At 37.3% G+C, this 72,089-nt stretch overlaps 1 protein-coding gene across 1 annotated transcript; it reads right to left on the bottom strand.

Annotated features, from left to right (window-relative positions):
* Positions 1 to 19,525: 19,525 nt before the first annotated feature.
* Positions 19,526 to 62,730, bottom strand: Abcd3 (ATP binding cassette subfamily D member Pmp70). Its single transcript, XM_089237765.1, has 26 exons — positions 62,435 to 62,730; positions 58,676 to 58,715; positions 58,131 to 58,177; positions 55,731 to 55,782; positions 55,081 to 55,169; positions 54,877 to 54,946; positions 54,595 to 54,621; positions 53,974 to 54,044; positions 51,503 to 51,626; positions 50,389 to 50,445; positions 48,045 to 48,097; positions 45,554 to 45,643; positions 42,427 to 42,496; positions 37,662 to 37,731; positions 35,905 to 35,993; positions 35,592 to 35,781; positions 34,867 to 34,942; positions 32,967 to 33,030; positions 30,477 to 30,554; positions 28,540 to 28,605; positions 28,178 to 28,291; positions 28,007 to 28,057; positions 26,981 to 27,025; positions 26,617 to 26,721; positions 24,700 to 24,756; positions 19,526 to 22,353 (listed from the first exon to the last, which is right to left on the bottom strand). The coding sequence occupies exons 1-26, from the start codon at positions 62,542 to 62,544 to the stop codon at positions 22,276 to 22,278; spliced, it is 1,983 nt and encodes a 660-aa protein (XP_089093891.1). The 5' UTR covers positions 62,545 to 62,730; the 3' UTR covers positions 19,526 to 22,275.
* Between the last annotated feature and the right edge of the window lie 9,359 nt (positions 62,731 to 72,089).

The raw sequence follows: 72,089 nt of genomic DNA, 5'->3' as shown, positions 1-72,089 counted from the left end.
GATTAAGTTCGGAATGAAACATTCCTAATATTAAGAAAAGAATAATCAAGATTTCCGGAATGATTAAAATTCCGAACAATCAAGGAAAGAAAAACTCTCATAATATTTGTGGAATCATTAAAAATAAATAATAATCAAGTTTGGAATTATTTAAAAAAAAAACCCATTCCGAACAATTGAAAAAAAAATATTTTTTTCGGAGTAATTAAATATTCCGAATAATCAAGAAAAGAATAATTAAGATTTCTGGAACATTTAAGATATCGAATAATCGAAATCTTCGGAATAATTGTCATTCGACCCAAATAACTGACTTGACTCCTCACTGACGATAATGGGTTACGGAAAGCCAGAAATAAAACGGATATTGAGACTCCTGAGAGTGATAAATGAAGAGAGATGAGTCAGAAAAATATATGATCAATAGAGATTAGTGCATCAGATCTGTTTCGGCTAGAATCAGCTCTCCTCACACTGACGATGCCCATCAGAGGAGGGAGAGTCCAATGAGAGACAGATCAGCAGCTCCAAATGATGAACAACAGTGAATATCAGCTGTGAAGATTTTCAAAAATAGCAAAAAATAAGCGATAAACAAGAAATATGAATGGACGCGACTAACCGGGATTAAGAGGTCTAGTGTGACCACGGAAAGATGGCCTCTGACCTTGTATGACCTTCATCACAAAAAGAGAGAGAGAGAGCTCATTCTTCAGTAGGGAGAAAACTAAAAGGGATAAAAGAACTCCAACAACAACTCCGGAGGACGTTTTTCTCCCCCCCCCCATTTCTCTCTACTGAAGCATTAAACCTCCCCCTTAGCGTACTAGTTGTTGGTGATAAATTTAATGATCTGTATAAGACGTATAGGCGATAAATATGGTAGCCTTGTTCGTACGTTAAAAAAAAGGGGGGAAAAAGGAAAGAAAGAATAAAAAAGCAATAAGGGTGGGAAGGAACTGTACAGATGTAAGATAATAGATAAGAGAGTTACATAGAGATATACAGTGTCTTGCTTTTTCGCCCTCCCCTACGTGTTCTATTTCTCAATTCCACGTACAGTATCTAATAGAAGGATTAGTTCTGAGAAAGATACATTATATCTGTGGGAGGGATGCCGCGGGGAACCGTAGGGGAGCGGAGGAAAACCGAGAGGGTAAAAACAAACACATCTTTGTTTCACAGGGTTAAAATAAGCTTCGCGATGAGGAAAAAAAAAAGAGGTTGAAGAAACACTCACCCCTGGGTTGAATTTATTCCACTGACTTTTGAACGCAATATTATGTCCCTGGTCGTAAAGGGGGTTAACCTTCACTTTTCATCATGAAGGCCGTACGAGGTCAGAAGCCATTTTTTCGTGGTCACACTATAATGCCACTTCATAATTGATTAAAATTGAGGTCAATCAATGGAAATAAAATAATGATATACATTGGTTAAAGAATGATGAAAAATAGTAGTTTAGTGGTGTTACTCACACTAGACTGGGGAAATAAAGCTCCACAAGAGTTGTCGCCAATCAAACGCTCGGATCATTTAGGTTCAAAATTGGCCCATTATTAAGATCACAGTAGGAAGATTATGGTCCATCTAATAATATCCAGGAATGTTATTCTCCGCCTCTGGGTTTCCTATTACGATTGTTTCTGAACCAGTTGGAGACCTTCTTGAAGTCCATTCGGGACTGCTTGGAGAGCACTCTTCTTTCCGCGAGGGTTGGATACCGAATGTACGAGAAGAAATATTTCAGGATTGTCCTGCTGGTTTCCGGTAGGTTGTACTTCCGCTTGACGCCGTCCGAAATGGTCCTTGGCCACGGGTATTTCTGGCGGATCCTGAACTTCTGGACAAATCCGGGCTCTATCCCGCCGTTTGCTGCCTGTTTCATCTTGTAGTGTGCCTGGTACCACATGCGCTGCAGATAGACGTGGTGTTTCTCGTCGAATCTCTTGCTGCATATTATTTCCGTGAATCTCGTGAATTCACCGGTGTCGAACGCTTTCTTGGCTTCTAGGTACGATTCCCTATTGTCGCCGGGTATAGGCACCTCGTTGCCTGATACATTTGTTTCGTCGGTAGGAGGAACGCCAACGGCGCCACGTACTTTCTTGTTTCTCTTGATTGGTTTGGAGAACCTTTTGCTACCTGCTCTAAGATTACTTCTAGTCGCACGTGTCCTCCTACGTCTCTTCTTTGGTGCTGTTTCATCTTCTGAGTCTGCTTCCCTGTATCTTTTCCCACTGTTGCACCTGAAACTGTAGCCTTTGGAATGTCTACTCTGGGGATACTTCGATTCTTCAGTTCCGGGATTCTCTTCCCCGGACTCAAGGCTATGACTGAAGTCCTTGGGTTTTTTCAAATCCAGGGCCAAAACTGGGCTGTTTGAATTATTTTCGGAACTGATGGATTCTGATGGGCCCCAAACGTGACTAGAACCTGCACGTTCTACCTCAGTCTCGGATACCAGATTATGACTCACTTGATATCTGTCGGTTTCGCAATCTCCAACAAATGGGAAAAATGAAGAATACATGAAATCTCCTCGTGGGGAAAATCTCATAAGTTCTTGCTCCAGATAATCTAGATTCCATGATTTGTCGGATTCATGCATCTGCAAATTTTCCGCATCCGATGATGTATTCGCCGCTCTAGTGACAAAATTCTGACCTCCAAAAACATCTCGGTGGATATCAATACTTTTACTTGACTCTTTAGAGATTCGCCAGCTCGCGTGGGCTTCAGGAGGAACGCCAGCGGAACATGACTGTGTGGATTGGCGCCATCCAGTGTGGGCTTCAGGAGGAACTCCAACAAAACATGAATCTATAGAAGCATGCTTTCCAGCATTGGCTTCAGGAGGTGCACAAACAAAACACGACTCGGAATAATTACTCCTAAGATCACCACAGCGTTCTCCCACTTCCTCTGGAGAGAATTCCAAATTTTTCATAAACTCAGCCGAAAGCTCAGCAGAACATGACCTTTCCATGTATGGATCCTCGTCATCATTGTTCTCAATATCCGAGGTTCTCAATTCACTGTCGTTCGGATCCGATTCGCTGCTGTGGTAGCTGTTCAAGTCAGAGTAAAATCCTTCGGTCTCAGAAGATGAATAACTTCCGCCATTAGAATTCGTACAGGGAGGATCACTCAGAAACGACACTCCGCAATCGCCGTATCCAGAACTATTCGATGATCGAGCCTCATTCAGTTCTTCATGACCACTCCGTGAGTTGTCGGAGTCAGCCTGATCACACGGATTTTCGGGATCAACGAAATTTTGTTGCAACTGGCTAGAATCCGTATAAAATATAAGGTGTCCATTTTCGTCGACTTCGTACCGACGGCCATCCATATCAACTGCAAGCGCTTCATTATTCCAGTAGTTTTCGTCGACCTCGAACATCAGACTAGAATCGATATCATTCGAATGCTCAGTATTCGCGACTTCTTGAGCGGACACGGTGCAATCGGACACCTTGAATAATGGCACAAAATACGACAAACCAGAATGAATACAATCTGAATGACCATTATTCTCGGTTTCTTCAACAGGCATAGTGGAACCAAGCGCTTCGAATAGCGGGTGCAGAATGTTTCCGTGCTGGTCAACAGTTATTGTTGGGGCTTCATCCTCGACTAAGTAAACGTTTTCTGTTAATGGCAATAGTAACGACCCCTCATAATCTCCATGGGTCTCTTCAGTACCATTCGATTTCTCTCCTTCGAGGGCATCTTGGCGATCGATTTGGTGTGTGTAGTACATATTTTGGGAATAATACTCGTCACTCATTATTTCTAATGCGAAATTTCCATTCATTTTTGGTCCATAAATTACAATCACTGTACTGTTCTCAGAATACCGAAGTGGCCCTCGGCAGTTGAATCCTAAAATTTCATTCACAGACATCAAAAAGGCATCCAACTCACCACTATTATTTCAACATGGATTTGCCTAAAACTTGCTTGAAAAATCACTTTTAGATTCGGTGCGTAGTCGACAACCTTCACTTTGAATTCAAATCATTCAGTCTTGTTCCCACGCACGCACATAATACACAAAAAACGTCTTCGACGTCGAATCCCATCACATTCGAATTTCCATTATTTATCATCCAAACGGCAGATATAACAGCAGCAAAAATTAATTTCTGCAGTTTTTTTTTCTCCTCAGACGAGAATTCACATCAGTTAACTTTCTGATTCAGAACTAATGTGAACAGTCTCACTCAATAACACAGGGAGGGAAGAATTCAAGGTGGCGGCCGTATCTATTCAAAGGCGACGAAAGCGCACTGTCCAATCAAAAAAAAAATAACAGTCCCTACACGAAGATGCAGGCGAAAATGTAGGGGGGGGGGGAGAAGAGGGACAGTAACAGTCCTGTAGAAAGAAGGAAGAGAAATGGGAACGAGGTACAACGCAGCTATATAACGAACTACGCACTACGTCTACACTATTCTGTCACGTGGTGGTGATCTCGCGCCTGCTGGTGCGATGACGTGGCGTTCGTATGAATCGTTTCTGGGTGATTCGACACAGTAAGTTTTTTTGCGCTTTCTATTTGCTTGTGAAATCTTTACCCGTCGATGTTTTGAGAGGATTTATTGGTTTGTTGTTGGAAACTACGGACACAGACATAATGAGACTCGTGGTTCTCTGGTTTTATTTATATAATGACTAGAAAGTTGGTTTTTGAATTTGGAAATGAATAGAAAGATTCCATTGGGAATAAAACACTAGCTTGGGAAAAGAGAGTTGTTTGTAAAATAAATGTTTCGTGGAAGACCTTGATGTGGAAATACTATGTTCCCTAAAAAATAGACTACTTCGTACAAAGGTTTTTCAACAGCCGGCTGATGCGAAGATAAATTTTTGGAAATAGAAGAGGAAATTCAAGTGCTCTTGCGGGGAATCGAACCCACGTCTTCCCAGCCAGCTAGTAAAAACCATTGTATAGATAGCGGAAAGTGACATCATCCTCGAATACGTCGCCATCTGGTGGCAGTGTCAGCAATTGTGAGATTTGGTCTGAATTAGGCCCGACCGACCATGTACGGTCCCGTTCAGTACTCACGAGCTCTAAGGAACGATTGAGATAATCGTTGCCTTTGTAGTCTAGTGCAGTGGTTCTCAACCTTTTTTTGTCCATGGCCCCCTTTCCACCATTTCTCATTCCTGTGCCCCCCCACTCTTGCGAACATGAATAATTTTCTACCACCCCCCCCCCCCTTTTTTCAATTAGAAGATAGTTATTCAAAAATTGTCTGAAGTATGTAAATATGTTATGATTTAATTTGATTAATTTTTAATTTATGAAAATAACGAAAGAGCAAAATAAACGTAATAGAATACAGTAAAAAAAAAAATAGCATAAATTATTTTCAATCAATGTAAATTCTGCGCTTGAAGACGACACAAAGTCATCAAGTTACTGTAAATACAAATACAACGCCACAACAGGCAAAATGTCCAACGAGATGGCTGAGAAAAATATGCCCATAAAAATATGGATGTCATATGTTTCAAAAATACAGCAACCCAATTAAAAATGCAATTAACAAAAATTATAAACAAATATATACACATGACAAAATGTTATACAATGCCCATAAGGAATACTCATGGTTGTCTTATTCTAAGAATGGATAGCTTCTCGATTTACCCCAACATGTTTATCGTATTTTTTTAGACGTGTCAATTGTGTTACAATTTACTACCTCCGGGGGTAAGCAATTCCATTTATTAACAACCCTATTAAAGAAAAATTCCCTGCGACATCATAACCTTGCATTGTCCCTCACCAATCGATACTGGTGTCCCCTTGTAAAAGCAGTCGATTGGCGGTGTACTAAAAGTTCATGGTCCATCCTATCCATCCCATTGAAAATTTTGAATCCTTCGATCATATCACCTCGACACCTGCGTTCATCCAATGTAAACATATTCAAAAAATGAAGTCTCTCTTCATAACTCATGCCCCGTGTGCCAATAACGACACGCGTAGCTCTTCTCTGCACCCCCTTCAACCAATCTATGCAGCTCTGTAGGTATGGTCTCCAAAACCTTACAGCATACTCCAGTCCAGGACGAACTAAGCCTCGAAAGAGCGGAAGAATGACTTTAGGAGAACGCAAAGAGACCTTTTTGAAAATGAAACCGAGCATTGTATTCGATTTTTTGACCACCGCTGAACAGTGTTCAGAAAACCTAAGCCGCTCGTCAATGAGAATTCCCAAATCGGTGACCCTAGTGGCATCCGGGATAGTAACACCATTCAACTCGTAAGAGAACCGTGGGTTGTTCGAACCAAAATGAGCGACCATGCACTTATCAAAGCTAAACGTCATGTTCCGTTCATTTGCCCATTCTGCAATCCTGTTGAAGCTGGTCTGGAGCAACTTCCTATCACATTGATTTCCAATTACCCCCATTACCCATTAGCTTCACAGCATCTGCGAATTTGCTAGTAGTCTTATCGATAAAAAGTGAAAAAAGTATGGGGCCAAGGACACTTCCTTGAGGAACTCCACTTGTGACGTCTGTCCAACCAGAAAATTCCCGGTTCACCATAACTCGTTGCGACCTATCTCTTAACCACGATTCTATCCAATTCAGCAAGTTGCCCCAATTCCAATCTCGTGTAAACGCTTCAAGAGTTTACCATGTTGGACCCGATCGAATGCCTTCTGGAAATCAAGGTAAACAACATCTACATTTTTGCTCTTACCCAAAGCCTTAGTCACGTGATCATAGAAGCAAAGGAGGTTAGTTACACATGACTTCCCCTTCCTGAACCCATGCTGATTATCCGACAATACATTATTCTCGTCTATCCACTTCACAAACTGCCTTTTGACGATAATTTCCAAAATTTTCGAGATGGAACTCGTCAAACTCACTGGACGATAATTGGACACAGCTTCTCTACTATCCTTCTTAAATATCGGAACAACATTAGCAAGTTTCCAATCCCTTGGGACGATACCCTCAGCAACACTACTCCTGTATATCTGTGCGACTGGCCCCAAACAATTCATTAGCACATTCCCTGAGGACCCTGGGATAGATATCTCCTGTTGCTTTGCTTGCACATACATTTCTTAGAAAATTTAGGACCTCCACGTCTTCTACTTGAATATCGTTGAGGGTTTTATTACCCCATGCAACACCCGTATATCGAATATCATTATCTCCATTAAAAACCGACGCGAAAAAGTCATTGAAAGCACTACACATGCCTACATTGCTCTCTAACCTAGAGCCTCCTATCGAGAGGGGGCCAACCTTCCTCTTACATTCATTATTGGTGTATCGAAAAAATGATTTTGGGTCAGAGATAATGTTACCTGCCAACCTCTAGATTCAACTTCCTTTTTACTATCCCTTATCACTCTCTTCAACACTTTTCTTTTATCAGTAAACAATGATAGGTCACCTCGTCCACTTTTATACTCTCTGAATGCTTTTTTCTTTTCAAGATAAAGGTTACGCACGCTATCCGTGAACCATAGAGGGTGCGATGTACAAGTACGCTTTTTTCGAACAAAGGGTATGACGTCGTGCAAAACAGAAGACAGCTTCGAACTAAATTCTTCCCATTGACTTACCACCCCTATTGATTCCAACCGGTCTTTGAAAACTTCCTCTCAAAACATTAAAGTTAGTTCTTCGAAAACAAGGAACCAGTCTTTTGTTATCAACCTTACCCGAGGAAAAGTTAGTGAAATCTGACGATACGATGATCACTGAAAGGAAACTCTTCCCCCACCGAAACATGTTCAACAAGAACCTCAGAACTAGTAAGAACTAAATCCAAAATAGCAGTACCCCTAGTGGCTTCTGATACATGCTGATACAAAAAATTTTCGAGCACCAACTTAAGAAAGTCTCTTTCATACTGATCTCCAGATGAAAGGTTCACCCAATCAATACCTGGGTAATTGAAATTCCCCTAGTATGAGAACCCTCTTACGCTTACACATGTAGGAAAGTTCATCATGGATGAAATTTGTATTATTTCAAATTAGTTTATTTTTTTGTAAATGATTATGGTTTCATTGAGAAAATGTCAGTTGTAGCTTCCAAAATACGCATTCTTGTAGTGATAAAAATCGCAAAAAGTGGTAGCAAGCAGTTTTATTAATTTTATTCTCTTCATGCGGATAAAAGTAGTTAAGAGTAGCCACACAAATTAATCACAATTGAAAAGTTCAACCTTTCACATCGTTTTCAACAATAATACATGTATCAAGGATATAGGTTCATGTTGTGGCCCTACTATAAACTTTAAAAAATGAACTATAATACGTGTGAAAAATATTTAAATATTTGTTTGAAACATTCATTCCAGAGAAATCATGTGCGCAGTCAGGGCCGGATTAACCATTAAGCAAAATAAGCACGTGCTTAGGGCATCAGTACTAAAGGGGCACCACAAAAAGATATCATATGGTATTTTTTTCAATGCACGATTTTTTTTTCAACATCGATCATCCGATAGAAGATCTTTAAATTTTAAGAACACTTGATTGTAATTGTTAAACATCATTATCACAAGGATGGCACAAAAGATGAGAAACTAATAAAACTAGACCACATTATTTTGCTGAGTTTTTTTGATTAGCTTTTCACAATTTCCATAAAGTACGCCCAGGGCTGTCTCTTAACATTATCACACGCCCACATACAAAGCGATTTTTCTGAGAGAGGCACTACTACCTATAGCTAAAAATTCCTACCTACCTACCTATTTGCATATTTACGGAACCAGATCTAATTGTCACTTGGTTGCCAGAAGTTGCTCAGGTGGGCCCCATGCAGTAAACCAAGTTCTACAGAATAAGGACATGATTTTTGTGGGTCATTAGTGGATCAACTGTGTAGTTTGATCTGTAGAACTAAAAGAAATGCTACCAGGTATAAATTACGAACTTGAGAATGTATCTAAAAATAAAAAATACCCAATATATAACGGTCATTCGTCAGAAATAAGATACTCATTGGTAGGGCCGCAATTGGACACGTGGTTATAGCCGGGGCAACCACTCATTTAGGCACATGCTGAAGGATAGGTTGAATGGTGAAATTTGCGCCCCCTTTTGTGATGCGCCCGGGGCACCAGATCCGCCTGTCCCCCCCCCACTACTTGCGGCCCTGCCTATTGGTAATATTATGTGGCCATTGTAAGATTCAATGGTTTTTCCTTGGAGTGTTGTTACAGCCTTTATCTCATCAACCGTTCGTCGTAATGGTATGGTTCTAATTTTGAAAAATTCTCAGAATGCGACCAGAAATCACCCTGTACGAGTTTTGAGGATGAAAATACAGTGTGTACAAATGAAAAATTTAAATTTTTATGCGATCCCCCCTCCCCCGTCCTCTTACTTCCAATTAGACAGTTGTTGCTCTTTCTCTTCTGAGCCCAACAAACAAATTACATGTTTTTAATTGCATTATTCCCTGAGATATTTAAATTCAAAAATCGGAGACAGGTCCGGGCTGAGGAGAATATCGTAGCCCAATGCAAAAAAAAAAAATTTTCTGCGGCCCCTCTAAAATTTTTTTATGTAGTTGCTCCCCGACTTACAAATGTTTCGAGTTACGAACTTAAATCTTTGGAAGGGAAAATTTTTTTTTTTCAGAAAGAACGCATTTTATTACTCATTTTTTTGATTATTTCAGGAACACGTTGATAGTCTGGATCGTAATCAAACACGATCCATTGAGAGGGAACGGCATTTAAATTAATTTTACAAAATTCATAAATTAATAATAACAATTAGCGCGTGGTCCACCAGCTGACACTTCATCGTGGCTCGAACCATATTGAACAGACATAAATGTTTGTCATACTTTTAAAGCGCTTCATCATCATCTTTTTATCAAATATATGTTGAAATTCGATAACTTTGATCATTTTTCGAATTTTTTATTACTGTTTTTGTTTAATTAATGTAAATTTATACTTAGAAGTAAAGGAATCAAGTACATACTGAAATTCCATGACCCCCCCCCCCGCCACGAGGGTGGGGCTGACAGGCAGAAAGGTCTTACGAGCATCATGGGGCCACGAGCTAAGGGATTTTTTGGAGGGTCTACCAGAAAAATTCTCGAAAAATTCACCTACGTCTCGTTTTTCTAAGGCAACTCTTCTCTTGAGGCCCTTCGGGCACGGCCCCGGAGGGGCGGGGTTTAGGCATGCGTTAAGACGGCACTGCCTAAGGTTTCCACCAGGCTTCCTACTTTTTCAGTTTTGAATCTGGTAACCCTCTCTCTGAAGACCACATATTCCATATTCTCACTTATTTGTTCGATCAAACATATTGTCGGAATGTTTTTGTGGAAAGAAATAATATTTTTTTCTACATAAAATTGATTATTGCAAATGTACAAATTTTGTTGCCGAAATTTTCGTCTCATAAAAAAATTTCATGCCAAAAAATGACAAAGAGAACTCTCTGTCTCTCTTTCATCATCGCATGAGTTGCCTGAAAATTTCGAGATTAAATGGCGGCACCAACAGTAGCCTATATAAATCAAGCCTCCGGAGAGAGTATGACGTCAGCGGTCTCCGCCTTGGCAGTGCTGAGAACTGTCCCCCCCCCCACCAAAATCCACTGAGCTATAAATTTACTTATAGCTCAGTGCCAACATCTTTCGTCGGAACATCACGTGACTCGGCGAAAACAAACACGATCCCCCGTTATTTTCTTATGGCATAAATAGGAGTTTAAAACAATAAATTAAAAAATAATTTCAGCATGGACGAGATAATTCCAAAATTAATGAAAGTTATAATTTCAGCATTAAAAAAGATAATTTCAGCATTAATGGAAGAAAATATTCTAGGAATAATGTAAGAGATAATTACAGCATTGATAAAAGTGATAATTCCAAAATTAGTGAAAGAATTATTGAAAGAGATACTAATAAAATTAATGAAAGATAATTTCAGAATGAAGGAAAGAGATAATTCCAAAATTAATGAAAAAGAGATAATTCCAAAATTAATAAAAAAGAGATAATTCGAAAATTAATGAAAAAGAGACAATTCCAAAATTAATGAAAAAGAGATAATTCCAAAATTAATGAAAAAGAGAGATTCCAAAAGTAATGAAAGAGACAATTCCAGAATTAAGGAGATATAATTTCAGAATCAATGACAGAAATAATTCCAGCATTAATAAAAAAAATAATTTCTGCATTAATGAAAGAAATAATTTCAGCATTAATGAAAGAAATAATTTCAGCATTAATGAAAGAAATAATTTCAGCATTAATGAAAGAAATAATTTCAACATTAATGAAAGAAACAAATCCAGAATTGATGAAAGAAATTATTTCAGAAGTAATGAAAGAAATAAAATAATTAATAAAGGAAATAATTCCAGAATTAATGAAAGAATATTCAAGGAAATAATGAAGAAAAATCCATAATTGATGAATGAAAATTCAAGAAATGATGAAAGAAATGATTCCGGTATTAAATAAAAATAATTTAATCTTTTTTCACCTTTAGATGAATTCTTCTCTCTATCCTTTTTTTAAATCTTTAAAACCCAATATTTAGAGACCGAACTGTACATTTCTATGTGCAAATTGCCAGGCGGGAACTTTGTTTTCATCGAGTGCCGTGATTTCCTTGCATTTGATGTCGCTGCAGTCGCGGTGGCTGGATGCTCCCTCCAGTAATATATACTAATCTCTGTCGTCTGCTTCTCTCCAGGTAACTCGTTTTGAACGTCTCCTTGTGTCCTGAAAAAATTACTGAACTGGCAGTTCGAACTTTCAGTTCTGTTTGTTAGCTTATCTTGTAGGGAACCGAACTAACCGTCTGTCGTCTGCTCATTAAGAGGTTCTTCGTTTTGGACGTCTCCTTATGCTCAATAAAAATAACCGAACTTTCAGTTCAAATTTCCAGTTCAGTTTATGAGCTTTGTTTATAAGGAACAAAGAGGAATAAAGAATATAGTTTTTTAATTTAATCTTCCTCATCACCACTTGAGTCACTTTTAAATTTGAGGTAGATGGCAGCACATTACAATAAATGTGTAGAGTGGAAAAATTCACTTTTTACGATCTACCTGACGTCTGCTTGTGTGGAGGTCCTTTGTTTTGGATGTCTCCTTGGGTCTTGAAAAAATAACTGAACTGGAAGTTTGATTTTTCAGTTCAGTTTATAAGTTTTTTTTATAAGGAGCAAAGCTGAATGAAGAATTTAGTTTTTATACCTGAGCTTCGCCATCATCATATAAGGCACTTCTGATTTTGAAAGTAGGTAGCAGCACCAACAATATCTTTAAAAATGAATTTCATTAACGTATTCTAAGTATTAAATATTAGTTTTAATTCCCTTAAAATTGTTAGTGCCATTGTGAATTCGCTGCAAATGCTACAAGGAAAAAAAAAAACTGCTTTGGCGGCGTAACACTTTGAGTCACCCAGTATATATGGGTTTTGTCATTGCGTAACGCAGTGACAAAACTGTTCATGTGAACATAATAATGATTCATTCTCAGGATTTCAAGCCCATCGGAAAATATAAATAAGGGGCCATTCAAGTATTACGTAAGCAGATTTTCAGCCATTTTTGACCCCTCCCCCCTGTCAGCAAAACACTGATCCCCCTTCCCTTCAATGTCAGCAAAATTTCGTCAGCAGCTTAGAATATTTCATATCTTCAAAAAGCGATGGTTGATGCAACCTTCAAACCCCCCCCCCTCCTCCACCTTCCTTGTCATCAAAAGTCAGCAAATCCGAAACCCCCCTCTTAGCAGTTTGTTGACTCCAATTTCGATACGGTGAAAATCTGATATTTCGTTGGATGTGACAAGCTACATTCAAGTGGCTTTTTGGTTCATAATTTGGCCGCTCTCTCGCAGGCGAACGAAGCAACGTGCGAGTTGGCTTAAACACAACACAATATTTCGCATAATAGTCTGTACTATATTTAATATACAAGGCGCATAGGTAACGGGGCATATGGCATTTTACTGGCGAACCATTGGACCTAGAGGCATACTTCCAGTTGGAAAAAGTACCCGAATAATGTGTAGTACTCAGATATTTGATTCATGTTGCCAGGGGTTATGTAGTTATTAAAATAAAAATGTTAACTTTTTATGTGGACACCCTGTGCCCCAAAACCCAATTGGAAAAAGTTTTGTTTCCCAGTCTCCAACAAAAAAATTCATCGTTTCCAAGTGCAATATTCACTGAGATATTCGAAGGAAGATGGAAAAAAAACATCATTAAATGAGAGGAAACCATTCTACCCGCATTTAATGCTGTTTTACCCCAAATTCCCTCAATTTTTCGCATTCGCATATCTCGGTGAATATTGCACTTAGAAACGTGAAATTATTTTAGTGGGCATCGGGAAAGACAGAGCAACAACTTCTTAATTGGGTTCTTTGGCACACGGGGACGGTATAAAAAGTTGTTTCTTAATTTTATAACTAGACAACCCCCTTACAACATGAATGACATATCTGAGTTGGACACGTGATTTGGATACTTTTTCTAGCTGGGTATGTCTTTAAGACTAACGGCTCGCAAGTAGTGCCATACGCCCTGTTACCCATGCAGCCTACATATGCACGTAAAAAAATAGTTTGAGACGAAATACCGTCGACTCTCGTTTTAACGAATACCGTTATAACGGAAAAAAAATATTATACAAAGATACGCATTGAGCCGGTCATGGACATTTCAAAGTGAAGACTTACGTGAGAATTTATTACACGTTTCTGAGAAATCAGCAGATGCAGTGAGTCTCAAATAAACGGATTTAAATTGCTTTAAATGTCGTCAAACGACATTTTAGAATTTTTTTTTTTTCTAATGCCCACAACATTGTTCTTGCAGGATAGGAAAATTGCATTGAATTTATTTGGGATGTTGCAGGCCAGTAAGTAGGCCAGCAGCAGGCTTACATAGTAGGGCAGTTAATAGGAAGCATTACAGTATAGATTAAAAAAACTTTCAAGATGTGGTGTCAATCTTAGTCCTACCAAGTCCCAATACATTATCTGCTTGGATTGCATATAGAAACCAATCAGCACAGACCAAATGACGTTAAGACCGTCTTAAATATGTTTAAAATCACGTTTTTCCCGTTAAATTGAAAGGAATGGCATATGAACACTTCGGATTTTGAAACAACAGCAAATTTATGCAATTACAGTTTCTTAAGTTATATGCAGCAATGTAGTTTAAAAAAATTTAATTTCGCGGGTATTTTTCCTCATGTATGATTTGGTCTCTTGCAGTTCGTTATAACTGAATTCGACTTTATTTCTTTTCAGTGGGGGCAATGGGTGTTGCCACACCCCTCCCCAAAAATTCATAAATACCCCAGGGCAATCATTCTTTATTCGATTTTTATAAATATGTTCCCCATCAGACCACTCAGGTTTAGAGGTGTCGCGAGTTCGATACCCGGTTCGTCCTTGTCAGAAAACTTTCCTGACATAGGGGGGTACAACAAAAAATGGCGACTTGACCGCAGCGAAAAATTGCTACCGCAGGGAGTCTCCCATCGAGGGGGTTAGCGCACCAACCTCTCGATGAGTATAAGAAACAAGCCTGCCGTTCGGAATCGGCAATAAATTGTAGGTCCCGGTCTAATTAGCTCTCGTGTGCAGAAAATGACAGTGGTGCGACAAAAATGATCAATGATCAGACCACTCAGTGCCAGTTGAAGATAGCTTTTCGCTAAACTAAAAGGCTATCCGTCTGTAATTGCATGAAAACGATGGGGTTTTTTTAAAAGCTTTCATTTTTCACTCATCGACTTCTTGGATTGCATTTACTACCAGCACTCAAAAGAATGTCAATGAATGGTCAACAAATCTTTGTCTGTTTTCTTTATGGCAGCCCTCTTTGAATGAAAAGTCTTCGAACACACACAACTTTGACTTTACAGTTACTCCATTTTCCTTTAAACCTCTTCTATAGGTTCGATTCTCCGTAAGGACATAGAATTTTTTTCTCTTTCTTGAATATATCTTTGCATCAGAAAGCCGTTAAAAACCTTCGTATGGATAGCGGGGATTGACATCATCCTCGGATAATTGTACTTTATGCCCGGAAAATTCACCGCCACGCAATTTACCCCGGTGGGAAAATCCACCTATGAACCGTCATCAACAACAGTTACTGACCTTGTGCGTGAGTGTGTGGGCGAATGAGCAAACGAGGAATGAGCAATTCAGTGAGTGCGCAATTGGTGGAAGAGCAAATGAGTGGGTAATTCGACCTGGTCGCCACAGGCTGCCCCGAAGCAACCGTATGATCAAATGAGTTTGTGAATGAACATGTTGAGTGGATGAGCAAGAGAGTTAGCAGTTCATGGACAGAAAATTTACCGCTGCAAAAATTCTGCGACAAACAATTCATCGTCATCAGTTATTGAGCTAGAATGGGTAAATAAGCGAGTGAGTGGATGAATGAGCACGTCACTGAGTGAGCAAGTGAGTGGGTAAATGAGCATGTCACTGAGTGAGCAAGTGAGTGGGTAAATGAGCACGTCACTGAGTGAGCAAGTAGTGGGCGAATGAGCAAATGAGTGTATGGGCAAGTGAGCCGGCAACAGTGAGTGAGTGGGTGAATGAGCACGTCAATGAGTGAGCAAGTGAGTGGGTAAGTGAGCAATTCGCCGACAACAGTGAGTGAGTGGGTGAATGAGCACGTCAGTGAGTGAACAAGTAGTGGGCGAATGAACAAATGAGTGGATGGGCAAGTGAGCAATTCACCGGCAACAGTGAGTGAGTGGGTGAATGAGCACGTCAGTGAGTGAGCAAGTAGTGGGCGAATGAACAAATGAGTGGATGGGCAAGTGAGCAATTCACGGCAAAATTCGTCGGCAACAGTGAGCAGTGGCCTAGTGAGTAAAGGAATGAACAAGTGAGTGAACAATTGAATGCTAGGAAAATTCACCGAGACAAACAGATAATCGACAACAGTGAGCATGAGTGAAGGAGGAATTGAGTTGATAGTGGATAAGTGAGCAAATGAGTTGAGTGAGTGAGTGAAGTGTCTGTTACTCATTCATTCGCTCCTTCCATCACACGCTTTTAATCACTCGCTCACTGGTGCCGAAATGGTATCGGTGAATTCCGTGGTGAGAAATTGTTGTCTCGGTGAATTTTATACAAATCTTTCTATTTACTACAACTACTTAACCGTACATGCACCTTGTACACATCCCTCTTTTCAGTTTCGAACGAATCGGTACGTGCCGGAATACGTGTGTTGACCTTTTCCCTGTTTGTTTCGTGGCGCTATCTGGTGCGAACATCATAGACGTTGCCAAAGGTGCGCGAGCATGCGTCCTAATTTCCGAGTTTCGGAATCTCGTAACCCGAGTTATACGTGTGACCCCTAACGTAGTAGGTATGTTGTCAGAGATATGCTTGTTTCGTGTTCTTGCAGGTGCTCTCATCCGTCTTCCATATTTTGAAGTGAAGGTGGTAAATTCTTGAATTTCCATTCTTCACTGAAATCACCGATTAGAAATATTTTAGTATGTTATAAATTATATTATACCGGACAATTCAGAAAAGATGAGGGGAAAAGCTTTAAGAGGGGATAGTACACACCAATACAAACAATTGTCATCATAGAATGCATGGGTCTAACATGAAACGCAAACGCGCTTTGCGCGTTTCGAAATGGCCGCTCCGCACAAGCGCGTTAAACAACGTATTTTATTTTTAATTCCTGTGCCTCCACACATTTGGGCGTCGCAGAGAAAAAACAAAACTTTGCCAGCAATTGAAAAACGTTGATACCCTTACGAAAAAATTCTATAGAATTCTATAAAAAAATTTATAGAAAAGGGTCTATAGAATTCTTTAGAATTATGGCCCACTTTTCTAAAGAGACTGTTCTATAGATTCTTATAGAAGCTCTATAGAGGTTTCTATAGAAAAAACCTATAGAAAAGGCTCTATAGAGGTTTCTATAGATTCCTTTAGAATTATGGCCCACTTTTCTGAAGAAACTGTTCTAATAGAATTCTATAGCAAAAGCCCTATAGAACTCTTTAGAAATACAACCTGTTTTCTATAGAAATCTATATAAAAGTCAGAATTATGGCCCATTTTTTTAAAGAAACTGTTCTATAGATTCTTATAAATTCTGAATAAAAGTTTAAAGCGTTTTCTGTGGAAACTCCATAGAAAGGTGTTATTTCTTCAGAATTATGGCTTATTTTTTTATAGAAATTATCACTCATGGCAAGGCGGTTGAGCAAACTCACTTTGTATAATATATAAACAAACTTAGATTCATATATAAATTGTGCAGTAAACGCCATTACACACACTATAAGCGTTGACCTCGCTTATGGAATTCAGCAACTAATAATGTATCAAACGTTCCTTGTTTAGCATCTTTACCGCTATTAATTTTGAATTTTTATTTTGAAATTATTTTTCCAATGATTTATTTTTCACTGACGAGTTTGTATCAAGAGTTAAGCAATGACATACTTCAGAATAGATAAAAATACAGAAGTAATGAAACAAATAATTTCAGAATTAATTTAAAAGACTCAGAATTAGTAATAATTAGTAATAATAAAAATTCTGAATTAATGAAAGAATAATTTCAGAATGAATAAAAATTCTGAATTATTGAAAAAATAATAATTTCGGAATTAAAATAAAAATTTCTAACTGATGAACAAAAAAAATAATTTGACAATTGATGGAAATTCAGAATTAATGTAAGAAATATTTCAGAAATTAATGAAAGAAACAATTTGGCAATTTATAAATTTACTGAATTAATGAAAGAATAATTTTAGAATGAATATAAATTCAGTTATTGAACAAAATAATTTCAGAATTAATGAAAGAAGTAATTTCAGTGTTAAGGAAAGGAAAAATTTCAGAATAAATATAAATTTAAAATTGATGAGGAAAAAAACTGACAATTAAAAAAATTCAGAATTAACAAAAGAAATAATTTGGCAATGGAAGAATAATTTCAGAATTAAAGGAAAAAATTTCTGAAACAAATAAAAACTCTGTTAATAACAAATTGGCCGCTGTGGTGGTCGAGTGGTTATAGTGCCGGACTCGTGATGCGAGGATCCGGGTTCGAACCCCACAGTGGTGGTCGGCTGAAGTTGGTTTTCTGTGGTTCCCAACTTCAAGGCGCAAATGCGAGCCGATCTCCCCGTTAAAAAGTCTCGCCACAGAGAGCAACAGGCCTACACACACAAAAATACAATTATTCAATCATTACACTTCACTCATAGTTAGAAAAGAAAAAAAAAACTGGGGGCAGATGACAGCACTACACATAACAAGCATTACACAGAAACAAACTTTACGTCAGGTTGCACTACACGTACACGCACATTCCCGCATGTACCGATTCGTTGGGGGGTTTCGCGGGGGGGGGGGGGGTGCATGTGTGGTGTAGCAGTAGTAGGTAGGGCCTCCAAAAATTGGCTTGGGGATCCGTGATGTTCTTAAGTCAGCCACCTCGTTGGGCAATTTGCCTGTTGTGGCGTTGTATTTGTATTTGTATAATATGTGTAAACAGTGTCCACCATAGGATGGCATTGTCCACGCAATAGGGAAAAGAGTGTGCCTGCGCTGCAGAGGAATTGGACTGGCATTCGCTGTGAAAACCAGACAGTCACACAGTCTGCTCATATCAAAGTAATACGTTCTTGCAGACTCTGTTGCGTTAGTTATATAATAAATGTTTAATTACGTTTGTGAATTGTGAAGGAAGTGTTGCCTCTAACCACATCATTCCTTCCACACAACAAATAATAATTAAAAATTGGCAATAACAATCATTAAAAAATGGCAATAACAATCATTAAAAAATGGCAATAACAATCATTAAAATTGGCAATCATAATAATTAAAAATTTAAACAAAAATTCAGAATTGATGAGAAAAACTGACAATTAAAAAAATTCAGAATTAACAAGAGAAATAATTCGACAATGGAAGAATAATTTCTAAATTAAAGGAAAAAATTTCTGAAATAAATATAAAAAAAGTTAATTTAAAAAATTGGCAATAAAATTACAATTAAAAATTGACTATTAAAAAAAATCCAGAATTAATGAAAAAAATTGACAAATAAAATAAATTCGGAATTAATGAAAGAAATAGTTTTGAAATCATTGCTCGATAAGATACTCGCCTAAAGTACCAAAGGATGTTTAGAGGTGTCGCGAGTTCGATACCCGGTTCGTCCTCATCAGAAAACTTTCCTATGACACAGGGGTACAACAAAAACGGCAACTTGACCACAGCAAAAAAATTGCTACCGCAGGGAGTCCCGCATCGAGGGGTTAGCGCACCAACCTCTCGATGATTATAAAAAAAAACAAGCCTGCCGTTCGGAATCGGCAATAAATTGTAGGTCCCGGTCTAATTAGCCCTCATGTGCAAAAAATAATCAATGAAATCATTGCTTTGCATTTGCATTGCATACAACTCAATGTTTATCAGTCACATTCCAAAAAAAGCATCCACGTACAACAATATGAGAAAAATTTATTTATTTCTTTGTTTTTTTTTAAATTTAAACATAACAAAACTCAAATACAATTCATTGGCATTCATTCTAATATAGCACCGCTTTCTCGTCAATTACTTTTAGATAGGCTCTATAAGATATAATTAACGCACTGGCCAAAAAATTGTTGAAAATAATATACACCATTCAATTCCAATATGAAGATATTGAATCTTAAAAATATATATATTATATATGTAAAACTCTTTAAATTAAACACTTTTCTTCCCATATATAAAGTAAAAGAATATCACAGAACGGAGAAAACAGAAGAAAAATCCATAGAAATTGGAACATGAGGACAGTTATTGTTTATACAACCTTCAATAACCTATCATTTTTGCATTTTCCTGTAGCGAACATACCATAGTTTTTTACGACAAAGAAAAATTGTGCTTTAATTTTATGAGCATTTTAATTTTATCTAATTGATAAACTTTTACGGGGAGGGGAATGTAAAATCCTGATTTTGCTGGAAATCTGCGTAATTAAATATGAAACACCATCAACATTATTGCTCAAATTTATTCTCTTTCCAATGCATTGATTCGACAGGGATGATTAGAATGTCAATGTACTCGACTACAATCAGTGTTCTTCAACTCCGCTGGTTCAACGGTACCAGACTGGTACTGTTCAACGAACAGTGGCAGTCAGTGAGAACTTCTTGTCCGTTCGCAAAGTATTTTCACCAATTCATATAGTCACTATGTAATTTTACATTTATTGAATATGATATTGTCTGTATATTGGCTTTTATTTCTGGCTTTAGCTCGTCAGAGGACTCCAGCTGATTATTTCTCTCATTAAACTTTTTGGCTGGGCCACAAATTATTTTTTCTTATTTATACATTTTTTGCCATCCCTAAAAAATTATTTATCATATTTATTTGCTGCTGTGTGGTCCACAAATTATTTCTTAACTTTTTTTGCTGGTCTGCAAATAATATTTTTTTTTTGGCCCTCAAATTATTTCTCCCATTTATCTATTTCTTTCCAGACCGTAAATTATTTCCGACAATTATTTTTTGCCAGTCCACAAATTATTTCTCCCATTTATCTATTTTTTTCCAGACCACAAATTATTTCTTATATTCATCTATTTTTGCTCAAGCATAAATTATTTCTCATATTTATTTTTTGCCAGTCCGCAAATTATTTCTTATATTCATCTATTTTTGCTCAAGCATAAATTATTTCTCATATTTATCAATTTTTTGTCAGTCTACAAATTGTTTTTCCCATTTCCGCTGGTCCGCAGCTGTAAAAAAGTTGAAGAACACTGTTCTAGGTCTCAATAAATATAATCACATTAATGTAATGTGAAATGTTTGTTATATAAATTTAGTGATATTACAGTTGTTTTATGTACTCTGATGAAAAAATTATGATTTTGCAGTTTAGAGTAGATTCTGAAAATGGTTGGACAAATAACACTTACATCTAGACCAATCAGAGCCCCCAGACTTGAATGGCTGAATAGCAAAACTGCCAGGCTGTGGCCTCTTAACATGTGAGCCAATATGGCTATAGGTCTTGAGGATTAACAAGCAGCCCCAAATTGTTCAAGATTTTTATATAAATGCACATATACAAGTTTTTTAGTATAAACTAGGCTCAAGATGCCTTCATGAAACAGATTCCTGACCTCCAAGCTGAACAACATTGCCTAGCAGCCATAGGCAGATACAGAAAGGGGAAGGCATGGACCCCCCCCCCCCAAAAAAAAATTTGTAGTATTAGCATAGGTGGAAGGATGAAGGTGGAAAATACCCCTCCTATTAGAACAACCTGCAGCCCAGTACTGTCAAATCCTATTATAGTGCCAACTCAGCTTAGTGGCAGAAATTTTCTGTGAATGAATTTGCTGTACACAGGGATTACACAATGCGGTTAGTGGTGATTTGATATAACCAAACTCATTAGACAGTTCTGGTGGGGGACAATATATGGCGGGGGCCTCGACTATAGCATTTTGAGCATTGTGACATCACAGTCATTCCCATTTTTTTTTCCGAATAACACATTATAAGCTACGTGGCAAAACCATGTTGTAGCTATCACACTAATCAACAACTGTGGAGGTCTTGTAAGGGTCCAAATCTTGTAGAGGGACACATTGCTTCAATACAATATGTCCAGGTTGTTGTCAGCAATAAGATAAGGTTAGAGTTTTGATGGATGAACAACCATGGCTAAACAAACCCAATAAGGTTCACGAATCGACAACGTAATGCCAGAAAATGCCTATGTTAAGAACCTTTTACAAAAACTCTGAATTTATGTGTAAGAGAGTTTTTTAACAATGCATAACCACTTGAATCCCGACAGCACAAAGTTTTACAAAACATGGTTTAATTACGAAAATTAAACGGAAAAAAAAAATATTCATAACGAATCGATTATAATATAAAGTAAATAATTTTTTTTTCAACAATTAAAGTTTCAATCCCAACAATAGAAAATAAATGTCAACAAGTAACCAACAATGACAAATCAGAAAGTCCCCTCTGTTCAATAACGATTATCATAATGAGAGTATCTGATCCGGTTAATATATATATAACTTAATACTCGAAATTCAAATAACAATCAATTCATATAAAAAAAAATTGCTTTTCTCCTCCTTTATAAAATACTCATTTTCCATTGTGAATAAACTAACGTAAAAGCAGCGGCGGATGATCTATTACTCGAGTATAAAAAAAACCACTGGAATCATGAACCGAATGCATCATCTTCTGCTGAGATGGGCTTGAATTCATAGCTTCCACGGCCATCCATATACAGCGTGTACTATGTATATTAGAAAAAAAAAGAAAGAAGAGTATATGATTTGTATCAGCTCTAATATCATCCAACACATATAAAGGGTGTAATAATAATCAGGAACCCCCTATGAAATTGTACAAAAATAAATTATAGAGGTGGATTTGGCATGTTATATATTTGTATTTGTGTACATTTATACTTAATTTGTTGAAAATACAGTTGACGCTCATTATAACGACCTCACGTTATACCGACCATTCCATCACACCGACTGGTAGGATAAGTCCCAATGTTTTCATAAAATGAATATTATTCTTTTATGTTCAGTGTATGACGACCCTCCTAATATAACTATGGGACCAAGGGGGGTCGTTATATCAAGCGTAGACTGTATTCTATTCTTACCTATATAGATCATGCATGGTCACAATAATAGTCATCATTTCATTATCCATAGACCGGAATGTATGATTTTGATCACATCACCATTTTGATTGTTTTGCTACCATTTGAATTTTGTGAAATTTCTAGCAATTCAATATCAGTGTTTGAAAATGTAAATTAGTTGTATTGGTTTTCTATTAATTAGATTTTAATGTGTCTTTTTTTAGGCTTGAAGTTGGATCATGCCGCACTTGTTATTTCAGGTATAAGTACATAAGAGTTCTGACAATCAGCACTCACATTTGTTCTCTGCCCATTACTGTTCTACTAATGCCTTGCAGATCAGCTCTTTGTGAGCTGCCTACCCACCCGGCAAATGCATTCTCCATGCTGTTGAAATAGTATCGAGTTCAACCCAGTATGCCAGGCGCATCGCTGGGTAGTCCAGACTCTCGTCTTCTTGTGCTGGTCATCCACGGTTCTAGTTATCCACTGTTCTGCCTCCTGTTGCTGATCACTGTTCCAGCTCTGCTCATCAGGTCTACTGATTTACGGTTTCACCCCCTCCCCCCCACCATGCTAAAGCCAAATCTTGTTGCCAGAGCATGACCTTGTTTCCTCTCTCTCCATCAAGGTTGATGATGTCATAGGCTATGTGACCAGAGTATTGTCACTGTACTGCAACTAGTTCTCCCAGATATATTGATTCTGTGGACTTGCAATTGGTATGAATGTTGAGAAGCTTTTATATTCACGTTAATTCTTTAATCGTAACTGAGTAATCATGTTAAAATTGTTAATAAACAAATTATGTTGAATTCAAAATCTCTATGGATTTTGTCTCTCTCTCATTGCGTACCTTAGCACCAATTCTCCGGATTGGAACCTGGGTAGCATGCAGAGTTGCTACAAGGGTTTGTTCAAAAAGTATCATACCATAAATTTTCATGCGTAAATCAGTGATGCTACGGAGGCGTTGTTTGGTCCACATATATAAGCTATCTTGATGTGGATGCTTGAATTTTTTTCTGCCTGCAGAAGCTGTAAATCACCAGCAAACAGCTGATGAGTGAGGAAGTGTAAGTGAACAACGTCTTATTTTTGTTTCTAAAAATGGCAGAAAAACTTGAATGCCACTACATTGAATTTTGAGCGAAGCTTGGTGATTTCCAAGTGGAAATGATCAGTAAGATTCAACAGGCCTTCAAAGAAAAGTGTACCACACAGATTAAGGAGTGGTGCAACCGCTTCAAAGATGACAGCACATCAGTGGAGAGTGAGGAAAGTTCTGGTAGGCCCTCAACATCCAGAAATGAGATGGTCAGCGACCACGTGAGAACCTTGGTGATGCAGAATCATCAAACTCAATCAGAGAACATGCAGACGATATGAGCATCAGCATAGGAGCCATTCATTCCATTTTGATCAATGATTCGTGCTTCAGGCACATCTTAGCAAAATTCATTATGGACATACATTCGTGCTTCAGGCACATCTTAGCAAAATTCATGTCAAAGCTGCTGATGATCAAGCAGAAGCAACTCTGTTTGAAGATCATACAGGACATGCTTCAGACTGTGAAGAGTGAGACTCAGCTTCCTCAACACTGTGATCATAAAGAATGAGTCCTGAGTTTATGGGAACGATCCAGAAACCAAGTTGGAGTTATTACAATGGAAGCATCTCAGAAGCCATTGTCATGCGGCACAACCATCATCAACAAGTACTACAAAGAGTACTACAAGTGGACAAAAAAGTTTGGTCCCCACGTGTCCATTATTGAGAGGTTTCACTGTATGATTGTGTGTAAATGTATTTAATGGCCAGCAATATTCAGAGGAAATTGAAACATGTAATGCTAATAATAAGTAGGTTTTATGGTGTAGTGACAAACAAAATATGTAATAAACCAGAGATTATGAGTAACTAACAGATTTATTGCATTTACTGAAACATGCATTTATAAAAAAAATTACTGAAAAGTACCTCATGGTATTTCCATAAAGACTTTCTGTGGGATACTGTAAACAGAGTGATTCCAACCTGAAGGCGAGAAAGTTTTATCATTGACATCCCGATCATTATTGTGAAATTTTATCAAAATCGGAAAATACATAGCACACAATAATGGATGTTATAGGATTTTTTTTAGTTCTGTATTTCATTGAAACTATATTCATAATTTAAACATTCTCAGAGTTTTTCAGGCTGTAACGCAGCTGTGGATTACAGTTTTAATTAAGTGCTTTGCTCCCTTTAGTGCAGGGCATCTCTGTGAGTGATAGTGGCCTTACAGTCAGGGCTTGTTTTTGGCATGGACATATGTCCAGGGTCCATATATTTTCAGGGCTCCGAAATCAGCTGATTTTCATATTGTAGGCATGAGCCTCAACCTCAGAACACTATACATAGGGACTCCCCGCCAAAAAATCCATCCCCCATACCCAGGGTCATGAGAAAAAGGCCCTGCTTACAGCCCAATGAATGATGGCCTTAAAAGCATTACAGTTGATGCTCCATTTTACAAACCAACACATATTCCCAAACTAGTCCTCTGTTTAATATTCATCATTACAAAATCCAGTATGGGTGCTGACAAATGAAGAAAGCATTGGGGAGCTTAAGGTTGCCAGATATCCCATACGTATACAGGATTCAAGAGCATACTCAGAAACGGGATGCGGTGTATTGTGATTGTGTATTAATGAATTATTGGATGTGCTTAGATTGTACATAAGCTATCTAGGAGCTACTGGCTCAGCCCAAGGCTGTAACAATTTAATCATTGTTACAGCCAGATTATCCAGTAATTACATCAAGTCCCACAGGAACGCAATCAGCGTACAATTCCAATTTTTATTTATGATGGCCACTGTGATACCCTATTATGTCACTGCGATTCTAGATTTTCCACTGCTGAAAAGTAGCAGATCTACTCATTGTAGATGAGGCACATCATTTACCCCCTCCCCCCGGTTTAACAAAATACAATAGAAATGGGCAAACAAGGTGATATGAGAAAAACTCAATATATATATGAGTATATGTTCTTTGCCTTCCTCTTTCTGGAAAAAATTTGAAATGATGGGCCTGTTGTAGATGTGTCTGCTTTGTGATATGAACAGATGAATGAAGACATTTCATCTAAATGAGAACGAAAACCATGGCAGCTGGATGTTCAGTCTCTGCGACAACCTAAGTTGTGGTGCAAGAACCTTGACTGACTATGCAACCATGCGTGAAATGTCATCATCCTAGGTTATCACTAAACAAAGGTCACTCACAAGCTTCAAGGATGCTCCCAGCAATGAGAGACGATCAACGAGTATTGTTATAGATTATTCATTGTAATTGGCCCAGATTGCCCTCAATCTATATTTATATTTCAAAGTTCATGATATTGTTATATGGATATTTGTTGAAGCCCCTAATTAACTTACTTTTGTTGCCATTGTCGGGAGCAGCCCTATGTGTTACTTATTATTTAATAAAATTTTTGAGCGCATCCATTTTTCGGGAACACTTTGATATCTCTCTGAGAGATATAGGTGGTTGAGATACTGTGCCTGGTCTTTCAATGTAACTACTACTATTACTAAACTACGCATGCACCTCGTCCACACTCCCCTGCAGAACTTCTAGCAAATTGGTAACTGTTGGAATTTGCCTACTTGTTGTGAACTTGATGTGAAGTTTATTTCTGTGTAATGCTTGTTATGTGTAGTGCTGCCATCTGCCATCAATTTTTCTAACTACGACTGAAGTGTGATGATTGAATAATTGTACTGTTGTAGACCTGTTACAAGAGAATGGCAACTTGTTGATGACATGTATATAACATTTTTTCATAAATATGAAAAAAAAAGAAAACTATTCTAGAATATATGAGAGAGATGGACTCACCTCTTTACAATATTGATACATTGATCCTTCAACATCGACGCTAACTGCACTCGTACATTCATCTAATATTGCAAATTGAGGTCTGTGGTAGAACAACCGAGCCATCTAAAAGAATGAAGAAAGTAAATCAATTATAAACTTTCAATTTTTACAGATAAATAATTATCACTAACTATGGTCCTAGAGCAGTGGGCTCGAATCAGCAGTCTGCAAGAGGTTTCTAAGTGGGTCTGCAGGATGTGTGGTGCATAACAAGCAAAGCTGTGGCATAGCACAGGAGGTCATCAGGTAAGTGCTGATTGAACAAACACTGTTTTAGACTATATTTATTCTGTAGAAAAATTTAATGGATTTAAGAACATACCGCAATCCTCTGTTTTTCTCCGCCACTCAATAGATCCATCCAATCCTACAGAGAAAATAATTACAAAAAAAACCCTACTATAATATTTGTCATATGCATCAGATTTTTGTTATTGGTCATTCAAAAAATGCAGGGTGTGTTTGTATACTGATATGAGAAAACAGCGATGACATGAAAAGTAAATTTTATCCTGGAAAAATATGACAGGTAAGCAGATGCAGCAAATTCGTTGGAAATTTTTTCCAACTGAAACGCTTAGACCCATGCAGGGAATAGTCCAAGAAATACAGTAAATGCCCATGCTTAAACTGAGACTAGAAATCCTAACTTTCAAATTTAAAAAAGTTGGAGTCACCAAACCAGAGTCCAAAAGCAGAATGTTTTGCATTATTCTGCAACTAGCCCTCTGCTGACTGGAAATGCTATATGGTAAAAATTCCCATAACAGTATTTTCTACACGTTTCTTAAAATTCTTGCAGAGATTGTTTGGTAGCAGCACTGATTGGTCTGCGGTGTATGTAGCACATTTCGGAACATTCTGCTTTAGGGGAACAAGGGCTGCAACTAAATACTTTGTCAGCTGGGACGAGCACACATTTTGGCACCCCATGTAATGTAAAAGGAGCAGTTACTACGACTTTACAGAACACCAAGTCTGGTCATATATCGCCATATGGCAATTTCCAACCAGTGGAGTTGAGTGGGAAATGAAGGTGCCATCTATCGGTGGTCCCTCCAGGCTCAGTAGGTAAAGAACTTGTTTCTTATGTCCTTCCCAGGATTTGAACACATGGACCTTGATGGTAACCCTTATGGTGGAAGATGAGCATCTTACCACTGCACCACTCAGACGTGAAGGGGCAGTTAGAGGGACTTGCCCTTTGAATCTGGCGTTCCCTTTAGTTTGGCATCTGAGGCACCAGACCTGCCTCAGATGCTGAAGTGTCATTGCTCTAAAAAATTTTACAGCAAGAACAATTCCGTTTTAATTAAATGTAGTTTTATAAAAAAAATACATAGCTCACCTGTATTGAAGTCCAACCTCTTTCTCTTTCCAGTAAATATGACAGCTGTACCTGTAATTCAATAACATATGTCCCATTCAACAATCAATATAATGGTGCATGAATCAATAATAACCGATTTCCAATGAAATAGTAATCATATTTATCTTTTCAACCATGCGAATATCTTACCAATTCCAAATAGTATTCCAAGTCATGATCAGATACACCTTTCCTCAACATGTCCTCGTGACAATCTGGATAAATAACTTGATCTCTAAGAGTACCCAACGTCATATAAGGCCTCTGAGAAAAGAAGATTATTTTGAATTGGTGTGTGAAATATATGCCATTTTGTTCATATTTCATTCAGAATTCTTACTTCATGCAGGAATATAACTAGAATATTCAAGTTTAAGCCTCATAACAATGGATTCGAACAACAGCTAGAATAAAGACGCTTAAATGCATGATCAAATTTCATTCACGAATACATTTTTGATCTGCACAGACTACAATATATTAGCTTTCAAACAAATAATATAAATCTTAACCTGAGGAATATAAAATAATTTGTTCTTCGGGGGTTTGATGAGTACGCCACCAAACAAAGGCCACAGCTGGGGGAAAAAAAAACCAAAGAATTATATAACTAAAAAACACAAATGAAATGCAAACATTATATCATACAAAATGTCAAAAGCACGTTAAAAATACAACATGTAGAGTGCCCAAAATCAGTCACCTACCCTGTATTTCTCTGCAGATAGTATTGCCATCTGTTGGCTAGCTATAATGAAACACTTCAAAACCTTCCAGTTGAGCTTTGGCAGTGAAAAGGTTAGCAAAGCTCTGTATTTTACTATCATTTTTTTTTCTTCAATAACAGTTTTCAAGGAAACTGATTTTAGTTTTCAATCAACTGCAAAACACTATTTTGACATCTCAAGGTAAGTTTTTGGGCATTTTGTGAGACTGCTAATTGTAGGTTAAAGCCATACTTTGTTGTTAATATTAGCAGGGGGTTCTAGTACATCTATATATATAAAATTGATTTTCTGTCTGTGTGTGTGTGTATGTTCTCTATACAAATCTACAATTTTAGATCGATCATCGCCAAATTTTGCATATATAACAAATGGGACCCGACTTGAATGATAGGCTACTTTAAAATTTTGTCAGACAAGGGCAAATGCCCCAAACGGGCAAAAAACAGTCCGGCAACAATGGTTTTTGGGCCTCAACAATCACTTTCCGAACGTTTACTTTGGTTACCGTGGTTCCCTAGCAATGCGTTTCAGACGTGTATATGCCTTTGCAACGGTTTGTCACTTCTTTAATCCTGTTAGTATATGTATGATAGTTTATGCCTTTATAATGGTTTGCCACATTTTCAGTATACTCTCAGTAATGAGGCTTTTTGAATAGACGTCATAATCATCATCAGCATCGCTTTGAGAGTCAGGAAAAGGGTGATCCTCATAGAAATCAGTGCTAAAATTGTCGATTTTACTGTAGAAATGCGGAAATTAGTGGGATTTTCCGCCTCATCAATAATTTTAAAAATTGTATTGAATTCTCGATTTTTGAAATATTCAGTTCGCTTAGAGATATACGAAGCCCAGGAGATTAAATATGAAGTAATTAGCCAAACCTATACTTTTGAGTTGGATATTCGAGCAATATCATTGATTTCATTTATATCTTCTGAAGTATGAAAATTAATGTCTCCATATCGTCTCTTTTTTGATATTTATTAGCATAAATTCATGTGGGTTAGGATATTTTAAAATTAGTTATGAGCCCGTGAAAAGTGCATCGAAAAAATTCCACAGCTTTAACTAAGGATTTTTGGAAGCTGGAACAGACAGATGGATAACTTGAAGTTCAGGGGGGGGGGGATCGAAATACCTAGCGCTCCTTAAAAAAAGTAAAAAATATATTCATTTCTACGTTTCTGTGTAAATCTAGATTTGTTTATTTCATGAATCGCGCAGGTCGCCATATTGGTTAACTTGGACACGGTTTGTATGTCCCTCAAGAAAAAGAGAGGGAGATATCACGTGATCCAAAAAAGCCTCATTGAAGAAAACCCGGGCAGCGCCTGGTATTATAGCTAGTTATTCATAAAATTACCTTCCATGAAATTATTGAAATTAATCTAAATTTGAAATGATTTCATGTGATGCAGTCATAGAGGGCAGTCTTATGAGAGAGCTCTTTTGTAGTTTTTTTTATGTTCAGTTGACAACTTGGAGCCTGCCGTTTGTTTTCTTCTCGGATGATATTTGTTTCTTAAATTATACAAGTATTAAATGCATTAATTCAAGTTATTTAGGCTGCCCTCGACTGTAGCTAACTCATGTAATTTTTAACAGAAATAAGATAATTGCAATACTATTTCACAATAATTTCATCAAAATTATGGAAAATTATTTAAAAATACAAAGTTATTGTAACAGTTGCGATAAAGAATAAATTCAAAGCTTACCTCCCCTAAAGTTCTGAATAGAGAACTCTTGCCACAGCCATTGGGACCACATACAAGGACGTTAACACCTGATTTCACCTGAAGAAGCAATACTTTTTTATTTTTCCCATCAAACAATAAAATTCAGTAAGAAACAAAAATTACCTTCATATTTTTATTGTGAAAGAAAAGAGAATTTCTTAATTTGTCCTGCACTGGAGTATGCTATAAGGTTTCTGAGACCATACCAACAGAGGGACATAGATTTGGTTGAGGGAAGTGCAGAGAAGGGATACACGTGCTCTTGTTGGCACACAAGGCTTGAGCTATGAAGAAAAAGACTTGATTTCTTGAATATGTTTACATTGGAAGAACGCAGGTGTCGGGGGATATGATCAAAGTGTTCAAAGTTTTCAATGGGGTGGACCATGAGTTATTAGTACACTGTCAACCAACTGCTTCGACAATGAGACACAAGTATTGTTTAATAAGGGGCAATTCTATGTTGTGGTGTCACCGGGAGCTTCTCTATTATAGGGTTATTAATAAATATGGAATAGCTTACGTCCTGGGGTCGTGAATTTTAACACAATTTACACGTTTAAAAAGAAGTATGATAGTCAAAGCAAGATAAATCAGAAAGCCTTCCATACTTAGATAAGACAACCATAACCTTCATTTTGGACTGTGCATTATATTAATCTTTTGTGATATATGCTTCTTATACGGGGTTGCTGTATTTTGGTTATATTTGACATCCATATTTTTTATGGGAATACTTTTTTCAGCCACCTTATTGGGCAAATTTGGCTGTTGTGGTATTTGCATTAGTGAAATTAACTTTGCTTATATATTCATTCCTTATCAGCTTAGATACTTCGATACACCTGCAGCATGAGTGCCACTAGCCTTATGTAATGGTTACAAAAAATTCTAAAATTTGCAAAATATCTGAAGATACATAAGTTCAAAAACAAAAGCAGAAATCAAAAATTACAAAATTTTGAATTTAATTCAAATTTTATGAGAAAACTAGCGGATTTCTTCAATATATGGGAGATCTGGCAACCCTGAATGAGCAATGATACGAGACAGAAGCATATTTACGAGGGAGGGGCTACAGGGTGGCAAGTTCAGAGGAGCAACAAATTTGAGGAATGATTGGCGCCAAGAAAATTAGAAGAGTGGGAAAAGGGCGGAAAAATTTGTATAACCCTCAATAAATCCACCTCTGCCCGGCTAGGACAGAAAGTGACTTAGAGAGTAAGCAAAAGAGTGACTTAGAGCTTGAGCAAGCATGTGGATAACCAAAAGGAATGACCTACAGAATGAGTGACCTAGAGTGTGTGTAAGCTTGTGAATAACCACAAGAATGACAATTCTCAAACGGTGCTCCGAGTGCACTCCGTGACTACTCAAGGAAAAATATTTTTAAATAATAAAAATAAATTGATAACTTTGATGAATAAATAGGCTGACCATATTTCCTCGAGATAAATATGGGACATTGGGATTCCAAATATGGGACATCGCCAAAAACAAACAAAGTTGCTAAATATTGTTGAAATTACGGAAAAATCACAATGGCGGGAAATGATGCATCGCTGCAAATTGCAGTGGATTAAAATGTATTCTACGAAAAACAAACGTTCAAGACAAATGTGGGAGTTTAATATTTTCATATATAGTTGTAATTATCGTAAAATAATTTATGAGTTGAAAAATAATGTCAATCTTTGACTTCAATAAAGAATAAAAATTCAAGTAGGCTTCGTGTAAAATACGGGAAAAACCGGGACACTTTTGCCAAAAAGTCGGGACGGCCAAAAAAACAGAAAATACCGTGACTGTCCCGGGAAATACGGGACGTATGGTCACCCTATGAATAAATATAAAATACGAGTCTACCTGTAGACTCACATTTCTCCACAACGGGGCTCCGACATAGAAATTATGTATCAAAAAGGGCTCTGTGCGAGTCAAAAAAAAGTCGAAAACCACTGACTTCTAGAGCATGTAGAAAGGTGTAAATGATCAAAAGAGTGACCTAGAGTATGTGCAAGCATGTAAATGACTTAAAGAATGTATGAGCATGGGAGTGACCAATAGAGCGACTCACAAACACAAATATACTTCTAGGATTGGGAGGAGGGCAAGGCCAAGTGGGTTATAGCACAGGGTGGTGGATTTGAGGAAAGCTTAGTCAAGAAAATTAGACTCAAATAGGAGAAGGGCGGCAAAATTCATGTAGCAATAATATGTGTAAACCATAAATGTGCCCCTGATAAGAGAGGCATGGACAAAAATTTATGTTTGAAAGTGGCACATGTTCTGGTCTTAACAGTGGTACATGTTGGGAAAATGATTCGCCACATCTATGTACTAGATGATGTAAGAATGTGCAAGATATTAACTTCAAATTTCAGCAATTTCTCGTTTATAGTTGTAAGGGGGTCTCAGTTAATTAAAAAACTCTTTTTTGATTATTTAACAATTGATAAAAAATAATACCTCAAAAGACAGGTCTTCTATCAAAACGTCTCCATTAGGCGTCACCAAAGGAACTTTATCAAATCTACATTGATATAAAATAGATATTTAATAATATATGGCTGTATTTGACACAGATTCGATTATTATGAGAGTGAATTATCGTGCAGTATAAATTGTTTAGCAGGTAAAAAAAGAATTATATAGGGTTATTCAAAACTTAACGTACAAACTTTTAGGGGAGGTAGAAAACACAAAAACAAAACAGAATCGGATAGGAATGTATGGCCGGAAATGGCAACCTGATCAGCTGGAGGATAAACAAAGATGCAGAAATGACAAGCCAATAATGGGTGGATAAACTCTTTATTTAGCGATACTTTACACGAGGACAGTACGCATATATGTTAAGCGTGCATGTCTGCCATTTCAGCATTCATAAATTATCGCATGCTCTCCGTACACAATCAGAACTTTAAGTGACTACCGCGGCATTCCAACTGCAGTGCTAGCGAACAGCGCCCTCAAGCGTGAATAACTGTGGATGTGTGGTGAGAACTTTGAGCGCTTTTTGTGAAACTTAAAGTGTACATGTACTGTCCTCATGTGAAGTGTCATCAAATAAAGAGTTTTTCCACCCATTATTGGTTTGTCATTTCTGCATCTTTGTTTATACTCCAGCTGATCAGGTTGGGGTTTCCGTTCATGCATTCTTATGTGATTCTGTTTCATTTTTGTGCTTTCTACCTCCCCTATAAGTTTGTACGTTGAGTTTTGAATCATCCTGTATAAGAAATTATTATACATAGTACAATTCAAAAGTTTGAGGACTTATTCGGTGCTATTGTTTGAGGTTTGGAATTCTTTACTTTGAATAATTTAAGATACTACTACTACTAAACCACACATGCACCTCGTCCACATTCCTCTGTGGAACTTCTAACAAATTAGTACATGTTGGAATGTGGGCGTATGTGTTGTGAACCTAACGTGAAGTTTGTTTCTGTGTAAAGCTTGTTATGTGTAGCGCTGCCATCTGTTTTTCTAACTATGAGTGCAATGATTTAATAATTGTACCGTTGTGTAGGCCTGTTGCTTCCTCTGTCTAGAATTTTTAAAGGGGAGATCGCTCACATTCACACCTCAAAGTTGTGAAAATTTAAGATACTGATAGGCAACCAGATTCAAAACAATCCCTTTCGACAAAGATACACATTTGTTCATACAGTTCCTGGAAGCAATCTTCTGCATGCAATCACACATATCTCCTAATATAATGCCTTTTTCTCGTTTCATGGCACAAAACAACATCCCTGATAATTTTTGTTTAGTCAGTAGTATCAAGTAAACCACAAAGTAAGTATCATTAGAGACAGATGTACCATTGTAGAGGGTACTATTGTCTTGTTCGCACATTTCACGGTGTTTATGATGAATGAACACTCACAAATGACCTAAATTTATTCATGACGGCAGAAAATTGAACAAGGAGCATTATTTAGACACTTTACATCATTTGCAAGAGTACATTTTTCACATAGACCACCTGAGATGTGGCAAAGTGGGCAATAGGTACATTGGTCCCTAATGGGGTTTGCTTTGTGGCTATACTTGTTTCCATTGGTTAAACAAGATCTGCAACGACTGTAAATTTGTGTCGTCAAATGAGGTGATAGCAGAATCATGAGAAGTATCGCAGGTGGTTACAATGGCTTCCAGTCAAATGAATGTTGGGAAAATGTATATCATCACCGACGGGAATTACTTTGAAGATGGTTTCGCATGTGCATTTTTGATATATATCTAAGGTAAGAAAAGTTATGTCAAGTTTCCTCAGAATATTTGGATCTTCTCACGTACATAAATATTCATCATAAAGCTAAAGAAATCTTAAAAGAGGCAAACACATATAAATTTTTACTTGATTAAATTATCCTTGAAAACCATTCGGCCAGCACCAGGTATGAGCTGTGATTTGATTTTCCCGGGTAAGATTCCTGAATGAAATTTAATTTCGATCATTAACGATATCAAGAAATATAATAACTTATTAAAAATACAGTTGAACCGGAAGAAAACAAATCAGAAGAAACCGATAATTTTATTCATTAAATCAAGGAAATTGTTAAATTGGGGGTCAAGGCGATCAGGTGCATAAAGCACTCAAAACGTCAAATATTTAAAGCTACTTATTGTAGGGGTTGGTATTAAAACTTACTTCTGACGACAATTAGAAAAGTAGATGTCTTCGAACTTGAGAACTAAAAACAGAATGCATGAAAAAGTTGCTTGATAGAAGTTTGTTTGACATGTCCAACATATTTATAGAATTCTGTTGAACTTGTCTTGTTTTCGCTAACCATAAAGAGGCTTTCTCTTTATACGACCCGCCACTCTGTTTGTCAAGACAGCCCAAACTTGAGGTAACTTTATTTCTTCAATTTTTTTTATTCGTGAAATAGGAATTTGACATTCATTTTTGTCAGAATTTCAGAAAAAATCGTTAAATCGAGGAATTCGTTGAATCGGAGTTCGTTCTATCAGGGTCCGACTGTGAGAGATTCAGTGAAAAATTTTAATGTAATTTAGTTTCCATGACATATTAGTTTATGAACCATATAACTTTGAGAACGAACATATAAATACCATTAACTTTTGATTCGTTGGAAACCATTGTTCTTTCATAAACTCCTTTTTCCAGTTCGTTTAATACTTTAATAAGTCGAGTGATGCGAGCCGTAAAACCAGCAAGTCGTGTCAGCTCTCTACCAGCCAGAACTAGACGACCGATGGCTTCAGCTAATTTCACAAGCATGCGACCACTGCTGTAGTATGACTAGGAAATTTATGGGAAAATATATATATTTCGATTTGCATTCAAGATAAGGATGGCTATAAAATTTGAGATATCATTAAATACAACGTAAGAATAAAAACATCAATAAAATAAATAAATTACTTCTAAACGTTCACTGTGGGTTAACCCATCTTTACTCGAACCAAGGAAAGGACGGCTGATGAGTAAATAACCGACGACTGTTGCCCAATCTGAAAGTATTATTAATTTCATTGATTAAGTATGAATAAAGAAAATGAAAAAACTACTTATGATCAACCATCTTATGCGCTAGTCTCAATGTCTTAAAATGACAGCAGTCACACTCGAGTGACAATATCGAGATGGAACTGAAATTAGTTGACAATAGAGAAGTCACTAAAAAAGTGTAACATAATCAAACCTTCTTTTCTATGTGTGTTACTTTTGTTTCTCAGCATGGATGATGGGCTTCTTCTTTATCTAATCAGAGCATAACCCTGATATATCATAGTTGCGGATATAGTTTACTAGAGATTTACCTCTGCGAGGTTGAGCTGTGTTAGAAGTGTGTGTGTGCCTAACGGCAGGGGGGCGGATCGAAGTAAAATTCTCACCCCTGTGAGACACTGTTTTAGCGCCCCTCCGTCATATAAGCTGCACCAATAAAACGGCCCTGAAAACTCGCAGATGTGTTCCCCACCAGATGAAATGCATAAAAACTATACTTTTCTTCATGAATCATTCCATCCAATATGTCCATAGTTTGAATTTTACAGACAAAACATCTTGATTTCTTAAAAAATTTTTTTTTAAATTAAATCATTCCCCTCCCCCCTTACCCTCAGATATGGCACCCCTGCTGGGGCACATAGCCCCAGTCTGCATTAACATCGAGTGTTGTGTGTGAAATTAGTGCTGGCATCTATACTTTGTAACGGGGAGATCAGCTTTCATTTGAGCCTAGAAAGAAAACTGCAGATTACATGTGGACGAGGAAGACAGCAGGGCCGGATTTAGGCAGGTGCGAAGGGTTCGGCCACACCAGGCCATAAAATTTTATGGGCCGCAAAACAGGATAAAATAATTCAATTATATTTCAAGCCCCCAACGTTCAAGCATCTGGGGCATGGCTCCCGCAGGGGTAGGGCTGACAGGGTTTCGGTCCTATGGCCCAAAACAATTCTCATAAGTTTTTCTTCATACAATAAATTCACTAAAGAAAGGCCCATGAAAAGTCTGGCCTGTAGGCCCACAAAAGATCTCAGTCTAGTGGCCCTAATGCAGAATGCTGGATCCATGGCTTGGGGCACACTTGAAATTTGTTTGTTGCGGAACGGGCACTATCATCCAAATTTATTGTTGAATGGTTTCCTTCATGACTATGGAAAATATAGTAGTTTGATATTCATTATCGTGTGCCAATGTAAACCTGGCGTGCATTAGGGTGTTCATGCACACCCAATTAAAAATTTACTTTCCTCCCTCATTTTTTGTCCAAAATGGAGAGAAATGCAAAGGTGAGGGGGAGAAATTATATATAGAGAGGGGAAACTTCCCTCTCATAGGTACCTATAGGGTTACACTAGGCAATGTGTTACTGTCCATGTACTCTATAACAGAAATTATTTGTTTGCAGTCTTTATACAGTCGAATCTCATTATAATGAACTCCGGGAGACTGGAGAAATCCCTTCGTTATAACAAAATTTCGTTATAAAAGAATTCCAGGTTTTTGCATTGTTCCTATATAAACCTATCTGGGGGATTAAAAAAGAAGTGTTCGTTAAAACAGGATTCAACTGTATGTTGATAATTTTCATACAAATGATATCAAAATATAACATATATTCATTTAAAAACCAAAACCATTTTTTGAATCGCAAAAATGAAAATACTTACATCGAGCCACCATGTTGTCAATGTATCCCATAGCGAAACTGAATTGCTGTGACGTCCTCAGGTGATATACCTGCGATGAATAATGCAAACATATGCAGAGTGAATTGAAGGAGTCCCGAGAAATACAGAAGTTTCAATAAATCATGCGTAGTTTCAATATCATGATATTACTTTTGCTCTAGTTTTAACGACAATAAATGAAATGAGTACATTTAGTTGCAATTATGCATCTCATTCTTGAATGACCGCCAGAGGTATACTCAATAGTGCTAATCAGGGAATGGTGGTGTTGCAGAGTTGGACTTGCCTTAAGCTGATTTATACACCAATACTTGTTTTGTTTATTTCTGTATTTCTGCAAGGGATTGTTGAAGAAATGTGGTTACCCTGTACTCTTATAAAAAGGGTGCTCAATCTTTAGAAGAGTATGGGCCACTTCATTGGTTTGAAATCATATCACGGGCCACTTGAGCAATCTGGAACAGAGTCACAGGTCACTGAATTGATCTGGAAATGTGCTGCAGGCCGCTTGTGTGATCTTGAACTTAAGTGATGTAGGTATGAGCCATGGATGACTTAAGTACTCTGAAACTATGCCGTGATCTGAAAATATGCCGCGAGTCACTTAAGTGATTTGTAAATGTGTCCTGAGCTGCTTGAGTGTCCTATATTTATGCTGCGGGCAGCTTGCTTGATCCAGAAATGTGTCAAAGTTACTCAAATGAGCTGTAAATATGGTGCAGGCCATTTCAGTAATGTGAAATTGCACACTCCGGTCACCTGAGTGGTCTGTAAATATGCTGCTATGCTGCGGATCCCTGAAGTAATCTGGAAATGTGTCAAAAATGGTTCAGTGCCAAATTATATTTGAGGTCGTGGGCCACATCGGATGACTCCAAAGGCCACATTTGGCCCAAGGGGTATGGAGCTGAGCATGTGTGTCTTAGAGCTATCCTTTGTCTGTGAGCTCTGGCTTTTGGTATCATTGCATATTTTGATGAGGAATGTCAGACAACTCCTATGTTATTTTCTTACTGTCTGCAGGGGTGGGAAGTGACTTAGTCCATTTCGGAGCAGCTTTGGAGCAGCAAAATTCAGGATTTGGAGCAGTTTTGGAGCAGCAAATTCAGGATTTGGTGCAGCAAAATATGGGATTCGGAGCAGATATTTATAAATTGGAACAGTGAAATTAACAAGAATATTTTCGTTAACCCTCAACCCTTTTCAAAATAAAACTGCACTGTCTTTTGTTATCAAACATCTTTTCGTCAGCTTGATTTTTGGTGTTTTAGGCTTTTGACACCTTGTTTGAAAGAGCGGCTATCATAAAATTTTTTGCACCCGTCTATTTAAGATGATTTTTGCTTACTGTGGGCACTATTTGCTGCCTTGAACAGCAGCACTTCAAATGAGCTAAAAAAATTTTATAAGTTTTTAATTTTTTTATACTTGGAAAGAAATTGTTGCAAAATGGGAGAGAATTTCGGAACAATCAACTCGATGTTTGGCGATTCAGCACTCATCTGGCGAGATTGGCGATCTGACACTCGCTATTTGGCGAGATTGACGATTTAACGCTCGTAATTTGGCGATATTGACGATTTAACGCTCGTTATTTGGCGATATTGATGATTTAACGCTCGTTATTCGGCAAAATTAGCGATTTAACGCTCGTTATTCGGCAAAGTTTCTAAACTATCATTCGTAATTCGGCGGGCATGCGCTTTGTACTCCCGGAATGAAAATTTTTTTCACGAAACATCGGGATTTAACACAATGACAATCGACTACAGTAATTTCTGCTGCTTCCAGTGACTTTTTTTTTAAACGGAAACACTCGAATTTGCACTTTAAAGCTGAAAGGCATTGCAAGCCATCTTCAGTTCCACGATCACGGACAATATCGGGGTTTCGCGATGGAAAGCCCGATCAGGGGCCGATAGTTTAAGTATAGTGGAATAAAACACGCTCTTCTCTCGTAAAGAAACGTTTCGTGGCTAGCAGGAACAAAATTTTTTTGGCGTCCTTTCCGAAATTCCGGGCATACTGAAGCAAAATTCGCTATTTGGCGCAGAAAAATGCGAAAATACGCTATTGGAGCAGGATGGCGCAAGATATTAGTTTTGGCGCAGTGCGGCGCAATTGGCGCAGAGTTCCCACCCCTGTGTCTGCGATTATTGGCGAAATACTTCAAAATCATAAATTTTCTATCCCAACCCCATTCCTAAGCTATGGGGCACAGAAATGGGATACAATTGAAGTTATTGGATTCATCTCAACAAAATTCTATCCCACGATATCCTTTTTATCTATTTCAGTTTGGGTTCATTGGTAAAACAAATCACTATTATACATTTTATTTGGAAAAATTCACTTTAATTGTTTGCTATTGCATTTATGCATTTTGTTTTTATGGCTAGAAGATTTTGCAAGGAATTCATTGAACATCTCTTTCAGTCACAGCTACAACACTTCAAAGTTGACAGAGTGCACCAACTGTGTTGGTTTCTCCATGTGTGTAGCATTTGAGAGGGACAGGCTCTCCAGTTGCTATGAAATATTTCTCACAGTTTCTAAGATTCTGGCTTTCAAAATCTTCCCGCTTTTCGTTCCCTAAAAGTTTTCGAACTGACACCTATGTGGTTCCTAAGACGCCTTTGCATTTAAGGTTAATACGATTTCATCATTTAGGGATAAAACGATTATCAAATAAACGGACACTACTCAGACATAGGTAGCTCCTATACAGATGAAAGTATTTTGATGAAACTTGGCGTATAGGATATATGGACCACAGGGATAATAAAATATTCAATATAAAAAAATAGTTCAATTTTTTCAAATGGTCCAAATAACATATATACCAAGTTTCAATGAACTACACTGGTGTAAGAAATTACGAGAATTTGCAGACTTGGTCGATTATCTCTAGAACTACTTAACCAATTTTAATGAAATTTGATATGTACATACATTGACACAATACAAAACAAATAACCATTCAATAATTGTAATACACACGCATGATCGTGCGTAACACTCGTTGGAGTCGGAAGGTACGAAACAGCGGTTGCAGAATAAACAAAAAAATGGGTTAATAGCAATAGGGGGGTATGGTCCCCTCTTACAGATATACAGGTCTCGCAGCGTGATTTTATACTTGAAATAAGGCAGTTTATCATTTCCTGTGGCAATTGGTCCCACTCGTTCAGCAACATTGTTTTCATTCCCTGGATGGTTCCCGGAGAGGGGGGGGGGGGTTGCGAGTTGCAATTGCCCTCCCCAGAGCATCCCAGACATGCTCTATAGGGTTAAGGTCTGGAGATCTGACTGGCCAATCCATATGGCGAATATCCTCACTCTCTAGAAAATCATCGAGCAGAATAGCTCTATGTGGCCTCGCGTTATCGTCCATTAAAATGAACTCAAGGCCAACTGCACCCCTGAAAAAGGCGAACATAGGGCCCCAAGACCTCATCCCTATACCTCACACCAGTCACAGTGCCTCTTTCAAAGACATGGAGAGGTGTGCGGCCATCCAACATGATGCCTGCCCAGACCATTAAACCTCCTCCACCATAATGGTCGATTTCGCAGACATTGGAGGATAGGTAGCGGGTCCCTGGTTCTCTCCATATGAACGTACGGCGAGAATCTGTGCTTAGGCTGAACCGGGACTCATCAGTGAAGAGAACGGTCGCCCATTGATCCATACTCCAATCTCTATGCTCTCTGCACCATGATAAACGGATTCCCCTGTCCGTAGAAGTGAGCGGGACGCAAACAGGTCTTTCTGAAAACAACTCTCTCTTATGAAGTCTTTTGGAAACAGTCACCCTCGATACACGGGTTCCTGTGGCTGCATACAAGTCACGAGAGAGCTGAGAAGCTGTAGCACTCCTGTTACGCCTCGCTATAATCGACAAATGGCGATCTTCTGTGGCCGTCATGGCTCTTGGATGACCTTGCCCAGGCTTTCTCTCGATGGATCCGGTATCCTGGAACTGTTTCCATAAGTTACACATGACGCTGGGCGTTAAATTGAACTCTCTACAAATCTGGACTTGAGATTGGCCCGCTTCTAGCTTCCCCACAATTCGCCACCTCATTCCATCATCTAAACGTTGGTGGTTACTCATTTTTACTGTTACAATTTGAAATTAACCGATTGCTGCAAAATAACACCAAGAAATTCGCCGAGGTGTGCTAGCGAACGAAATGCGTCTTAACTTACGTGCGCTTATAAAGCCTGTTTCTTTACTTGCTCCGCCTACACACACATGTACGCTTACGTATTTCACATACAAGATTTGAACTTTTGTCTAGAAGCAGTGGTTTTACATTCAGTTCAGTTATTTTCATGAAATTCGATAAAATATGTAAATTCTCTTAATTTATTTCACCAGTGTATGTCTACCACAACAGGCTCTGCATGGGTCGGAGCAGTGCCAGTTAACTAACTGTTGTGGTGGACATAGTTCATTGAAACTTGGTATATATGTTATTTGGGCCATGGGAAAAAGATAACTGTGATAAAAAAAGCTTCACTTTTTCACCTGGTGGTCAAAAATTGAATTATTTTTTACATTGAATTTTTATTTTCCCCTATGATCCATATGTCCTATATACCAAGTTTCATCAAAATACCATGGTCAGAATGGGCGCTAGATACGTCTGAGTAATGGCAATTTATATTTACAACCACCCTATATTAACAATATTATATATGCATATAATATTATTATATATTTATTATCAGACAAACCAGTCTCTGAAAAGCATGCATCATAGTCGTCTCTTCCCGTTTATGGCCTTTGTAGAAAGCTATTTCTTCACTAAAAAAAAAGATGAGAAAGATAAATAAATAGAAAGATAGAATATAAAGAAAAAAAATAGAAAGAAATTTAGTAGAAAATATAGAATATTTATTTTAAAAATACTGGATAATTCTTATTTCATTATTAAAATAGAAATTAAATAAAATGAAAAATTATACGACTGGATTTACATCTAATTTTTTGTTTAGAGATGATGTTCTTGCATTTAGTGAATACAGTCAAACCTCGTTAGTGCGTCACCCGGTTAATAAGTCACTCTGCTTACCGGGTCATTTTTTGGAAGTCCCAATTGTCTTCAGGCAGGAATCGGCACATTTATGGCTTACTCCGTTTAACGAGTCACTCCTCTTACTAAGTCATATTTTTGCTCTCCCAAGAGTGACTCATTAACGAGGTTTGACTATATATTCATCATAGATTTTTGAACAATAGCAGCAGAACTTATGTTTTTTTAAAAAACATGATTTGTGAGTCACCACTGGGATTGAAAAATTGACATTAGGTGCATGAAATTTCCAAAACGTTATCACTAAATTGGATTTTGAGAACAACAGAGAGAAATTCGGAAATTGTGTTTACATGCACCAACATGGTAAGGGGCAACCAAATCTGGTAAAACTCTGGGCAGTTTTTCTCTGGAAAAATAAATGCTTGGCTCCTAAGAAATTTGGCTAGAACCTAAATTTTTTTTTTTCCTTTCGATTTGTAAAGCCTTGTAATAAAGTAACTAGAAAATGGTAATACAAAAATCCCCAGTTGACAGAGATGTTATACAATACGTCCCATGAATTTGTAAATAGTTGAAAATAAATAGTTTAAAAATTTATAAAAATTGAAGGCATTGAAGAAAATTGTTATATTTGAATGCAGTTTGCGAAAAGTCATTCCCACTAAAGGGGATTTTTTTTTTGGTACAAAAAAAAAAAAAAAATATCCAAAAATTATTTCAAATTTTTGTTGATAGAGGGTTCTGCACAGAAACAAATCACTGGATATATGCGAATTAGAGTCTCAAGTTCTACAAGTTTGTAAAGCTTTAGCTGGCGATTCATGTCTGAGGTAAAACAATTTCATCAACATAGTGTTGTAGATAAATGAAATAATTGTGTCGTTAATGATGGAAGTATTGGATCACCTATTGCAGTAACGCCAGACATTCAAAATGGCAGCTTCCGAATATTTTTCAAATGCCAATTGACTTCTTTTAAATGTTATTTGATGATGTTAAATGACAGCTATTAAAGCAATGGTGCCTAATTGTTTTGTGCATGTGTAGTTTGCTATTTTTAATATATACCATATTTATTTATATTCTACACATATTTATTTATATGTACACAAAGGGGGGGTTGGGGTTCTAATCCCCCCCATTCAGGCACCAAGATTAGTGTTATTTTGCAGGAAAAAACGTAAACTCCCCCACAGAAGGAAACACCAGAAACATCCCCCCCTTTGAGAAAATTCTGCATACGCCTATGTTTTACTGGCTGTTACCCGTGGCTTCGCTCGTGTGGATTTGGTAATCTGAAAATTACTTTGTGATGATTCCCCCATATAATATTTGAATTTTGGGCACATATGCTACATATATAAAGATTTAATGTTAGATATGAGGCCATCTCAGATTTCGCCTATTGCAGTAATGCCAGACATTCAAAATGGCAGCTTCCGAATATTTTTCAAATGCCAATTGACTTCTTTTAAATGTTATTTGATGATGTTAAATGACAGCTATTAAAGCAATGGCGCCTAATTGTTTTTTGCATGTGTAGTTTGCTATTTTTAATATATACCATATTTATTTATATTCTACTGCATTGGCGTAGACAAAGGGGAGTTGGGGATCCCCCCATTCAGGCATCAAGATTAGTGTTATTTTGCAGGAAAAAACGTAAACTCCCCCTCAGGAGGAAAACAAAACCTGAAACACCCCCCCCCCTTGAGAAAATTCTGCATATGCCTATGTTTTACTGGCTGTTACCCGTGGCTTCGCTCGTGTGGATTTGGTAATCTGAAAATTACTTTGCGATGATTCTCCCATATAATATTTGAATGCCTCATGATCAACTTAAGTGTTGAGTTTTCAGAAATTCCATCTCTTAGTGGGTATCTACATTATAAAATATAATACTGACCAAATTTTATATTTATAGCTTCAGCGTAACAGTTCTTTATCCATCAATGCTAAAATTACAATGAAAACATTATGTAAGCGCCTGTAACAGGAAAATTTGGAAATGAGCTGTTAATAGTTCACCCCCTGTTATATAGGAGACTGATCTGCATGTTTCCAGGGATTTGCTTTCATGCAGCGTCTTCTATCAGAAAAATTTGAACTAAATTTTAATGAAAAACCCAAAAAATATCCCCCTCTGCACGAATATCTTTTTCACAAACCACATTAAAACATTAAAATGACCATATTTCTTCGAGAGAAATACAAGAAATTGGGATTACAAATACAGGACATTGCCAATTATTGCCAAAACTGAACAAAGTTGCCAAATATTGCTGAAATTACGGGGGAAAACAATATGGTGGGAAATGAAGCATTACTGCAAATTGCAGTGGATTAAAATGAATTCCACGAGGTAAAATGCTCACCAAGACAAATATGGGAAATTAATATTCTTATTTATAGTTGTAATTATCATAATATAATTTATGAGTTGAAAAATAATTTCAATCTTTGACTTCAATAAAGAATAAAAATTCAAGTAGGCTTCACGTAAAAAACTGGGACACTTTTGCCAAAAAATCGGGATGGCCAGAAAAATAGAAAATACTGGGACAGTCCTGGGAAATACAGGACGTATGGTCACCCGAGTTATGGGAGTCTATAGAGATAGACTTGGTACTCTTTGAGGAAATGCATCTACCTCAGTTAGTCAGTCAGTCTTTTAGCGATGCACAATTCACAGAGGGAGAATAGGCAGAGTTTAATAACATACTCGTAAAAGCCTTATAAAAGACAATCAATGGACATTAAGTAATTCTATGTAATTAGTCTGTAAAAAACTAATAATTGTCCAGCAATGTTTCCAAAATGCATACCTGTTAGTAATGAGCCTGGAGTTAACATATCGTAGTTCACCTTCAAGTTTCTGTTCCAACATTGTGAGCGATCCAATAGGCCTCCTTAACCTACGGGAATAGGTGGAATAATTTGTAAAATCATAAGAAATTATCTTGCATAACAACTTGGTTACCATTTTTTCCATTAGTAAATTATAACACACACACTATGTGCTTATACTATTATTAAACACATATATGTTTTACTTAAGAAAACAGGCTCATGTTTAATATTGCATTATAACAATACCTCATTATAACAGACAAATAGAACCAAAGGCATGGACGGAGATATGGGGGGGGGGACACACTGACCCCCCCTCCCCAAGGTCAAAGGTGGACCCGATTGATCTAATGTATATGCGCATATATGAACTGACATCATCAGCATCGCGCCCCCCCCCCCCCCATTTTCAAGTCTATCTCCGCCTATGACCAAAGGTTGTCCATTTCAATGAAAAAGTCAGTTCTATAAACAAGTAATTCTCATATGGGTGTAATGCAACTATGTTTACATCAATGAAAGCACAGTAGTTAGCAGTAAAAAAATGTTCATTATATATCAAATAAAAAAACAGCCTTCAACATAGGTTGAATTGAAAATCATGTGTATATATACACCAGGGTTTAAGCTAGATAAAAAATTCCTTTCGCAAAAAAGCGAGAGCGTATGGGGAGAAAAGCTTTAGCAAAATGCTACAATGCTAATGTAATGATTGATGGTTGGATGTCTACTCGTTCCATACCTCCTGTACGCATTTTTGCAAAAGTGGTTACCACTTCTTTCACATTCTAAGATTTTCTTTCGCATTTTGCGAAAAATGTGACAGTAGCTTAAACCCCCTGGTATACACCGCATTAATCTTAATTCTTCTGGCTAGCGAGTGGTATAAATCATGCAGCGCATCTATGTTTACACAAAACAATGCTGATCATTGCTTGGAAACTTTAAACTTGCCAGATAAAAATAAACACCCTTTATTATTATTAATTTTTTTTTTAACAGTCCGTTATAAACAGGACCCATTTTAATGAGGTTCTACTGTACATTTTAACGTGGAGGTGTGTCTGGTTTTTCTGTACATGGATGCAGAGGTGCATTTATGGTTTTGCCACCCTTCTCCCATTCTAGTCTAATTTTTTTCACTACTCTTTCCTCAAACTCGCCGCCCTTTATAACCTGCTTGGCCACCCCCTCTCCCCCTCTTGCAAGTAAACTGTGTCTCTAAAGTCACTCTTTTAGTCATTCACTGGATTCTACACAATCTAAGGTCACTCACTGACCTGGTCCCTCGCGCTGTAGGTCACTCGTCTGGTCATTCACATGCTTTCTCATTCTCTAAAGGGCACTCGTATAGTCATCTACATGCTTGCTCACTCTACGTCACTCTTTTTCTCACTCCATGCTTGCACATTGTTTTAATCACTCACATGCTTGCACACTGCTTTGGCTACTCACATACTTGCACATGCCCTAGGTCACTCACTGTGATTCTTCACTCTGTGAGCCACTCATTTGACCATTTACATGCTTGATGATGCTCTTAGTCACTCTTTTGTTCACTCACGTGTTTGCAAACTTACTAGGTCACTCTTTTGGTCACTCACTGACTTATTTCCTTGCTGTCTGGGCAGAGACTCATTTATTGAGGGTCATACAAATTTTGTTGCCCACTTCCCCCCATCGATGATGATGTAAGACTTGAATTTGAATGACCATGGCATTATGGAAAAGGTAATATAACATATATAACATAATACCACAACATTATGAAAAAGGAAACAACTACCATGTAGCAACAACCACAAAGAAAGTCCATAATTTGTTTTATACAATTGTTAGCGAATGTTTTGTAAAAGCAGTGAAACACTTTTACGGGGGGGGGGGGGGGGAGGTGATACTCACGGAACTGTAGAAAGAAATCGTTATAAGAGGTATTATATCAAAAGTATCACATTATGCATACATAAAAATCAGAGGTTTTAGTACATCATTAATGTATGTACAGTCAAACCTCGTTATTGAGTCACTCTTGGGAGAGCAAAAATATGACTTAGTAAGCGGAGTGACTCATTAAACGGAGTAAGCCATAGCTTGCCAATTCCTGCCTGAGGACAATTGGGACTTCCAAAAAGTGACCAGATAAGCGGAGTGACGTGTTAACCGGGTGACACACTAACGAGGTTTGACTGTATATAGGTGGTATATATGAAAATCTATGTATATGATTGGCGTATGCAAAGGGGGTTTTGGGGTTCTAAATCTCCCTCTGAAGCTGAAATTATAGTGTTATTTTGTAAGTAAAAACGTAAAAACCCCTCCTTGAGAAGAAAAAAAAAATTGAAAACCTACCTCCCCTTGAGAAAATTCTGCATATGCCTATGATGTATATAGTATTTAAAATAAAAATCTGAGCATCCTATATAATTTCATGAATCTTGGTTCAATTAATAAGAAAACATTTCGAACCTCGTGAGAACAGAACCAGCTAATAGGAGATACAACAGCATCAAACTTGGCCCCTACGTGAAACAAGAAAAGAAAATGTAGGAAATAGTTTGATTTTTAAAGAAGTCTTAACTTTTATTTGAATCGAAAATCAAAATGTAAACACTCAATTTATCAAATTGAGAAAAATATGTGAAAAAATGAATCACGGTAACTATAGTTTGTAAGTGGGAAAAAATTAATTTTTCAACTGAAAGAGCTCAAAATCCATTAGCCAATTAAATAATCTCATTACAAAATGAAAAAACAAGAGATCTTTTTATATAATTTTTCTTACAACAAAAAACTGTGACACACAAAGAAGTAAATTTAAAACTTTATCGCACAAAATCAACACAATGCAGCAGCAGTAGCAAAAAATGTGAAATCAATATGTAAGAACTCGTTTTTTTAAAAAAAAAGAAGCAAGAAATGCAGCTGGAGCAGGCACGGATTTATGGAGGGCAAATACCCTACAAAATACAAATATGATATTGCATTCAATAAATTCGTTGAAAATTACAGTAGACTCTCTGTAACTCGACTATCCGGATAACTCGACATCTATTATTCCCTTGGTTGGCCCAATACTAATTTCAATGAAGGGGAAACTCTCTAACTCGACACATGTTTGGTTTAACTCCGCTTAAGTCGACTATGATTTTTATCCCTTTACTATGACTGGTTTTTATAATTTCTCATGTGTTACCATTCTAAGAATTTTTTGATGTAGTCCGTGGGTACTTCGATAATCCTTTTTTCTTTGTTCTATATGATGGGTCTCTTTTATGCGCTATGGGTGGGGAGGGGGGTGCACGTAAAGAATGAATGTTTGAAGCCTCTTGGCTGGCCTATCATTTTAGTGGCATTTCCAGGACAGGTCTTTCATGGCCAAAAGAAGTGGGGTGTGATCCCTATTGTGAGTTTTGATATTGTGGCTAAATGCGAACTTCATACCTTAACTTTAAAATCAAAAATTTTAAAAAACTAGAACCGGGAAAAACTCAGAGTGAACTTGCCGAAGAATACGGAGTTGCACGGAACCCATTTCAACATTTGCTAAAAATAAGGAAATTTTTTTTCAGCATTATGAACCAAGCAAGAAATCAGAATTCAGCGATGTAGAGGAAGCAACTCTTTTGTGGTTCAAATCCCTCAATCTCACTCAATCCTATTATCAGGATCAGTAGTTCAAGAGAAAGCAAAAGATTTCGCAAAAGTCTCAATCAAGGAAATTAGGAGATATCCTAAGTATGAAAACTTTTTACAGAAAATTACAGACAAAAAATTTGTGAATTTGTGGATGTTAGAATGGACGCAAAAATTTATATTTTAGATGCAGTTAAATGATTGATTTTGCATGTGGAACTCAGGCACAAGTGCCACAATTCAGAACTGCTTCCGTCAAGTTGTTTTTTGTTCTGAGTCTTTGGAAAACAATTATTTCTCCGAAAATTCCTCCCAGATTAAATGTGGAGGAAGCATAAATAGCACTATGGGTGATTGTATCGACGATGAATTTGTGAGTATTGACTCTGATCTTGTAACTTCGGGACTTTTAGCAGACGATTATATTCTAGAATCAATCCCCCAAAGCATGTGCTTCATGTTTCGACGAAATAGAATCAGGAAGTTCAGATGAAGAAGTATATGCACCATCTCTCCATGATGCACTAAAAACTCTAGATGTGATACGTCACTTCCTACGCAGTCAGGAAAAAGCCGAACAATCGCAGTATAAACTGAATAGTGTAACCAAATTTTTGTTTTCTCTTCGGAAAGGAAAAGAAGCAAATATACTTGATTATTTTTCATGAGGTAAATATTTTTATACGTTTTGATTCTATTTTGAAATAACTGCAAATTAAAATTAATGAGAAATAGCATTTTATTTAATACAATTGTTAGAATGTATATAATAATTACGTACACAAAAACGATCGGACAAAAATTTAGAGTAAAACCCTGCTAACTCGACATCTGCTCAAGTCGACATGTTTCTTGATACTTTCGGGGTGTCAAGTTACAGAGAGTCTACTGTACTTGTATCAACATTTTTGATCAAATAACAAATTCAGGAAAACTTCCAACTAAAAAACGGGGAGTGGGGGAGCATTTTTTTTCAAAAAAGTTGGGATGGAGAAAAAAAAAACTGAGAAAACTGAGACTATCCCAGAAAATACAGGACATATGGTCACCCTATCCACAGCAATGTGAAAAAATCACTTCTCCCAACAGCGAGCTCCAGATCATCCCCTGAGCTGGAGTAGACAAAATTAAAAATGAGTTAATAAATAAGCTATGTAATTACAGTTGTTCGTCATACCTCAACTCCTATAGATGAGGCCAGTCCTTTGACGTATATTATTATGTCCAACAGAGGCTGTTATGTGGGAAAAAAATGATAAATATCATATACATATTCAAATAAATTTCAAATTTTAATTTTAAAGATTTCTAATAAATATACTTTTTCCTGTTGTTAACCATGAAAAATGAATTCTAATAAATATTGAATATTTCAAATTTCCTCGTTATGTTCTTTGTTTGACAATGCAAGGAAAATGTGAGAATTTTTAAAAGAGGAAAATACAATACAAATACAAGGCCACAACAAGCAAAATGCCCAACGAGAGCATGAGAAAAAGATGACCATAACATTTTATTTACATCATATTAGAATCTATTGACTTGAACCGTATGAAATTATTGCGAAGAAAAAACAAGAAATGACCTCAAGATATTCATGCCTGCATACAGTCGATTGCCGCAAGAATTTGCGGAAGAATGCACTAGAGGCAATTGTGGAGCATTCAGCACGGACAAAGAAACGTCACTGAAACTATCTTATATAATCAGAAGAACGTTATCAGCTAATAGAAAGTATTACCATTACTGATAATGATGCAACGATAAGTGTTGTATTATATAATGGAAGTAGCAAACCACAGATCTGTCTAGTCTGTATAAATCTATATATATACAATTGATGTTCTGTCTGTGTGTGTGTGGTTGTGATTGAGTGTGTGTATACATTCTCTATGGAAATCCACAATTTTAGACCAATCTCCACAAAATTCTGTATACATAACAAACTGGACCGGACTTGAACAATGTCTTAATAGGAGCTTTAAAAGTTCTTCAGAGCTGAGCAAATGCCCAAAATGGGGAAAAAAACTGTTGAATGACAATGGTTCTTGGTCCTCAACACAACTTCCGGAATTTTTAGGTTCCAAAACAATGCGTTTCAGATGTGGTTATTCCTTTTTAAACAGTTTGTCACTTCTTTAATGCTGCCAAGTATATGGTGAAAACTCTGACGGTGCCGCGTATTATAGCTAATTATGGTATAAAAATGCAAAGTAATTTGATATTAAAGCAAAACTTAACTGCAGATCTGTTTTGTAAAAATAATCAAAAGCAAATTAAGACATACATACCTTGCTGACATTGGAATATAGATCTGTAACACTTCCACAGAACTTATCAACGTCCTGAGTCATCAGCTGATCAGGATTTGCAATGCGATTGTCAATATTACTCATCTTATAATAAATTATACCACTGAAAATACAGAGATAGTTCTTGTAAGAGTTAATGATTTCACAAACTGAACTAATAAATAATGTTATAGAAATTTGTATGTCTTATGATTAGAGTAAAATTGGCAAATACTTTTTACATTTGCGAATACAAACCATCATTTATTATGTATTATATGTACAGTCATACCTCCACATATGCCAGTAATTCGTTCCAAGACTAACACAGTAGGTTGAAAAAGACAAGGTAATTCATCTCATATATTGATAATACTATTCCCTCCCTCTTTAAAAGGAGAGAAAAGGAAAGGGAGGTAGATGAGAAGAATTCTTTATCCCTTCTAATAAATTAACCTTTTGGACCGTGGCATCGGAGCCGGATGTGCAGTGGGTACGAGCACCCACGTATTCTGTGCCACTGGTCTGACTACCCCACATTAATTCATTCAGAAATTAAAATTTGCCATATAAAGCTCGATCCAAGCACCCACAGATGCATAACATTTCCAATGCCTCTGCTTTTAGATTTGATTCTCACTAGTTAAACGTTTTCATCCTATGAATGCAATGTCAAAAGCTTTCCAGATTTGTTCAAAGTGCATCTAATTTTTAAAAAAATTCTTATGATAAGACAACATAAATGAGGGTTATGTAAGTTGAGCAGACGTAAGTCGGGGTATTACTGTATCGTGATTACATGGCCACAATATTTGAAGAACACTTTTAGAGTTTTAGGCAATTTTGTTATTTTCAGACAAAACACACTGGTGCAAACAAACATTTTTCATTCAAATATTATGCTTATAGAAATGTTTGCCAGGATATGTCTCATCATCATCTGATTAGAGATACCTTGTGACAAAAGATGAAGACCACAGCTCCCTACGCTTCAATGAATAGTCACAGACTCCCTATGCTGCTGGTTTTCAAAGTGTGTGTCAGGGATCCTAGGGCATTGCAATGAGCTGGAGATATTGATGTTTGCCTATTTTGTGCCTTTGAAGCCATTCTTTATCCAATTATTCTATGGGGAGCCACAGATAAATTTTGATTAGTCCAAGGGGGAGCTGCGATTGATAGTTTGCGAGCCCCTGCCAATAAAATGAGTAATAGCCACAGAGTCCTTGACAGAACAATATCAAATAAAAATAAATGAAAATATTAAATTGCTTTCTCATTCGTGATCATTGAAATTCCCCACAGATTTCTCCAAGGACTCTTGATTAAGAACCCCCTGAATTAGAGAGCTTAAACGTAATAATTTTCCCCAAAATTCATACATATATATACATACAGTAAAACTTCGATTAACAGTCACTTGTTTAACCTTCAGTTTCTGTTATCCGCCATCCTCTAAAAAAATATATAAAAAAAAATATAAAAAAACAGTCCCAGGTTTCAAGGTCTAAAAAGATATGATCACTGCAATGGTTTGTGCAAATGTCACTGGCAATCACAGATTACCCTGTAAATGGTAAGTCCAAAAAACCATGTGCTTTCGAAAATTTAAATATGAACGCATTGCCTGTGAACTATTATGCACAAAAAAGTGCTTGGATGGTCCAAACAGTTTTTTCATTTCGTGCCTCAAGTTAGAGCTCATATGGCTGAAAAGAAGTTGCCGCAGGAAGCACTGCTATTAATATGGCAATGCCCCCGAAACAACCCTCTTGTGAACTCAAAGGTGATGATAGCAAAATCACATGCCTCTTTCTCCCTGCGAATGCAACTCCACTTATCAGGCCTATGGACCAGGGCATAATGAAAATTATGAAGCAACGTTACAGAAAAGCTTTTATCGAAGGCTCGATTTCATCTGATGATGATGATATGACTGAAAAGATACAACATAAAGGACGCTATTTTCAATATCGCCACTGCCTGGGCTGACCTTATATTGAAGTTTATATTGATCGTTTTGTGTAAAATGAAATACAATATGTATGTGTTATTCACTTTTAGAGGATTTTATTTTCATTTCGTCCCAAGCCCGCAGTGAAAGCATGTTACTGCATAGGCATACGCAGTTCTTTCTCAGGGGTGGGGCTCAATTTTTTTTCCTTCTGAAGGGGGGAAGGGGGTTTATATTTGTTTTTTTCTGCAAAATAAAACTATAATCTTGGCTGGGGGTAAGAATCTCAAACACCCCCCCCCCTTGTGTACGGCAATGCATTACTGTACATATGTATTAAGATATTTCTGTTATCCATCTATTCGGTTATCCATCACGGCCCTGGTTTCGGGCGGTGATGGTTAATTGAAGTTTTACTGTACATATATTTTTAAATATTTATTTTCATGCATTAATCATTATAAAATTTTCATGTTTAAAAATTGAATAATACATGTGAAAAAAAAACAACACATACTTCATGTATTTATCATAAAGATACTTCGTCAGTCTTGAGCGAAAATGAAGGCGAAGTTCATTGAGCCCAAACTAAAAAAAAGTATAGCAAATATGTTTTTAAATAAAAAAGTTTCATAACTTTATACATTTACATATTAAATGATAGATGCAATTGATTGATAGACCAAAGTCTGTTTATTTTTTTTTTCGATTTTAACATTGTTTATTCTTTTTAATCAATCAGCAGAAGGGAAAAAAGAAATTAACGAAGGGATAAAAGAAAATTTTGCAGAAAATGCTGTAGTTGTTCAGAAAATTGGGGTATGATTAAAAAAAAAAAAACTTCTACAAAAACTGTCTGACTGAATCAGGCGAAGAAAAATATATGGTTATATCTTCAACAATGTATCCTATATTTTCAAATTCTGGAAAAAATGTGTGATACATAGCCTAATAATAATTAGAGAAAAAAAAAAGAAGATAAAAAAATGTATGATAGAAATATTTTTTGGAAAGTCACAATTATGACAATTAATTTTAGAAAAACGTCAAGGTCTGTAAAAAAGTCCCTTAATTTTATAAAAAAAATATTAAAAATTTTTGATTAAAAAAAAAATTACATAAAAAATTTGATAATTACCTTCATGAAGTTATTTACAAAGGAAAGCTAGAAAAGAAGAAAGAAAAATTAATGCATTTCATAAATAAGGTAAGAAAGAGACAAATTCTCTAAATATTGAAAATATTTTATTGCTTATTATTATAATAATGATGAATTAATAGAGGGACAATAAATAAATTAAAAAATTAATAAGTTAAAATTAAAAATTTTGGTTTGAACATTTTGATGCATATTCCTCACGAAATACTTAGCATCAACCAAGTCTTATGACAATACTATGTCAATAAATGAAATATTTACCACTGGCATTGCTAAGATAAATTCTTCCAGACTTTTTCTGAATAACGATATATCTCTTGTTATAACAGCCCTAGAGAACAGGAAAACCCAAAATTATGCAATTGATTGTAATGGGAAGATTATTATATCTAAATCGAATGAACTAATAATCTGAAGAATAACTTTCTGAAACATTATATATAAAAAGTTGCGTAAAAAATGTACCTTTCAATTACGGTTCCATTTTGAATCATCCACAAATCACAATATGTCCGCCCAATAAGAGTAGCAGATATTAACACAATATACAAGAACTGGAATCATAAGAAAAATTTATTGTGTGTATATATATATATATATTTTAATTCATGTATAATACTGATAAAAATATAATACTGTATACAGGGTGGGCGAAAAGTCTGCAGAAACTTTAAAAATACATAAAAACCGGAAAAAAAACTGAAATAAAAAACAGTTTGCAGGGTTAGCATCGCTAGGTCATGGGAATTTTTTTAAGACAGGGAAAGAAAATAACTCAAAAGCGGATCTGGTAGGGGCGACTTCAGTGGAAATATGCAAATGACATGGTTATAAGAACTTTTGCTCCTGATCCACAACTAGTTCACCGTTGTAAACTGTGCATTTGAACAAGGATGCGAAGGATAAAGCTTTGTTGTTATTTTATCCCTGTTATTCCCTGTGGTGGTGACCATGTGGAACACATACTGCTGTAATAAATGATTTGGAGGCATTCTGTTCATTATTTGCATATCTTTTCTTTGACTTGTGTACGTCAGCGTCACCTATCGGCTGTTTTCTAAGTTATTTTTCCTGTCTTAAAAAAAGTTCAAACTACAATGTTTGAAATGACTTGCCTCGGGTGTGAGAAATCCTGGCATTAATATTTTCAAAACACCTTGAAGTTGCCTGAAAATGGAGAAAGAACATTGAAAATCATGCGCTGAACATAACAACAATTCACAAAAAATATCAAAATTATGAAATCCCAGTGTATGAAATTAGTGCCTTCTTCAATGAGAGGTGAAAATTGTTTTCTCAGAAATTATTTTATTGACGATTATTTAATTTCCAAATTATTAACCACTTTAAGGAAAAATAGTTTTCCTGGACAATATGCCAAGGTGAACTCGGAAAGATATGTTCGCTGTCTCTACTGAGAACCAAACCCTCCCTGGTCATCTTGCAACCCACAAGTGTACTATTTTATACATCACAACAGAAACACACGATTCCGCTATGTTTATTTCACGAGCAGTATTGTGACATAGCCTACCTTAACACTTTAACTTCAGCAAATGGCCTCCCAAGATGGCAACAGTGTACAAAAAGATTTCCTTGATGTATGCATTATGGGTAGAAGATGTAAAGTTTTTTGTATTTACGAAATTTATGTGAAATTTGCCAATTTCGATGAAAAAAATGTGAAATTTTTGTTTTTACTCTTTTTCTTTCGTGAAATATTAACAGTTTACACTTTTGAAGTGAAAATAGATAGTACTTATGTTGAGTACTTGAATTCTAGAGCTTTCAACTAAGTACAGTACTTTAATACTTGCCTTCGTAATTAAACTATAACTAAAATTATGCATTTGTTTTGCTCATTTTTACCAAATGCATGCAAAATTTTTGATTTGGAAAATATTTTTGCGGATGAATACATTTCCGTGGTACGACTGTACATGTATTAATTTGTATTACATTTTTTAATGCTCCTGCATGTATCTCTCGTTATATTCGTGTTGATGCTTACTTGACTCACATCATCATTTGATCATTTTATCACACCACTGTCATTTTCTGCACACGAGGGCTAATTAGGCCGGGAGCTACAATTTATTGCAGATTCCGAATGGCAGCCTGTTTTTTATACTCATCGAGAGGTTGATGCGCTAACCACTTGATGTTGGACTCCCTGCAGTAAACATCTTTTTCTGTGGTCATGTCGCCGTTTTTGTTGTACCCCTGTGTCATAGGAAAGTTTTCTGACAAGGACGAACTGGGCATCGAACTCGCGACACCTCTTAATATCATTTGGTACTTTAGGCGAGTATCTTATCGACCTGGGCTACCGTGCCCTACTTGACTTCTGAAGTAAAGATGGCAGTACTGAAAAATTCTACACAACACTAGAAACACACTCAGACTGTTAGGTATACATACTTACACTTCCGGCACAACTCCCTAGGCGGTAAATTGCAGATGGCGATAGAACTGAGTTGTGCACGGTAAGAAAGAAAGTGTTGATACTTTGTGAATTTTTCATATATGGAAATAAATAAAATAAGTAGAAAAAGAAAATTGAATACAATATTTTTAATTTTAAAAATATTTTTGCAGATGGATGCAAAATTTTTTAGTTGCATTTTTTCTGCAAGTGTTGAAAATTTAAGCACAGTTATCATTTGAAAGCATGAACTACTAATCATTACAATTATGAAATAACTATTTAATGTAAATTGGAGATTAACCTGATGTACATATGAATACGACTCGTTGACCATACTACTGCAACTACAGGAGGGAAAACACGCATGAGCATGTGATATACTTTCTCTCATTGCTACAGCAGCGCCACCACAACTGAGCTACACAGGAGGACATGAGGTGAAGAAAACCTTACAGTAAATATCTCAACAGCAAGTGAATGCAAATTTTTTTATTTGATTTTTTTTTTCCCCGTTACAAATGAATAGAAAATTCTTAACATGAAAATATTTATTTTTTTATTTGTGCAAAAAAATGCAAAATTTTTGGTTTGAGAAATGTTTTTGCAGAAAAATGTAAAATTTTTAGTTTTTTTTTGGGTGAATAAATGCAAAATTCTCAAAATATTTATTTTTTATTTTAATTTTTGCAAATAAAAAATTTCCAGTTCTGAAATTTTTTGTTGTTGCAAAATTTTTTTATTTGTGAGATTTACATGTCTAATTATGGGTCGAGAAAAAATCTCTTTATATTACCCAGTTATTCATTTCCATGTTGCAAGTCAGAAAGGTAGGCCTTTAGCCCAACTAGTGTTCTGCAGTTATGGTTTATCAGCTTACTGATATCCTCAACAAAAATGTTATCTTCAAGAAACCTCACCAGCAGGTGCTTCTGTTTTCCATGTTTGTGGATTAAAACTGGTGGACAGTGCGATGAATAAAGCGATTTCAATCTATTTTTTGAACCGGAATGCAGGGTTTCAGCCCCAGGTCTATTACATAATGAGCTAAAATTTGGCAAATGCACTAAGATAATCACAAATTCTTTACCTTAGAAACCTCAAATCGACCTGAACTCTGTCCTTTTTCTCTTCTTTCTAAAAAATGAGAAATAACACAATAATATTATTTTTCTGGTTTTTCTCTCCTGTGACGAAGAATCATGTGTACTATTATAGATATAGGGTTGCTATACTCAAAAAATTAAAATATGGGATGCATATATGGAGCTGTTAACTCAAAATATAGATGGCAGCACAAAATAAACAGCATAATCATTAAACTATATAGGGACCTTGTTTCCAATAAACATAATTATACAATACATGCTAGTGATGGAGAATTCTGATTAAGCCACATGTCAATGTATATATCTTCAATTTGCTACGGAATCAGATACACAGTATCTATCACCATGTCGTTATCTTCTTGAATTAATAAAAAACATTTTTATGTATTCTGTTATATTGCGGTACAGTATCCCCAACCAAATTTAGTCTTCTATGACTGAGGAAAAAAATATGCTTTTCTCCGTCAACAATGTTTTTAAACATTGTGATCACACAGACCAAAAAGAAAAATCCATATAAAATTACCTGAGCATATGCGCATGCGACTTCATCAACTTCTTCAGCCCTGCGATGTTGATTAAAACGGAAAAAAACAAATGAGTTAGAAGAATTCATACAGGACAACAAATCAAATGAAATTATATAAATACCATAGTAGAACCTATTGATAACAGACACACACACACGAAACATCACTCCGATTCGCCATTAGACTAATTTGCTCCTCCCTCATCTGTAACGGGGGCAGGGATAGGTAGGTGGGATGTACACAGTACACTGGAAAGATTGGGGATGTGGCCATGATTCATACATATACATATTTATAGTCTCTCCCTCCCCCCCCCCCATTGTAGTACCCACCTTGCTTATTGCCACAAATTTTCAGCAAACAAATCTTCCATACAGAGATTATAATGCAAAAAAACCCATTTTAGCACCAACTCGTTATAATACCAACTGTTATTTGGAAGCTGTGAATGTGTCATTTCCCAAGGATTTCCATAAAATTTCCCCTCCTATCATTTTGCTATCCCTCCCCCCAAAACAAAATTAGGATCTTATTTTCCCTTCCACTGTCATTATCGGTCAGTATAATTCCATAGTTTAGAGCAAATGACTTGAATAATGGAGAATGCTGAGGTCATGGGGGTCTTTAAATGGCATATTGAATACCCGAACATATATAGGGACAGAAACAACCAATGTATATATTCAAAGAAACTGATTTATTGACAAGGGAAAGTGTACAATGAGCATATTGCACCAGTTTGGTTGAGGTTGACAAGAAAAGTTTTTCCCAACAGTGCATGGTTTCTACTCGCTAGTCATTGCATTTCGATTGCTATCACCTCCTTCGATTCGCTTCACTCAAATTGTGTCAAAAGGCATTGTTCTTTCAGTATTTGAAAAACTGGAAATTTGTGATTATAAAACCGATTCGAACTAAAAGCAATGACATCATTATTTCCCTTTGCTTATTTTCATTTATTTTCGTTTTTGTGCTCATAAAATACTTAGTTAGATTCATGCAAAATTACAATAATTTGAAAGATAAATGCAGGGCCACTGGGGGGGGGGGGGGGAGAGTGCCAACTGTGTCCCAGGAAAAAAAATTTAGGGGGCGGCAGTTTTAAGTGTTGGAACAAAGAACAGCGTTATGGAATTATCAAATTTTAAAGTTGTAGGGGTGGCAAAATGTTTGCCCTGTGTGGCTGAATCATGTTCACCTCATGGGGGGGGGGGGAAGGGCACTTGGGGGTCTGATCCCCCAAAATGTGAGAAAATGACCGGAAAAAGGGAAAAATATAGTCAAACCTATAGTTCTATCACTTTGGTCCCCCCCACCCCCGAACGAAATTTCTGGCTGTGGGCCTGCCTTCACCTGTAGGAAAACATAAATGACTTTGCTTAAGAACGATGTAATGAATGATTGTTATAACGTGGGGGCCATTATAATGTATTATTTTATATCTCTATTTATTTCTTTGTAAATGTATTTTCCACCAGATTGCTTCCACAATACAGCAGTATAAAGTTGATTGCTGTAATGATTCCAAGTCTCAGTTGTGTATAATACACATTGGCGCAAATGATTTTATTCATAAAACCATTTTTGCCAGTTTTTGCCCTGGTTTTTACTAGTTTTTGTGACTGTTCCATTTGCTGGCAAAATGCCCAGTCCTGGTAATCACACATAAAAATTTTAGACGCCAATTTGGATTTTCTAGTTGCCATGGCAACCTGATGCCTGGGATTTGCCTGCCCTCCCACCCATATCTCCATCCGTGACAATGTAGGACCAGGGGCCATCGGGAGACATTGAATTCCCTCTCCCCCATTAATATTTGACATGGCTGATTTGGCAGCAGTGGAAGTTCTGACACCCACTTGATGATTTTTTTTTGCCCTTTATAAGAGGAAAAATTGGAAAACAGGCATTGTCTCCTGTTTCTTATGAATCTTTAGCCCCCATTCACATGGGATGTAGAAAAAACGGGTTTCAAACCGGCTTCAAGGATTTTCACACCAATGACTGCTCTCCATTTCTTTCCTTGCGAAGGAAAAAAGTCATCAAGCGGGTGTTAGAACTTCCAATGCTACAACAATATTTGCACATGTTAACAGGGCTTTTGAGGGTTGTAACCTCCTTTCCAATGACCCTTTGTGCACGCCGACCTCTGATGACTTCAGTAAAGTGTGGAAGGGAGGGAGGTGAAATGCTGGTACATGAAAACAGGTTTTAACGAAAATCTTTGAACTCTGTTTTAAACAAACTTTTCCCATTTTCTATGTAAACAGGCCTAAAGTTAGTTTCAGTCCATTTTGAAAGATGTGGGTGGAGTTAAGGAAGAGGGGACCTGACAACAAAGTCTCTTGAACAATGTTTTTATGCAACAATGACTATTCAAACAATGGTTCAATGGTTTATGCAACAATGAGCATTTGAACAATGATTATTTGAATAATAGATTATGCAACAATGAGCATTTGAACAATGATCATTTGAATAATAGATTATGCAACAATGAGCATTTGAACAATAATCATTTGAATAATAGATTATGCAACAATGAGCATTTGAACAATGATCATTTGAATAATAGATTATGCAACAATGAGCATTTGAACAATGATCATTTGAATAATAGGTTATGCAACAATGAGCATTTCAACAATCATCATTTGAATAATAGATTATGCAACAATGATCATTTGAATAATAGATTATGCAACAATGATCATTTGAATAATAGATTATGCAACAATGATCATTTGAATAATAGATTATGCAACAATGATCATTTTAACAATAGATTATGCAACAATGACTATTAACAATAGTTTATGTAACAATGAACATTTAAACAATGCTCTTTTCAGAAATGGCTAATGTGAGAACCCCGGGAGAACCTGGCGACAGAGGTCAATTAAACAATGGTTTATGCAACAATGATCATTTAAACGATGCTCTTTTCGGAAATGGTTAATGTGAGAACCACGGGGAGAACCTAGCGACAAAGGTCACTTAAACAATGGTTTATGCAACAATGATCATTTGAACAATGGTTTATGCAATAATGATAATTTGAGCAATGGTTTATACAACAATGATCATTTGAACAATAGACTACCCAACAATGATCATTTGAACAATAGACTACCCAACAATGATCATTTGAACAATAGACTACCCAACAATGATCATTTGAACAATAGACTACCCAACAATGATCATTTGAACAATAGACTACCCAACAATGATCATTTGAACAATAGACTACCCAACAATGATAATTTACAGTTTGTGGAACATACAATGGTCATTCACACAACAGTTTCCGCAACAATAACCACTTAAACAGTGCCCTTTTCGGAAATGGTCAACCTTGGGCCCACGGGAAGAACCTGGCAAAAAAGGTCACTCAAACAATGGTTTACTCGGCAATGACCATTCAAACAATGCTCTTTTCAGAAATTATCAATGACATTTTAAACAACAATAACAGTTGGAATCATTCAACATGCAAGAGTGATGATGATGCACAGATGAAACAGTGTTTTCTTATCAATTTTTTTTCCCCTATTGTTCACATTCATGAATTGCCGGTTTCAAAAAAATTCCGGATTTCATGGCATTATCTACGCTCTCAGAAGATGGACACCTACAAACAGCAATGTTTATGTTCAACAATGGGCGTCTTCCTAACAATGAAAGAGGGGGAGTGAAGAGAGATCATTGTTGCGACACAATCGGGGGGAAGAGAAAGGTTTTATTAATCTCACCTCTTTCGCCTTCTCCTCAACCGAGCACTGGAAGCGACATAAATGCCACCGACGACACCAGCTATTATTGCCGTGTTGCGGGCCGCGACCTTGCTGAAGGCTGGAGCCATAACAATGGGATTTTTGCACTTATTGTTATATTTCGGATTGTTATAATGGAAGAGTTGATATATATAACTCCGTGCCCTGCAAGCAATGACTCAACACAACACGACACTGTGAAAAAAAACCTCGATTAACAGAAAAGAGACGAGGAAAGTTCTGTTTTGGGTTGAAAAATTACGCAAAATAGTTTCGGTTACGGTTTATACATTCTGAGTCTACGGACTTCTTTGATGATGTCTTATTACTTTTCGTTTTATCATACAAATTTGAAAATTGTTATTAACAAGGAACTATGATTTTTATGACCCATTCATAATACCGACGGAATATACTCCACAAGAAATGCATTTATGACTTAAAAAAAGCCTAAAAATTTCGCTTTACAGATATGATATAAGGCTGACCATATTTCCTCAAGAAAATTACGGGGAATAACAAACAAAATGATGTCAAAGGAACACAAATAGAATTGCCAATTGTTGCTAATGATAATCGCTGAAAAATCGCCAGTCATTGCCAAAGGTGAGTGAAATTGTCAATTATTGCTAATATCGTCAAAAAAATGCCAGTTGTGGGTAGGGTCGGATTAACCCACTAAGCAGGCCTGTAGCCGGAAATTTTATTCGTGGGGACCATTTTCATTTCGGGGGGATCAAGGTGATAGAACAATAAATTTGGATATCTTTTCCACTTTTTTGTCAGTCATTTTCTCACATTTCGGGGGAGGGGGACCAAACCCCGTTTTTCAGGGTGACTACCTGGGAACATTGCGTGCTGTTGGCATCACTTTTTTGTGGGAAAATTTATAATGTTATATATTTTACTCAAATTTTTATAAATTTTATTTGGTAAAATTTCGGAAAAACAAAGAATTTTTCCAAAATCACATCATACTACAATATTTCTAAAGTGCCCATTATTAGCAAACCCCTATTACATATCAGTTTTAATATTTTAACAATCAGTACTTATATTTTAACAACCAGTACTTATATTTTAACAATCAGTACTTATATTTTAACAATCAGTACTTGTATTTTAACAATTCAGATTTTATCTATCTATATTATCATCTATTGCAATATAAACACCACGGCAAAAATAGGTTTCAATGTGTCGAGGTCTTTTTGTGCAATGCAAAACTTCATGCATCTGATCCTGCACAAACGTTATAGACGAAATGCAACAATTTTCATCCGTGGTAACATTTGTGACACAATGTCACAAAATTTATTGAATAGGATAAGATCAACTCGCTCATGTCTTTTATAAAAGGGGCCATTCAAGGGACCATTCTTTATAAAGGGGCCAAAATTAGGCTTTAAAATTAGGGGCCATTCAAGTATTACGTAAGCAGATTTTCCGCCATTTTTGACCCCCTTGTCCCCTTGTCAGCAAAAGTCAGCAAAACACTGACCCCCTCCCCCCGTCAGCAAAATTTCGCCAGCAGCTTAGAATATTTCATATCTTCAAAAAGGGGTGGCTGATGACGTTAGCAACCTTCAAACCCCACTCCCTTGTCATCAGAAGTCAACAAATCCAAACCCTCCCGATGCTGACGTAATACTTTAATGACCCCTTCCAAGAAAAACAGTCATTCCCCCCTCTTTATAGTACAATAAAGCTGAGCGAACTGAAAAATTAGATTTTTATCACATTATCAATGATTTTGTTCATATGAGGAATGCGAAAAAAGAATTTATTGCAATATATTTTTCGTGGAGAATTTTACATTAGATTTCTCATTTAAAATAGTGCATATCCTTTTTTTTCGGGTGTGTTTAACATGTAAACAACATGTTTATATGCGCTGTATTTGCTGACGTACCAGACCGCCATCAAATTAAAGTCAGGCTCTGAAAGTAGCCTATGGAAACTGGCAAGCAGGTATTTTTAACTGGGGTAGGGAAGTGGGTTCAGAAGAATTAGAAATTTTTGTCCGAAGCTCCCGCGATGACACGACTCGGGAGCCTTAAGTGCTGGGAAGATCTCTCATAACAATTTGATCTGGTAAAAATTTTCGAGAGAGTGAGTATGAAAATTGGGAGGTAGGTGTTTATAGCTGGGGGCGGGGGGAGCGACTCAGAAACACACTTTATGGAAATTGGGTGAAATCTCAATCCAAAAAGTGCTTCTTGGGGGCCATTCAAGTATTACGTAAGCAGATTTTTACCATTTTTGGGTCCCTCCCCCCTTGTCAGCAAAAGCCAGCAAAATACTGATCCCACTCCCTCCCCTTGTCAGCAAAACACTGACCCTCCCTTCCCCCTGTCAGAAAAATTTTGTCACTAGCTTAGAATATTTCATATCTTCAAAAAGGGTGGTTAATTACATAAGAAACCTTCAAACCCCCCTCCCCCCTTGTCATCAAAAGTCAGCAGATCCGAACCCCCCCCCCCCCCTATGCTGACGTAATACTTGAATGACCTCTTGTTCGAATTAACTTAGTTTCTTTGCTTTTGTATCCCCCCTCAGGGCCTTAAGTAGAAACGAATATTTATCCTGTTGCTTGGGGGGAATCTGTATCCATTTTAGCACCCCCCCCCCTTCCCATAATTTTTAACGAAAAATAAATAAATTTGATGCCGTTCCTGGTCCATAGGTCGGGAAGACCGTGTCCGGAAAATTCACCGCCAGCAATTCACCGACCAACCCTTGTCAACCTATTGATAAAAAACGTTCAATTGTGAAATCAAGCGCTCATAAAATTAAGACAGGCGAAGAGAAAGAGCTTAGAAGACAAATAGAGGAGAGCCAAGGTGAGCTTCAGTTGTTGACGCAGAAAATTCAGTGATTGTGAGTCGAACACGGTGCGGCTCTAATGAAAATATAGTCCTCCTACCACGAGATGAGATTTGGCTACGGCACGTCATGTCACGTCAAACGATTCTATTTTATCCTAGAAGGACATGCCAATCGTGAAAGCTCAGTCACTGATGAACTTTTCTCGATATTCAATTTTTTTTTTTGGTAAAACGATTGCACAAAATCATCCGACGTGACGTGACATGACGCAGCGAAAATTCATCTCGTGGTCTATACCGAACTGCAAGAGCACATACAGCTCTGCTTAGGGGAGACTTGAATAAGCAGAAAGAGAAGCGGGAAGAAATTAGAGCTTTTTTTCTTCAAAACCCGTTTCTATGGGATTTACAGTGGGTTCAATTATGATTCCATATGACGCCAAACTCGTTAGAATTCTTCGGGGTGGATGGTGTCTTGAGGTTTAAGGGGTCAATTAGATCGAGTGAGTCGAGTTTAGCGGGGGGGGGGGGAATTTAAGATGAATAAGGGGTAATAACAAGATCAATCTTATTTAAAATTTCTAAATTGAATGTTAAATGATTAAAATTAAATGTAATTGAGGTGAATCTAGTCATGGTCAAACCATAGAAGTTTCACTTTTAACGCGCGAGATTCTCACGCAGATTTTTTTTTTTTCAGTCACGAATATTAAACAAATTTTGCTTAAAATTTGACATAAAAATGACTTTTTTCACAGAAAATAACTTGGGTAGTCCAAAATTTATTATTGTTTTCACTATTTTGGGGAACTTTCTATCAAAAAAATGTTATTTAATTTCACTCCAGTGCCATTTTAAAGTGGCAAGAAAGGTAGTCGGATACCTTAACACAAGGTGGAAATTGAGAGAACTTTTTAATTTATTTTTTGAACAATAACGTGCATAAATGATTATGATTTGATTTTAGTAATCTGACCCGGGAAAAAAGGTAAAATAACGGGACGTTGCGGAGAAAGTGACACAAAATTCAATCAAATGCCAGTTGTGAACTCAGACTAGAGATAATATAATACGCCGATAGCTGAACAGATGGCTTAAAATAAAGGGCTTCTAGGATTCTCACAAGTTACACAATAAATACAATTTCGTACGTCATCGCACAATGACATAGCGGAACCGACTCGACATCGTGAATGACAATGGCATTTCTCTTCTTCTCGACTTCCTTACAAAACAAATTTGGTCTGTACTGACACAGTCCCGGGGCTTCCTCATAAGATTTGTAGCAAAACACCTCAAATTTGAGATCTCACATGCTTGCACACGCTTTTGGTCACTCCATGTTTGCACACGCTCTAGGTCACTCCGTGCTTGCATACATTCTAAGTCAGTGGTTCTCAAGGCCGGAACGGGTGGGGGGGGGGGGGGAGTGGGCTTGGATGTCTGTCCCCCCCCCCCCCGAGATGTGAGTAAATAACCGTAAAAAGGGGAAAAACATGGGCAAATCTATAGTTCTATCACTTTGCCATTTTGCCCCCCCCCGAAAGAAATTTCTGGCAACGGGCTGCTTGATGGTTCTCAACCTTCGGAAGCCCGCGGACCGGTTAAGCTTTTTTTTTTTCGAGTGGAAGGCACGGTTGTAAACACGACAAATAGGAAATAAATGGGGGGAAAATTAAACGCGCGGAATATCACTCACGGCCCGGTTTGACTGATGCCAGGGCCCAGTATCGGGCCGCTTCCAGCCGGTTCAGAAACATTGCTCTAGGTCACTCCCAAGCTTGCACACTCTCTGGGCTACTCGCTTACTTGCACACGCTTTAGGCCACTCTTTTTATCGCTCACTGGCATGGATCTTTGCTTTAAAGGTCACTCTTTTGATCATTTACACCAGTGTTTCCCAAAGTGGGCAATATCGCCCCCGGTGGGCGATGGAATGGTGTCATTCATTCTACGTCAGCATCGGGGGGGGGGGGGGGTTCGGATTTGCTGACTTTTGATGACAACGGGGGGGGGGGTGTTTGAAGGTTGCTTACGTCATCAACCACACTTTTTGAAGATATGAAATATTCTAAGCTGCTGACGAAATTTTGCTGACAAAGGGGGAGGGGGTCAGTGTTTTGCTGACAGGGGGGGGGGGTCAAAAATGGCTAAAAATCTGATTACGTAATACTTGAATGACCCCTTAGAGGGTGGGCAGCAGGAGAGAAATTTTGTGTTCTTAGCCTTAAAATAACATTGAAATTTACAGAAATTTATTATATTAACATATAAAGTTATTTTTTTCCAGTATTTACATTTTTTTAGATATTTTTTTCATAAAAAGAAATTAATTGTCGGGGGGGGCATAGGGGGGGCTTCCCCCGCGAACGCCTCTGATGTTCGTTTGGAGGTGGGGGCAGAGCTGACGAAATTTTGCTGACAAGGAGGGGTTGAAGTTTCACTAATGGGAGGGGGAGGGGGTCAAAAATGGGCTAAAAATTTGCTGACGTAATACTTGAATGGCCCCTGATATCCCGTATTTAGGGGATCGAAACTTCTCGAGTTTTCCTTAATGAGGTATGGTAAACCCATAAGTATGAAAGTGCAATTTTTATTTGAACCCATATGGATGTTAGTAACACAAATTACAACAATTGAATACTTTTTCATTCAGTTAGAATCAAATTTTTAAGTGTGTCTGCGGACCACTTAGGGGGTCATTCAAGTATTACGTCAGCATCGAGGGGAATAAAGGGGTTTCGGATTTGCTGACTTTTGATGACAAGGAGGGGAAAGGGGGGGGGGGGTTTGAAGGTTGCTTACGTCATCAACCACCCTTTTTGAAGATATGAAATATTCCAAGCTGCAGACGAAATTTTGCTGACAAGGGGGGAGGGGGGGGGGTCAAAAATGGCAAAAAATTTGCTTACGTAATACTTGAATGGCCCCTTATGTAATCGTCGCGGGTCATGGGTTGAGGAAACTCTGCTATAGAGGGGGCCTCCAAATTACCGAATCCCCGCTTCTTCTTTCGGTTTGAAAACCGAGTTCGGGATGACCGCGGGAAACAAACGTCGGAGCCATTTTTGTTACGAGGAAAAGCATCGGTTAAGCAGAGCATTGAAATCGTTGATGTGTTTTTAACGATACGGGCTTAATTGAGGTGGTTTTAGAAATTAGCCTGAGACGTGTTGTCATTTCCCTCATCAATGACGTGCTGTTCGAACTTTCAGAATACACATAAACGTGCGTGCAGAGGTAAGAGAGGTTGTGATTGGTTTTTCCCCTATACAACTACATTTTTCAGCAGTTTTTTTCTTCCTTGTTCTTCTTTATGAGAGAAATATGGTAGCGTGCTTGGGATTCTTTACAACTTCTTTGTTTCTGCTTCGAAATTATTATTTTTTTTTTGTGTTTCACGCACGGGTCATTTTGGTCTGTGCGTGTGACGATAAAAATCAAAACAGTGCATATTAACGACCGAACGCACGTTGGGTATCATTCATTCTACGGGAAATGGCCGCAACAATGGAGGAAGTTGCGAACTCTCGTGTTTTTCTTCTGGGCGAAAGAAAAATGTTCGTAGGTTACGAAATTGTTTATGATTTTTAAGGTCGAACGAATAACACTGTCAGACGGAGGAAGAGAAGCTGTTCAGTGTCATAATTTTATCATTGATGAAGTGATCTGTGACGTCACGGATAGAAGCATAGACTAAAGATATTATTCTAACTCTGTGGATAGAACTCTGACTTCGAACCGTGATTATGAGGCTTTTTGGATCATTCATTGAGACATAATATGGTTTGAGGTAACCAATATGGCTACTTACTGCTCGACTCACGAAAGAAACAAATCTAATGAATCTTTTTTTCTTTTTCTTTTTGATGGGCTCTAGGTATTTCGAAAACTTTCGTTCTGCCTGTTTTTGCTTCAAAAATGCTTGATTAAAGCTGCGCAATTTCTTCAATGTAATTTATGGACCTATAATTAATATCAAAACAACATCCTAAACTATATGGATTGATGCAATTGGATAATATAAGACAATACGGAGACATTAATTTTCATTTTCGCATTTGAAAAGATATAAATAAGAAGTTGAAAATCAATGTTATTGCATGAATATCCAACTCAACCGGCTAATTATTTTATACTTAATTTTCTGGGCTTCGTATATCTCTAAGCGAACTCAATATATTTCAAAAATGCAGAATTCAATTCAATTTTCAAAATCATTGATGTGGCGGAAAACCCTACCAAATTTACGCATTTCTACGTTAAAATCGGCGATTTTAATATTGATTTCTATGGGGATCATCCTGTGCTTGTCCCTCAAAGTGATGATGATGATGATGATGATTATGACGTCTATTCGGAAAACCTCATTGACACACCTTGGATGACCATATTTCATCGAGCGATACACGGGAAATAGATCCTAAGTACACACGGAGAAAAGAGGTTCCTAATACGAGCAAAATGCGGGGGTTATCGATATCCTGAGTAAGGAAAAATGAGGACAGTACAGATCCTGGGTACGGAAAAATGCGGAAATTATAGATCCCAAGTGCACTTGAAATAGAGATCTTGAGTACAAGGAAAATGCAGGGAATAGATATACTGAGCGTGGAAAAATGCGGAGAATAGAGATCCTGAGTACTCTGGGAAAGTGTGAGAAGTATAAGTATGGGGAACTCTGCGTGGTGGACGATGCGTGGAATAGAGATCCTAAGTACATAGGAAATAGAGATCTGCGTACTGGGAAAATGCGGGGGAATAGAAATCTCCTGAGTACGGAAGGATGTGGATAATAGAGATACCAAGTACTGGGAAAATGTGGGGGGGGGGAGTAGAGATCTTAAGTGCTGGGAATGCGGGAATAGAGATCCTAATCGCGGGGAAAATAGGGAAATAGAAATCCTGAGTCTATGGGGCAAGTACGGGGAATAGAAATCATAAGTAGAGGAAAATACGCCGTTCTCTCAATTCACGTCTTTACTCTCTGAAATTATGAGCTTAAGGCCCGTGATAAACATGCTACTAAAAAAAAGTTTGCTTAGTTGCTACTTGGTAGCATGCTCGTTCATGCCCGGCGTGCGAAAGTAGTCAGACTTTTCATCCATCATATTTCATTTAAAAGCTTTATTTCTTCACATCTGAATTTTTTTTTTCAAAGATCTCTGTGGCCCCCCTTAGCAGCCTGTTGTCATGGCTCCTCTTCAACCTGGATTTTCACCCATGTGGCCCTTCTTGGAATATCTTGAGATTGCAGGGGGGGGGGGGGGTGCATATGGCCCCAGGTTGAGAAACACTGAAGAAAGAAGTCCAAAAATAGCTCTGAAAGATGAAAACCATCTGTCTTAAGAATATCATCGTTCGCCTGCCCTTAGTTCGTCCTGGACTGGAGTATGCTGTAAGGTTTTGGAGACCATACCTACAGAGGGACATAGACTTGGTTGAAGGGGTGCAGAGAAGAGCTACGCGTGTCCTTATTGGCACACAGGGCTTGAGTTATGAAGAAAGACTTCATTTTTTGAATATGTTTACATTGGATGAACGCAGGTGTCGAGGAGATATGATCGAAGTGTTCAAAATTTTCAATGGGATGGATAGGATGGACCATGAACTTTTAGTACACCGCCAATCGACTGCTTTTACAAGGGGACACCAGTATCGATTGGTGAGGGACAATGCAAGGTTATGGTGTCGCAGGGAATTTTTCTCCAATAGGGTTGTTAATAAATGGAATAGCTTACCCCCGGAGGTAGTAAATTGTAACACAATTGACACGTTTAAAAAGAAATACGATAAACATGTTGGGGTAAATCGAGAAGCTATCCATTCTTAGAATAAGACAACCATAAGTAATCTTTATGGGCATCGTATAATATTTTATCATGTGTATATATTGTTTGTAATTTGTGTTAATTGCATTTTTAATTGGGTTGCTGTATTTTTGAAACATATGACAACCATATTTTTATGGGCATCTTTTTATCAGCCACCTCGTTGGGCATTTTGCCTGTTGTGGCGTTGTATTTGTATTTGTATTTGTACAGTATACCGTTTTCGAATATCCATGATAATATAGTAAAGCTCGCATTCTGATGCCTCCTTCTTACGTTGAAGGTGAGGTTAAAGGGTGAAATTTTAGCCCCCTGGTTCGGTGCCTGAGGCACCAGACCCACCTCCCCCCCCCCCTAGTTGCGGCCCTGGTTACGATACATAACTGAAGAAACCCGGGCTGTTAGTTGATTTGAACGGCACATATCGGAAGACCCTGAGAGTCAAGTTTGAATCGGGACCCGTGGCTCAAGAATCTTTTTCTGTTAGAGAACCTCTACGACCCATATGAAAGTACTGCGACGACCCACAGGTTGAGAAACCCTGGCGTAGGTACGTTGCAGCCCATCTCAGTTTCTCAGTTTTTCCTGTGTTTAGAAATCTAACAGTGTTTCATTGTTGAAGCTTTTGGAACGAATTTCTCAAACAATGTAAAAGTTCCATTGTTTTGATTGGAAACATGATGCTCTCAGACTGCTTCATTCTTATCCATCCGCCTCTGAGGAGAGCTCCACGGCTTTTGCCCGTCCCATCTTCGGAGACGACGAGTTTGGATGACCAACCCCCAGTTTGCCCCCGCGTGCAGCTGGTCGGTCGCCATTTCACTCGCGCGCGTGATGGTCGACTGTCAAGGAAGCCGGGGCAGAGGAAGCGGCCCGTGTCGAAAGGCTTCTTTCCATCGTTGGGCCGAGCCATACGACCTTAACCGGGTCCGGGGCTCGGCCGAAACGTGGTGTACGGGCGAGGCCTCTACCACG

The sequence above is a fragment of the Pholcus phalangioides genome, unplaced genomic scaffold (genome assembly GCF_987345545.1).
Source record: "Pholcus phalangioides strain wild (caught in Gottingen) unplaced genomic scaffold, Ppha-v1.0 ptg000010l_1, whole genome shotgun sequence".
Classification (NCBI taxonomy): domain Eukaryota; kingdom Metazoa; phylum Arthropoda; class Arachnida; order Araneae; family Pholcidae; genus Pholcus; species Pholcus phalangioides.
Note: the sequence above shows the minus strand (reverse complement) of the source record. Positions and strands in the feature narration are given on the sequence as shown.

Excerpts from the sequence above, each read along its gene's own strand:
- Abcd3 (XM_089237765.1), bottom strand. The coding sequence starts at position 62,544 with ATGGCTCCAGCCTTCAGCAAGGTCGCGGCCCGCAACACGGCAATAATA. Across the intron at positions 35,994-37,661 it reads TGACAACATGGTGGCTCGAT|ATTGGGCAACAGTCGTCGGT; the intron begins GTAAGTATTTTC and ends TAATACTTTCAG. Across the intron at positions 27,026-28,006 it reads GAGGTTGGACTTCAATACAG|GATTGGATGGATCTATTGAG; the intron begins GTGAGCTATGTA and ends TTTTCTCTGTAG.